Genomic DNA, 52,500 nt, shown 5'->3' with positions numbered 1-52,500 from the left:
CTCCTCCTCCGGCGTCTGACCTTGTTTGTTCTCATCCTCTGTCCTCCTCCGTGTCCCCTGTCCACCTTATTGTCCTCTGTCCTCTTTTGCCCTCCTCAAACCTCTGTTTTTGTCTTCCATCCTATTCTGTCCTCTGACCTTGTCTGTCCTCCTCCGTCAGGTCTCTGTTGGACAGGGACATCTCGGTGTCATCAGAGTCAGTCCGACTGCTGGCTGACCAGTTCCTGATCCAACTTAACTGGTTCAGCAGTCAGAGCAGGAAGCTGTTGCTGGTCCAAGACCTGGTTGACTCTCTGAAGGTCAGTCTTCTATTACAGGAAGTTAGCAGAGTGGCTAATGCTAACGTCTATTCACGTCCTCCTGGCAGGAAGACTAATGTTTCAGCCATGTGGTCTCCACATGTTTCAGCTGTTCTCTACATGTTTCAGCTGTGTGTTCTCCACATGTTTCAGCTGTGTGTTCTCCACATGTTTCAGCTGTTCTCTACATGTTTCAGCTACTCTCTACATGTTTCAGCTGTTCTCTACATGTTTCAGCTACTCTCTACATGTTTCAGCTGTTCTCTACATGTTTCAGCTGTGTGTTCTCTCATGATTACCTCTTGAGCTAGTGCAACCTTAAGAAGCTTTATTCTTTTAGCCCTACATGATATGATAAAGTTGATGTATTTATTTCATCCAGTAGTCCTAATTGCACTATTATGTTATTCAAATCTGTGCCTCGAATACTACGTGGTTGTCTTCTATGTGTCTTGTTTGTATATGATGGTTGTAACTGCTATGTAGTAATGTTGCACTATGTGCCCAAAACAAATTTCCCGCTTGGGACAATAAAGTTTATCTCATCTTAAATTTTATCTTACATGTTAAAGCCATGTGTTCTCTACATGTTTCAGCCATGTGTTCTCTCCATGTTTCAGTTGTGTGTTATCTACGTGTTTCAGCTCTGTGTTCTCTTTATGTTTCAGCTGGCTGCTGTCATGTGGATGATGACGTACGTTGGCGCCATCTTTAACGGTGTCACCATCCTCATCCTCGGTGAGTTTTTGTTCCGTCTTCGTTGTTGATTAAAATTCAAAAAACAAAATGTTTATGACTTTTTCTCCTGTTTCAGCTGACATCATTGTCTTCACCACGCCGCTGATCTACCAGAAGAATAAGGTACATTAAAGAACCTCACCAACGTTTTTATATGCTTCAGATAAGGTTCTTCTTCCTGTTCGCCTGTTCTGTCGGGGCCGTCTCCGACTCAGGTTGCCAAACTTTAGCATTCTAATATTTGACAAACTGCACCTTTAAAAAAATGCTCTGTTGAAACACACACCTTTAACCGTCAGTGTTCACCGGCAAAAAACCCGACAGTACGTCGGACTCATGGTCGTCTTTCATCCTGGAACTATTTTCCATGGTGGATGTATACGTTACATCTGTTTTGGGTTTGATTGAGTAGTACACCAGATGTCCCCCCCTGTGGGCAGCTCTGATTGGACAGAATCTGCTGCACACTAATATTCCAGTATTTAAGTGTATGCTGCAATAATGTGTTCTGTTCGGATGTTCTGAATGACATATTTCCTGATGACATCATGTGACCTACATTTTGTGTGAACTAGTGTGAACTAGGGAACACTGAACTGGTCCTTTAACATTCGTTTACCTTCATTAGGGTGACGAAATATCTTCAACAGGCGTTCCTAATAAACTGGTGTCTCATTCCACTTTCTATTTCCTGTTTGTGTTCAGACATCAAACTGAAGATGTTTTAACGTGTGTGTGTGTGTGTGTGTGTGTGTGTGTGTATGTTCAGACGCAGATCGATCGAACCATCGAGGTGTTACAGTTCAGACTGGACAAGACGCTGCTGAAGTAAGTTCACTTTAGAATGTATGAATGTACTTCCACTGTGTTCTCGTACCCAGTACTTGTACTCAGTATACTCATTACTTGTACTCAGTATACTCAGTGCTTATATTCAGTACTTATACTCAGTACTTATCCTAAGATGGCAAAAAGGTCCATTTCAGCTACGTAGGAGCACCATGCCCCATGGATGGAATGCGTGTGGAGGTACAGCGGCAGACACGAGGAATCTGAGGAAGGAGGGATATATTGTAGAGCACATCACCGGACCCAGGTGCAGCTCATCATCTGATGACGACAACCCTGCCTCGGACCAGAACCTGCCAGAAGACAACAGCGCACAGTATGGCAGCACCACACAGAGGATTGGAGGGGTCGTCACACTCCCCCCCTTAAAAAGAGGTTTCCAGCAGGAAAATCGACAACCGCTCACTTGCATCAACTTCACATGACAAATGAAATCTACAAATCGGACCTATACATATCCAAATATAATATTTTCAAAAACATAAAGGAACACCATTAAACTAATCCCACCACCAGATGGAAAACTGTACTGACTGTTTGCAATGCAATTCCCTGCCAGCCAACCACCAACCAAGCCGCCCACTCAGCAACTCCGCCACCTGAAGAAGCATTTAAGAGTGACAGACAAGAAAAATAGTAGGCCAGAGCGGTTAACACAGTCAGACAAAAGATACCTAAGAGCACGGAGCTCTGGACAAGGCATCGGCCACGACATTATCTGAGCCTTTGATGTGGTGGATGTCCAAGCAATAAGACTATAAATACAGCATCCAACGCATCAACCTGCGATTAGGGTCAGTGTAGGATGGTTAGCGGGTTGTGATCAGTGTACACTACCAGAGGAACACTCGAACCCACATAAACATCAAAATGCTGCAGTGCCCAGATGAGCGCAAGGGTCTCCTTCTCAATCACAGAGTAGTTTAACTGGAAAAAATTGAACTTTTTTGAGTAAAAACTCACAGGATGATCTACACCTCTATCATCTGCCTGAAAAAGCACGTTTCCAGCCCCCACATCACTCGCGTCCACATGCAGTGTAAAAGGTCGATCCATGAGAGGAGCTGCAAGGACAGGAGATGAACACAAAACAGACGATGTTCTCAAAGGCCTGCTGACACAAGGGTGACCAAACAAAATGGGTGTCCCCCTTCAACAAATCAGTCAAGGGGGCTACCACAGTGGAAAAGTTCTTGCAAAAACTGTGGTAATATCCCACCAAACCAAGAAAGCGCTGCAGCTCTTTCTTTGTGGAGGGAACAGGATACTTCTTAACGGCACTCACTTTAGCCTGGACAGCACACACCTTCCCCTGCCCCACAACCTTACCAAGATAGATGACCGAGGCCCTGGCAAACTCACACTTTGCCCGGTTTACCGTCAGCCGATGAGCCCCCCCCCGATGAGCATTAGCCTTGGGACAATCAGCTTTCCAGTGACCTCTACCCTTACAGAAGTGACAAAGTTTTGAAGAGTTGAACTGCGACTGAGTCCGTGTAGGATACTCAGACTTACCATGGTGTGGACGCTGTTTCTCTTCCCACTTACACACAGCATGATAGGCACCACCACTTTCAGGAGCCTTGAACTCACCACGGTGGGTCAGCACATAGTCATCAGCCAGTGCAGCGGCCTCAGCTGCAGTCTTCACTTTGTGCTCGCTGATGTAAACTGCAATGTGACTGGGTACAGAATTTTTAAATTGCTCCAAAACAACCAAATCACATAAGGCATCAAAGGTACTGACTCCTAAAGCAGTGCACCACCGGCTGAAAAAGGAGACCATATCCCTGGCAAACTCAATGTGACTCTGCTTACCAGACTTCTCCCAGGACCTGAACTTCTGGCGGTAGGCCTCAGGAACTAAGGCTTTCAACACAGCCTCTTTGACTCTCAAATAAACCTTGCTTTCAGCCACTGACAGGGCTGAATAGGCCTCCTGAGCTTTACCTGTTAACACACACTGTAACAAACGGGTATGTTCACAATCAGACCAACCCCTGCTCTCAGCCACATGTTCAAACAAAGAGAAAAAAGTATCTGGGCACCATTCATCAAACTGAGGAACTAACCGCAGATTACTAGCAACATCAAATGAAGAAAAGGATCCACCAGCAGAGCCAGAGGCATGAACAGGACCAACAGTATGCAGACTCAACCTCCGCTCTTCCATCTCAAGCCTCTTAAGGTCAGCCTCTCTCCTCAGCTTCTCCACTGCTAACGTCTCCATCTCTGTCTGCAGGAGCAACAATTCCCTCCTCTGTTCAAAAGACAAACTAGCCTCGCCACAGCCAGACACCTCAATGCTGTCCACAGGTCCAGCAACATGTGTATTAGGACTGAAAAAACCCTGGTCATTCAGATTAGCTCTGATAATGTTTTTTACGTATTCTTTCATCCTCTTATCACCAACATCAAAGTTAAAATACTCTGCAATCTGGATCAATTGTTCACATGAGCAGCTCTCCAGCAGCTCCTCTGATGGCGCTCTCAAAAACTCGTCTGCACTTGCCATGCTCACTATAACTCACTTAGCCTACCTACACACAGTCAATCAGTCACAAAAAAAAAAAAAACACTTGGCACACCGAGCTCACCCAGCCTGTCACACAGCCCAAACATCAATGCAGCAAAGTCCCTCTAACTGCCTGCCCAGATCTAGCTAAACTCCCCCTAGTCTTCAGGCGCTAGTTGCGGTGGGTATTTATGCACTAATTACCGCAAACCCGATGAAGCAACCAACAATTGGCAACTCCACCGCAGCCTTGGCTGTGCTCCCAAGCGTATATAGCTCCAACCACGTTCACACCACATTAACACCCCCCACACAAACTCCAAAAGGGAATCCATGCTAAGCCTAACAGGGACAAAACCACCGGCAACTACAACGGCTGTACCGGACTGCTGAAGTCACTGCCACAAATTTACCATCAGCACATCAACTCTGGCTCCCAAACAAACAACAGCTTCACTGAGAAGACCAAAAAACAAACACTTACCCCTGTCACACTACTACTACTCTTTTGCTGCAACAACACGCTCAATCAACAAATGCTGGTGTTACACACAACAGCTGTGCGCTGACGTCACGTCACGCTACAATCACACCTGGCTTCATTCATAAAACCGAAGAGCCCCCATCTGTTACGACCCGACTCTGAGGTCACAACCAGAAATGAGAGCAGAGAGGGGATCAGTGCCAAATAGCGCTTAGTTTATTAATTAAAGTAAAACAAAAGAAGGCAAAAAGGTCCATTTCAGCGACCAGCTGTGTAGGAGCACCATGCCCCATGGATGGAACGCATGTGGAGGTACAGCGGCAGACACGAGGAATCTGAGGAAGGAGGGATATATTGTAGAGGACATCACTGGGCCCAGGTGCAGCTCATCACCTGATGACGACGACCCTGCCTCGGACCAGAACCTGCCAGAAGACAACAGCACACAGTACGGCAGCACCATACAGAGGAGTGGAGGGGTCGTCACACTCAGTATACTCAGTACTTATATTCAGTATACTCAATTCTTATATTCAGTACTTATAGTCAGTATACTCAGTACTTATAGTCAGTATAATCAGTACTTATATTCAGTATACTCAGTTCTTATATTCAGTACTTATAGTCAGTATAATCAGTACTTATAGTCAGTATACTCAGTACTTATAGTCAGTATACTCAATTCTTATATTCAGTACTTATAGTCAGTATAATCAGTACTTATAGTCAGTATACTCAGTACTTATAGTCAGTACTTATAGTCAGTATAATCAGTACTTATAGTCAGTATACTCAGTACTTATACTCAGTATACTCAATTCTTATATTCAGTACTTATAGTCAGTATAATCAGTACTTATAGTCAGTATACTCAGTACTTATAGTCAGTACTTATAGTCAGTATAATCAGTACTTATAGTCAGTATACTCAGTACTTATACTCAGTATACTCAATTCTTATATTCAGTACTTATAGTCAGTATATTCAGTACTTATAGTCAGTATAATCAGTACTTATAGTCAGTATACTCAATTCTTATATTCAGTACTTATAGTCAGTATAATCAGTACTTATAGTCAGTATACTCAGTACTTATAGTCAGTACTTATAGTCAGTATAATCAGTACTTATAGTCAGTATACTCAGTACTTATACTCAGTATACTCAATTCTTATATTCAGTACTTATAGTCAGTATACTCAGTACTTATACTCAGTATACTCAGTACTTATATTCAGTATACTCAGTACTTACATTCAGTATACTCAGTACTTATATTCAGTATACTAAGTTTTTATATTCAGTATACTCAGTTCTTATATTCAGTACTTATACTCAGTATACTCAGTACTTATATTCAGTATACTCAATTCTTATATTTAGTACTTATAGTCAGTATAATCAGTACTTATACTCAGTATACTCAGTACTTATATTCAGTTCTTATATTCAGTACTTATAGTCAGTATAATCAGTAGTTATACTCAGTATACTCAGTACTTATACTCAGTATATTCAGTTCTTATATTCAGTACTTACAATCAGTATACTCAGTTCTTATATTCAGTACTTATATTTAGTATACTCAGTACTTATACTCAGTATACTCAGTTCTTATATTCAGTGCTTATAATCAGTATACTCAGTACTTATACTCAGTATACTCAATTCTTATATTTAGTACTTATAGTCAGTATAATCAGTACTTATACTCAGTATACTCAGTTCTTATACTCAGTATACTCAGTTCTTATATTCAGTACTTATAATCAGTATAATCAGTACTTATATTCAGTATATTCAGTTCTTATATTCAGTATACTCAGTACTTATACTCAGTATACTCAATTCTTATATTCAGTACTTATAGTCAGTATAATCAGTACTTATACTTAGTATATTCAGTTCTTATACTCAGTATACTCAGTTCTTATATTCAGTACTTATACTCAGTATACTCAGTACTTATACTCAGTATACTCAGTTCTTATATTCAGTACTTATAGTCAGTATAATCAGTACTTATAGTCAGTATACTCAATTCTTATAATCAGTACTTATAGTCAGTACTTATAGTCAGTATAATCAGTACTTATACTCAGTATACTCAGTACTTATGCTCAGTATACTCAGTACTTATATTCAGTATACTCAGTTCTTATATTCAGTACTTATAGTCAGTATACTCAGTACTTATACTCAGTATACTCAGTACTTATATTCAGTACTTATACTCAGTATACTCAGTACTTATACTCAGTATACTCAGTTCTTATACTCAGTACCTATAGTCAGTACTCATACCAGTAGGTCCTGGCAGTGTCCATCCTGCGGGTGGGGGACATTGGACAGGAGGGACAAACACCCTAACAGAATGTGTCTCTGTGCATCCAGACTGCAGGACAGGTTACCTGGAGCTGTTAGAAGAACCAAAGCTGAGTGACCACACCGACCTACACACTGATGCTCCTCCCCCTCCTCTGATTGGTCGGGTTGTCATTGCCGATCCTGCTGTAATAAAATCCTGACTGATGAGACACTGTGAAGCTGTTTGTTTTTACTTCTGTTTTACATGAAAGGAAATCTTGTCAGTCAATCAATCAATCAATCAATCAATCAGTTTTATTTATAAAGCCCAATATCACAAATCACAATTTGCCTCTCAGGGCTTTACAGCATACGACATCCCTCTGTCCTTATGACCCTCACAGTCATGGACGTCGGAACTATTTTCTGAGGGGGGGCGGGGTTTTGTTGGGAGGGGCGGGGGAAGCACGCACACTTATCAGTGATTAAGGATTTGGTTTGAAGTTATTTTATAATAACGTGCAGTTAAAAGAGAAGTAGAATGGATGAAAACGGCATCTTAATTATTAAGAAAATGAAACTTTGATAAATAAATCAAGCCATTTAAGGAACATAACATTATTTGTAACCTTGAATGGAAAAAAGAAAAGTCTGCGCTCCTGACTCAGCGCTTTCATGCATTTCCAAGAGTGGACCTTCTCTCAGTTGACCTACTGATGAAGATTTTAAGCAGGGTCGAGACATCGCTTTCATCCATAAGGTCACTGTGAGTGAGCATAATGGCCAAATGTGTTAGTCTCTCCTGCGTCATGGTGTTGCGCAGCCAGGTTTTCAGCCTGCGCAAGGCTGAGAAAAAGAGCTTGGAGGCCGCGACATATATGGGCAGGGCCAGACAGAGCTTAATGAGCTTCTCCACCTCTGACAGCATGGAGCGGGTTTCAGGCTGCAAAGTTTGCAGGATGGACACAACATCCTGGATGCCAAGGCTACTATATGTAGTCAGGCAGGCTGCATATCACATCAAAAGCATAGATCTATGCATTAATGATATGAAAGAGATAAATGCAAGTCAGACAAATTGAGTTTAAATTCAGATTTTTTATTTTTTTTACAGCGTAATGCAGTGGGTAGGGAGGCTGGGGTGCGGGTGTGCAGATGGGAGGGGGTGCGGCTGCACCCCTAGTTCCGACGTCTATGCTCACAGCTGATCAGGAAAAACTCCCCAAAAAAACCTTTAATGGGAAAAAAATGGTAGAAACCTCAGGAAGAGCAACTGAGGAGGGATCCCTCTTCCAGGACGGACAGACGTGCAATAGATGTCGTACAGAACAGATCAGCATAATAAATTAACAGTAATCTGTATGACACAATGAGACAGAGAGAGAGAGAGAGAGAGAGAGAGAGAGAGAGAGAGAGAGAGAGAAAGAGAGAGATGCAGGACAGATGGTAATGACAGTAGCTTACAACAACATTAATGAAAGTAATAATATTATAATTATAGTTCTGGCTACTGCGGTACAATATGTTGAAAGTATATATTAATATCTGGCAGTATACATGTGTGACAATAGGCATATGTGTATAATAACAGTAGAAGTATGACTAATGACTAATGATGGCAGCAGCAGCAGCAGGAGGCATCTGGCAGGACCACGGCAGCAGCACAACCACACACGCTGTCCAGGCACCGCTGTGATATGAGTTAATCTGAGAGACAGTGGAGCACAAAGGCTCCGGAGAAGAAGCCGAGTTAGTGACATCCAGAATGGCCGAGTTAGCAAGATGCAGTAATAGGATACGAGAGAGAGAGAGAGAGAGAGAGAGAGAGAGAGAGAGAGAAGGTGCCCGGTGTATTATTGGGGGGTCCTCCGGCAGACTAGGCCTAAGTCAGCCTAACTAGGGGCTGGTACAGGACAAGCCTGAGCCAGCCCTAACTATAAGCTTTATCAAAGAGGAAAGTCTTAAGTCTAGTCTTAAATGTGGAGACGGTGTCTGCCTCCCGGACCGTAACAGGAAGATGATTCCACAGGAGAGGAGCCTGATAGCTGAAGGCTCTGGCTCCTGATCTACTTTTGGAGACTTTAGGGACCACGAGTAACCCTGCGTTCTCAGAGCGCAGAGTTCTGGTGGGATAATATGGCACTATGAGCTCTCTAAGATATGACGGAGCTTGACCATTTAGAGCTTTATAAGTTAACAGTAGGATTTTAAATTCAGTTCTGGATTTTACAGGGAGCCAGTGCAGAGAAGCTAAAACAGGAGAGATATGATCTCTTAGTTTCTTAGTTCCTGTTAGTACACGTGCTGCTGCATTCTGAATTAGCTGGAGAGTTTTTAAGGACTTACTAGAGCTACCTGATAACAGAGAGTTACAGTAATCCAGCCTTGAGGTAACAAAAGCGTGGACCAATTTTTCTGCATCTTTTCGGGTCAGGATAGGCCTAATTTTCACAATATTATGCAGATGAAAAAATGCAGTCCGTGAGGTTTGTTTTAAATGAGAATTAAAAGACAAATCTTGATCAAATGTTACTCCGAGGTTTCTTACGGTAGTGCTAGAGGCCAGAGCAATGCCATCTAGGAAACTATGTCATCAGATAAAGAGTCTCTGAGTTGTTTGGGGCCAAGAACAATAACTTCAGTTTTGTCTGAATTTAACATCAGGAAATTGGAGCTCATCCAGGTTTTTATGTCTTTAAGGCAATTATGGAGTTTAGTTAATTGATTACTTTCTTCTGGCTTCATCGATAAATACAACTGTGTATCATCCGCATAACAATGGAAATATACAGAGTGATTTCTAATGATGTTACCTAAAGGAAGCATATATAGAGTAAATAGTGTTGGTCCGAGCACAGAACCTTGTGGAACTCAGTAAGGATGATTCATCGTGAACGTGAACAAACTGAAAATGATCAGATAAATAAGATTTAAACCAGTTTAGTGAGAAATGTCGCCTCCTTCAGTTTAGTGGATCAGCTCGGTCTTTAATCCAGAGGATCAGCTCTGTATTTAATCCAGAGGATCAGCTCGGTCTTTAACCCTTTAGGCACTGGAGTTTCATTTAAAGATTTCAAATGGCTGTAGCTTGAAAGTTGTGAGAAGTAAGGGCATACTGTAAATAAGAAAACTATTCATTATGACTCAGAGTTTGCGATGGGAGTAAATTAACTAATCTAATTTGCATATTGTGACGTCACTAGGTGGCGGCCATATTGGATTTCATATCTCTGAGTAAAACTGAATTTTGAATATATTTACACAGTAGTTTTTTTTTTTTGTTTTGTGTTGTTTTTGTCATCTCATCCTCAAAATAAAGGAGCACAAATCTGATGGGTATAAATTCACTAATCTAATTTGCATATTGTGACATCACGAGGTGGCGGCTGCCATGTCTGATTACATAACTCTCAGTAAAACTGAATTTTGAACATATTTACACAGATTTTTTAAAATTTTTTTTTTTTTTTAATTTTTGTTATCTCATCCTCAAAATGCCCAGTGGTCCAGTGATTGTCCATGAAAAGTCCTTTAGGCATTTTGTGTGCTCTTAATGTATTTTGCTCTCTATCTGCTGGCCCTTGCACTGCTCTCTCTGACTCTGTTCACCCGCTGTGTTCACTCCGCTTGCTGCGCTCTGCCCCTCCCTCCGTGTTTCAAACTCGTTTTTCTCAAACTTTTTGAATAGAAACACACCCACAAATGACATCAGGGTTGAAGCTGCACATGTTCACCACCTAGGCGTACAAAGTAGTAACAAGATTTGGCAGTGTATTTGGAGCTATGGTCTTTTATTCAGCAATGTTGCTTGTTGCAATTTTGCGATTTTGACATTTAGAGGGTTAATCCAGAGGACCAGCTCTATATTTAATCCAGAGGATCAGATGGAATTTTAATGCAGAGGATCAGATCTGTATTTAATCCAGAAGATCAGATCAAATTTTAATCCAGAGGGTCATCTTGGTGTTAAATCCAGGGCCCAGTATTTCAAAGTAATCTGATTATCCTGGCTGGATTGGATTAAATCCTGATCTGATCTGAAAACTAGGTATTTCAACACAGATCAATAGAATCCTGATCCTGAGGATCCAAGTTCTGGTAATCCAGTCCTCCCTTTAATCCAGATAAAGGCTGCATTTGGGTGTTTCAAAAGTTAAGGCAGAGATCTGGATCAATTTGATACCAATTTTCAGGATTATTTGGATCCCACCTCAGAGGTGGATTTGACAAAGCCTCAGCTCCACTTCTCCTAGATATTGTTACTCAAGATGTTCATTGCACTTAATCTAAATTAGTGTTTTAGTTGTAAGTTTCAAGCATAGAAAAATATTGTTTGGCCATACTTCCTGAAAGTGCTGTAAATAAGAGTAACAAATACAGACCTATTTCTCAATGTCTAGTTTCACCTAACACTGTAACTTGTTTGTACCAAAACATCCAACATATGTTTGTGGTCAGACAAAGGAAATGTAATGCACATTTATTTGTATAGCACATTATTTTCTTTACAGAGAGTGCAAGAAACAACACAGGGATTAACATAATAAGCACATGGCAGTTCAAACAAAATATTAAAAAAGCAATTAGAAACAAAATCTAAATCTAAATAGTGTCACAGAACCTAAAGACTGCTCACAGGTCTGAGGTGAGCTTCTTTTCCACAAGTTTTATCTTCAATTCTGTCTTTCTGCTGAAGCAGCATCAGCTTGAGCTGCTTGTCAGCCAATTCAATTTCTCTCAGCACCCTCTTGAGTTCATGTATGACGTACTTCGGATTAATTTCCTTTTAAATTAAACCATGGACCACAAAATACATCAACAAAGCCAGCTACCTCGCTAGCCTGCTAGCTACTTAACATGCAAGTCAATGGAGCTGCGTTAGCTACCGTTAGCATGACCTCAGCTCAATTAGAGATCGTAGGTGACAATTCAAATAGCTGGCTCACATGAGATGGTGGGTGGCCTTCGTATGGTCTTAAAAACACTACACATTAGGTAACGGTAAACCTACATTTTGATGTGAAAGCTGTGTTACCAACTGCTCCTTTAGTGAAGCAATCCGTCATGTTTCAGATCCGCAGGCGGAGTCGTGAGATTTGAAAATCCGCATCCGGTCAGACTGGGATCAAAGTGATCCACTCTGCCAATGTTTTGAAATACCCAAATAAAGTCAGCAGGATCACCTTGATCCCTGACTGAGAAAAGGAGGATTTCATTATCCGGATTATTCTGATCCAGATTACAAGTTTTGAAATACTGGGCCCTGAGGATCAGCTCAGTGTTTAATCCAGACGATCAGCTCTGCATTTAATCCAGATGATCAGTTTGAATTTGAACTCTTTTATCCCTTTAGCTATCAGGCTGATGAATGCCAATTTTAATGAGTAGGTTTGTGCTTTGTTGCTTTTTTAATTTATTGATTTATTGATTTATTGTCTTTCCCGTTTATTCATTCTTTTTATTGATTGAATATTTATTTAGGCATATTTGCACATGTACAAGGTGTTGCTGCTGGGAAACCATTAGTTCAACTGAGCCACTGACAATTGAGAGCTGACAAAGTTGTATGTCTGTGAATGATTGTTGTATTTGTTTGTGCTTTTATTTATTGAATTGGGAGCTGTAAACTGGTTTGTAAAGTTTTCTGAACTGAACTGAGCTGAACTAATCCAGAGGGTCAACTCGGTATTAAAGGGTTAGGGTTAGGGATCAGCTCAGTGTTTAATCAAATTTAATGTAATGTACTGAAACATGTAATTAAATGTTATTGGAACATTTTATTAAACGTTGTTAAATGTCCCAGTCATTCTGAGGACACAGGATGTTACACAGTGGTTTGACTGGTTAAAGGAGCTCTTGCTGGGCGATGTCTCGTCCTGTCATTAATCACTGACACTAATCGGAGCTGATTGTATTGATTGGAACTGCTGTTAATTATTAATCAGTGTGTTGCTGTAAAACAAAACAAAAAGACAAAAAAATCAAAGATTTAAACCATTTTTTTAGTTATTTATTTTTAAAGATGTTTTTATATTTTATTTATAATTAATTAAAGGAATAATTTATTTCATGTTTGTATTGAACTATTATGGAATTATGTAAAGTTGTTTTATATTAACGTTTTAAATGTTGGTGATTATAACTGACGTCAGTGCTTCAGAAATCATAGAAATCATAAATATTTAATCATTTAATATCTGATCAGAAATCAGATCCAGAAACAGTCTGATATATTTTCTTGTGTGTAACTAAACTGTGGAGCTGTTGTGTTGTCAGAAACAAAGTCCAGTGAAGTGACTGATATCAGAGGTCAAAGGTCAGACCAAAGAACTGATTCTGCTGAAACTGCAGACAAGAAGTAAACGATCTGACAGAGGGAGAAATATTTCACAACTGAAGGAGCCAGCAAAAAAATATCTTGCGTTACACTAACAGAAGATTTAACAGACGGAGTCACTGAAACTTTAACAGAATATATGAGTCTGACAAAGTGAAGCTGGAACTGGGTGAAACGTGAAACTGAGTCTGACAAAGTGAAGCTGGAACTGGGTGAAATGTGAAACTGAGTCTAAGTAGCAGGAACAAATTTGGACTGACGAGAAAAACCTCTGGAGAACACTGAGAGAACGTTTGGAGGCCAGCCCTGCTGTAGTCCTGAAGAACAAAGGCTGAAGGTAAAATCTTTACTCTGACTGAAATGTTGTTGTTTGTATTAAAACATATTTATTCTTCGTAATCGTCTTTTGTTTATGATGTCGTGAATTTCCCTGTAAACATTAACACTTTAAATTTATTGCTGGATTCTTTGAGTCTGACATCTTTTACTTTGAAAAGTATCTCAAGTTTGAATTCCTTTATTGTTTCATTTTTAAATTGTCTGAAAGTGACGTATTTTATTTAAAAAAATGTCTGTAATCGTGTTTTATTAAGAAAAACTTCTTTCTGAGGTATAATGTGTTTTATTTAGAAAGTGACGTATTAATTTTAAATGATAACTTCTGTTACTGACAGTTTAGATCAGAGTTTAGTCAGACTGACAGACAGGAAGTAGAATTTATCTTTAACCACAGTTCTGTCGACCTTTACGTTTAATAACTAGAAGTATAATAGTGAGTACTGTCGTTGTCTGTTCACTCAAGAAGCTGCTTTAAATCCTCTCTGTTTCCACAGTCCATCGATCTATCAGTCCATTGATCTATCAAAGGAAAATGGCTATCAGGTCACCGAGAGACAAGTGAGTCTAAAACAACTTTAAAAATTGTCACTGTTCAGTTAATCTATTGCGAAATCAACAAACAAATCAATACTTCAGAATGTTGTCAAACATGATCAGAAGTTTCTGTTCACACCATTTAACATCTGTACAGTAATTTTATTTTGAAAACTTCTTCCTGCAGGTATTTTGGCGTTTGGCTGATTTTCTTCATACTCGGTTTGGGAACGCTGCTGCCCTGGAATTTCTTCATGACTGCTACCATGGTGTGACATCACTTCCTATCTGCTTTCTATCCACACTCCTTCTTCTGCTCTCACTCAGCTTTTATTTTGAAGGACAGAGAATGTAAACAGTTTTACATATCAAGTAAAAACAACTAAAACCGTAGCTGCCAACTCTCACACATTCGCCGTGAGAGTCACGCAATTGGTTGATTTCACATGGTCTCACGCCACACCTCCAATTTCTTACTCTAAAAAAAAAGTGCTGGTAGTCGTTCCACTCCTGTACAGTAGGTGGCGCCACCTTACATAACTAGGTTACTACTACCTACAATGACGAATGATGCTCTCCTGTATATGTCTATGCTCCTGCTAGTAAGAAGAGGAAGAAGAAATATTTCAAGTCTTGCATTTCTCACCTCCAGGTATGGTGGCATTTGTGTTGTGAGGTAGTTAGTCCTTAGCTTTAAAACTTTACATGTAGGATCGGTGGTGGCGTAGTGGATGGTGCTGGTGCCCCATATACAGGAGTGATGCCTTGCTGCAGTGGTCACGGGTTTGATTCTGGCTTGCAACCTTTTATGGCATGTCATTCCCCTACTCTCTCTCCCTATTTCACTCTGTCCTATCCATTAAAGCAGCTCTTACCTGTCTTGCATTTCACGCAGCACAGCAAAAATTTGAACATCCAAAACTCCAAAGTCCCATCCCCCTCCTCCTGCAACTCCACCTCCCTCCAAAGAGCATGCATACCAAGAGGCGAAGCTCCATTGAATTTCTGCCAACAGCCACTAACCCTAACCCTAACCACCATTTTGGACTGTTGAGCTTGGACTGTTGCGCCCAGACAACATGCAAGATGTCAAGGTGAGAGGAGAAAAAAGTAAAAGAAAACAGTATAGTGCAATTAACTGCAACAACTATCAGTGGAACACCCTGCACCTGGCCTTCCACCGTTTCCTGAAGGATCCCGACAGGTAAGAGCTCCTGAGGTGTAAGTTTTAAAGTGTTTTAATATCAATTTAATATGCCCGTTTTGGAGGGAAGATAACACTTATAGAAGATTAACTTAATTACTCCTTCAAAATCACCCCATAAGCCAATCTACCAAATAAATGTATATATATATATATATATATATATATATATATATGGCCTCTTGGACCATTTATATCAGAACTGATTACTGCTTTAGCATTAAAATATATCATATTAAAATAGCTTATATATTATTATTATTATTATTACTGTCCCCTTACTGTACAAACTGCAAATAAATCTTTATTCCTGACTATGTGACGTCGCCATTAATGTGTTTCTAGTTAAAATATTGATTTTTAATATTTTGTAATTTTATGGTAGATTGGCTTATGGGGTGATTTTGAAGGAGTAATTAAGTCAATCTTCTCATAAGTGGATGTAATATGTAGAGATGCCATCTCGGCCATTTTTCCTCGTTTTGTTTTTTTTAAAGTCTATATTTTGCTTTACAAAAACGTGAAAAAGCAGCTGTGACCAAGCTATCACGAGGTGAGTAGCATTGTAAGCATAATTAATAGCGATATACTTCAGTTTGTCTGTGTGTTTTTGTATGCAAGCGGGTCTGCTGCGGTCTGTTGACAGACCAAAATGGCGGCGGTAGGACAAAACCATGGGCGAGTCTGTTGCTATGGGGCGTTCTATTGAGCTTCGCCTCTTGGTATCCATGCTCTTTGTTCCAAAGTCCCATCCCCCTCCTCCTGCAACTCCACCTCCCTCCGAAGGCCTACTCCCCTCTCCTCCATTACGTCCTCATTATAGATGTAGGCATTGGCAAGGTAACGTTAGATACACGGAAGAATAGAGCGAGTGTAACTTTACAACCAAGACAGTCAAACGCAACCGAGTTTTAAAACTCAACCGAAGTCAGTGATGACTGATGAGTTTTAGAATAAGGTTACAGTGCTAACGTTAGATAAAAGCGTTAATGTTACTAGTAAGTGGAAATGCACAAGGAAGATAACGTTTATGTTTCAGAGGCTACACTACAGTAGGCTAACATTAGCCATTAGTAACTGGATGCTGTGTTGTCATAATGTTATGAACTGAACTGAACCAGCACAAAAACGAACTGACATTTCGCATACCCCAAGCAAAAAGAAACAAAGCATTTAAAAACAATGTGTGCAACATATAAGAAAGAACATACAGTGCAATAGTAAGATGAAAAGGGTCGACATTTCACAGTCAAAAACTCCACATCCTGAGAGCAGAACTGGGAGCTCCTCTTCACATCACAGCACCGCACCTTGAATTGTTTGTGTATACACCACGGAGCTTACCAGATGATGCAGCCTCTCTGTCTACTCTGTGCAGTGTTAGCCCACTTAGCTCAATGCCGGAGTCTGATATGTTACCATTCATCCATGTCTCAGTGAACACAAGGACACAGCAGACCCTCACTCCTTGGTGAGTGGATCTCCACAGTCAGATGTAATCCATTTTCGTGTCCAGTGAGCGGACGTTCGCCAGAAAGACGCTGGGAACAGCTGGTTTGATGGGGGTAGCGCTTAGCCTAGAGCTAACCCTTCCGCGTTTCCCCCGCTCTTCTTTCTTTTGCCAACTGATTTCCCTGTTTCAGTGGCTGGAGATGGGAGGTCTGCTATTGTTATGTAGAAAAGCTGATATCCACAAGCCTCCCTGTTACTAGTTTATATCCTCAAGCGTCCTTGTTACTAGTTTATATCCTCAAGCCTCCCGTTTATATCCACAAGCCTCCCTGTTACTAGTTTATATCCACAAGCCTCCCTGTTACTAGTTTATATCCTCAAGCGTCCTTGTTACTAGTTTATATCCTCAAGCCTCCCGTTTATATCCACAAGCCTCCCTGTTACTAGTTTATATCCTCAAGCGTCCTTGTTACTAGTTTATATCCTCAAGCCTCCCGTTTATATCCACAAGCCTCCCTGTTACTAGTTTATATCCTCAAGCGTCCTTGTTACTAGTTTATATCCTCAAGCCTCCCGTTTATATCCACAAGCCTCCCTGTTACTAGTTTATATCCACAGGTGTCCATTACTAGTTTACATCCAGATGTGTCTTTGTTACTAGTTTACATCCACAAGCCTCCCTGTTACTAGTTTACATCCAGATGTGTCCCTGTTACTATCCACAAGCCTCCCTGTTACTCGTTTACATTCACAAGCCTCCCTGTTACTAGTTTACATCCAGATGTGTCCCTGTTACTAGTTTATATCCACAAGCCTCCCTGTTACTAGTTTATATCCACATGTGTCCCTGTTAGTACACTGAACAAAAATATCAACGCAACACTTTAGTTTTTGCTCCCATTTTGCTAAAACATTTTCTATACACACAAAAGACCATTTCTCACAAATATTGTTCACAAATCTGTCTAAATCTGTGTTCGTGAGCGCTTCTCCTTTGCCGAGATAATCCATCCCACCTCACAGGTGTGGCATATCAAGATGCTGATTCGACAGCATGAATATTGCACAGGTGTGCCTTAGGCTGGCCACAATAAAAGGCCACTCTGAAATGTTAAAAATTCAGTTTTAAAGCGCTACTTTTAAAAATACTAGTGTATGTGTGGACTAGGCTTCAAACAGATGAGCAGATGTTATGTAAAAGTCACAGCGTCTTTCATGATATATTATTTGCCGGAGGTAAGATTATTATGGCAACACTTTTTATACTACAACATCATTTATTTACCTTTATATGAGATCAATCGATGCATGCAGCATCGATAAATACACTTTCGGCACCGTGGTGAAGGACAGCTCCAATTTACGAGCACCTGCTAAGGGACAGTTTGGGAAACACTCGTAGGAAAAGAAGTCAGTTAGCTAAGGAATATCTTAGAGACCTTCGTAGAGCACTAAGGCACATCGAAAGTGTGAGACGGGGCCCTGATGGTTTGAGTCTGTACATGACAAAAACAGAATAACTCTAAGTCTTTCTGTTCATGTCTCCAGTACTTCACCAGCCGTCTGAAGGACTCCTCATTGGTCCATTATTCAGCCAATCAGACGGAGGCAGCGGGTGAACATCGCAGCGTTCTGGAGGCCAAATTCAACAACGTGATGACGCTGTGCGCCATGCTGCCGCTGCTCCTCTGCACCTGCCTCAACTCCTTCCTGCACTCACTGTGAGTACTGTAACAGAACAATACCAATGAATAAAAGTTCTACAACACACTGATACCAACAAAGAAGAGTTCTGGAATTCATGCAGGGCCAGAGGGTCTCAAACTGTGGTCCTGGGCCCTTCAAGAGACACCATAGAGGTGCTTTCAGGGTCGAGAAAGTTGAGAAGAAAACTTTTCTGATGTCTTGTTCTTCAGGAGGATCCAGAAGTTCTTCAGGACTTCACAGTGATCTGTGATCCACAATCAGCAGTGATCTCTGTTCGTCTTTCAGTCTTTAATTCTCCATGTTGTCTGTTTTTTTGTCTGCTGCTGTCTGACCTTTTTTGGTCCCTGTAACCTCCTGAGCTCTCAGTTGATTCTTGAACTTCTTCTTCTTTTTGTGTTCTCAGTATTCCTCAGCGTCTGCGTGTGATGGGCAGTCTGATCATCATTATGTTTGTCTTCATCGCTACCGCCATCCTCGTCAAACTTCCTCTGGAGCCGCTGCCCTTCTTCTGCGTTACCATGGTGAAGATTGTCATCATTAACTGTGAGTCTGTTTGTTTGTTTTTTGATCAGCAGTGTATTTCAGAAAGTGGCTTTAGTGACAACTCTGAGTTAGTTGAACCTGAAGGTGAAATAATCTCTGAGTCATCTCAGTGAATCAGTGAAATTCAGTATGACGCTACAGACAGGTACAATCAATCAATAATCATCCCCATCATTCGCACTGATGGCTTTCCTGTAATATTTGAGATTAATATTTCTGAGTGAGAAGGACACAGATACAGAATGTGAATGTGAGTTTTTGAAAGTAGACTGTAAAAAGTCTGAACATGTTTAAACAGCATTTCAGTGACTGTGTTTACTACATTTGTTGAAGCAGATGGAGGTTCACCCTGTCACCAACCACATGATCACAGGATCTGAGAACACTCCAGCTTGATTTTTATCTCAAGCTATATTTTTCATCTTCAGTTTTTGTCCCCGTCAGATAAAAGCTGTAAAAATATATTTAAAATGTGATGTAGGGTGTGACCTTAATGATGAACTAATACACAACACTGAATAAAACTTTGTTGTTACTGACACTACTGACACTTTCCCCCACTCCAATTTGAGCTGGATCTTCAGATAAATGTGCAGTAAACATTCATTAATATATTTTACATCCACTGGATTAAAACAGAGTTCAGGGTTGGACTCAGAGTTCAGGGTCGGACCCAGAGTTCAGGGTTGGAGTCAAAGTTTGTTCAAGCTGCTTTCTGGAATAGACCCCTCTTTGTTTGTTTGTTGATCATTCTGTTTATTTGTTGACAGCATTTGGGGCAGTGCTTCAGGGCAGTCTGTTTGGGATGGCTGGGTTGCTGCCAGCATCATATACAACTCCAATCATGAGTGGTCAGGGACTTGCTGGAACCTTTGCTGCCTTCGCCATGATCTGCGCCATCACAAGTCTGTTCAATAACTCTTCAGTAACTCATCAATCATCAGATCTAACCCATTATGAGACATCTCAGCAGTTGAAGTTAAAGATTGATTTGTGACATCATGAAATTTTAAATACACTGCTCAAAAAACTGAAGGTCACAGTGTTAAAGGTCATGGTGTTAAAGGTCACAGAGAGGTTACAGAGTTAAAGGTCACAGTGTCAAAGGTCACAATGTTAAAGGTCACAGTGTAACAGGCAGTCAGTTAAACTTCAGTGAGACTTTCATCTGCTTTGGGTCAAATCAAAGAGACAACAGCAACAATAGAGAGACAAACAGGAAATGGTTTTACATGTGGTGTCCACAGACAGTTGCTGTCTCCTTATCCTTCCTGACTGATTCTTCTCTAGTTTGGTTTTCTGCTCGTATCCTTGTCACTACTGGTAGCATGAGGTGCTACCTGCAGCCCAATCAGGTTGATACCAGATACCAGGAGACCGGCCGTCACACCAGGAGAGCTGGACAGGGCCGTAGAAGGGCATCAACCCAGCAGCAGGACCACTATCTGCTCCTGGGTCCCTCCTGGTGCAGCGGGCCCTGGGTTTCTCCTGGTGCAGCGGGCCCTGGGTTCCTCCTGGTGCAGCGGGCCCTGGGTTCCTCCAGGACAATGCTCGGCCTCTGTCCAGGAGCTCAGTGTTGCCCTAATCCAGGTCTTAGAGGAGATCCCCCAGGACACCATCCTCAGACTCAGACTCAGGCAGCCGGGACCAAACACACAAGTCGCATGATGAACTGGATCAGACTCTGATTCTGAAACCAGTCGTTCCTTCATCAGGATCTGATGATTTAAATGATCCCTTCAGTTTTTGGAGCAGTGTAGTTTTTTTGTTTTTCTTCCTTCTTTAACTCCTCTCCTTCCTTCCTTCCTTCCTTCCTTCCTTCCTTCTGTAGGTGGCTCAGAGCTTCATGACGCAGCATTTGGGTATTTCATCACAGCCTGTGTTGTTATTTTTCTGTCCATCCTTTCCTACATCCTGCTGCCTCGACTGGTAACTCACACACACACACACACACACACACACACACACACACACAAAGCAAATGTGATGTTCAGCTCTTGTCTTCATCGCTTCAACGCTTTTTATTTATTCATTTGTGATGTACAGTTTATAGCTCCTGAAAGTCTGAGGAAAAGAACAGAAGCAGCTTGAAAGATGACTGTGGTGTTGTCAGTAGGTTTCCTTTACACTGATGACTGATACAGTCTGTGGTGCTAAAACTACCCTGATCTTTTACTCAGGGAAAAAATACCAACACCACAGTGTAGAAAGTCCTGCTTTCAATTTTTGCTCAAGTAAAAGTACAAAAGTATCATCATCATGTACTTAGAGTACGTGCAGTAACAGTACTCCTTCAGCAGAATACTCTACATGATGTAACTGATGTATGAATGTGATGATAAGCTGCTGAAGGTGGAGCTCATGTTAAGGACTTTATATCCTGCTGAGTGGATTCATCTCTAAGGACACATCATCATCATCATCATCTTCATCATCAACATCATCGATTATTCACCTGTAATAACATCATCTTCATCATCATCACCATCATCATTGATTATAATAACACCATCACTGATGATTAATTATATTTTGTATCAATAATGTGAAGTTCTCAGACAACTGTAGTGCAATCAAAAGTTTAGTACTTCCCTCTGAGATGTAGCAGAAAAGGAAAGAGTAGCAGAAAAATGGAGATACTCCAGTACAAGTACCACAGAATTGTACTGAAGTGTAGTGCTTGAGTAAATGTACTTTGTTACATTTGAGGGCAGGATACAGTTGGCTGATATTCCGGGGGACTGCAGGAGATCAGGTGACCTCTGTGCTGCTTCTTAATGGGAACAGTCAAGAACACTTTGGGCCCTATTTAGATGGTCTAAAGCGGATGGCAGACGGCGTGTGGTGCATGGGCGTGTCGCAGTCACTTGCTAGTTAGACAGCGCGTTTTCAGACTGTGCGCCATGGCGGAGAGTCTAAAAGGGTTGGACTTACTCTGTGAATTAGTCATGGGTGTGTTTTGGGCGTATCATTCCATAAGCCAATCAGAGTTTCACCTCTCATTCCCCTTAAGAGAGGCGCAATTGGAGCGCACGGTGGAGAGCTAGTTAGATGGCGGACCTACCAACTGGAAAGAGTGAGTGTTTTACAGCTGAGGAGACGATAAATGTATCTCTATATCAACTGTCCCGTCACATCTGATGTCAGATCAAAGGGGATTGGCACGTTTGGCACGCGTAATGGAAACCCAACCTGATTTGATTAACACAGCTGCAAACTAATGAGTTCACATCCCTCTCAGCCAACCACAAACAGCCACAGCATCAGATAGGGAGTATATATTCAGCATCTGTCATCTTAGAAAAGTCAAAAGAAAAGAAACAGAGTTAGACTGCGAGAGAGAAAGAGAGAGAGTGTGCGCACGAGAGAAACGCTGTCAACAAATTGTAAGTTATTCAATTTTATTTTAACCCGGAGGTTAGAGAGCCCATCTCCCTCTCCAGCATCCTGAACCCCCCCGCCTGAAGGTGCAGGAAGGGCTGGTCCCGTGGCTGCGTCTGGGCCATCTGGTCTGGCTGTGCGTGGGCTGCAGAGCTTCCCCCGGATGCCCCCGGCTGTGTGGCGGGCTAAGCGGCCACTGTGCATCCTCCTCCTCTTGACAAGATGATCTTCAGTTTTACGTTCTAAAGGCTTTCTTTTTAAAAATATACATTTGTACATGGCTCTAAGTTTACGTTTTTAGTTCACAGAAGCTGGTTATTGTTGTGTTTATGTCAAAATAAAGTTTATGAAACATTTTCGTCGTTGTCATCGTCGTCATCCTCCGCTTATCTGGGTCCGGGTCGCGGGGGCAGCAGCCTCAGCAGAGAAGCCCAGACAGTCCTCTCCCCAGCCACTTCCGTCAGCTCTTCCGAGGGAACCCCGAGGCGTTCCCAGGCCAGCCGGGTGATGTAGTCCCTCCAGCGTGTCCTGGGGCGGCCCCGAGGTCTCCTCCCGGTTGGACACACCCGAAACACCTCCCAAGGGAGGCGTCCGGAGGGCATCCTTACCAGATGCCTGAACCACCTCAACTGGCTCCTCTCGATGTGGAGGAGCAGCGGCTCTACTCCAAGTCCCTCCCGGATGTCTGAGCTCCTCACCCTATCCCTAAGGCTGAGCCCAGCCACCCTGCGGAGGAAACTCATTTCAGCTGTTTGTACTCGCGATCTTGTTCTTTCGGTCACTACCCAGAGCTCGTGACAGTAGGTGAGGGTTGGAATGTAGACTGACCGGTAAATCGAAAGCTTCGCTTTCTGGCTAAGCTCCCTCTTCACCACAACGGACCGGTTAAGCGTCCGCATCACTGCTGACGCCGCCCCAATCCGCCTGTCAAGCTCCCGATCCATCCTACCCTCACTCGTGAACAAGATCCCGAGATACTTAAACTCCTCCACCTGAGGCAGGACCTCCCCCCCGACCTGGAGTGGGCAATCCACCCTTTTCCGGCTGAGGACCATGGCCTCAGACTTGGAGGTGCTGATTCTCATCCCAACCGCTTCACACTCGGCTGTGAACCGCCCCAGTGAGAGCTGGAGATCACTGTTTGATGGAGCTAGGAGGACCACGTCATCTGCAAAAAGCAGGGACGAGATCCTCCCGTCACCGAACCGACACCCTCCACCACTCAGCTGCACCTAGGAATTCTGTCCATAAAAGTTATGAACAGAACCGGTGACAAAAGGCAGCCCTGGCGGAGTCCAACCCTCACCGGGAACAGGTCCGACTTACTGCCAGCCACGCGAACCAGACTCATGCTCCTTCGGTACAGGGACTGGATGGCCCTTAGCAAGGGGCCACCAACCCCATACTCCCGGAGCACCCCCCACAAGATGCCCCATTTTCACATCTTTGATTTTGTGATTTACGTGCCAAAATGATCACAATTCAACTGGGAAAGACAAGTTCATTTTATAGGCTATGCATCATCAGCCCGTGGAGGTCTGCTCACAGTTCCGTATATTCGGACACTGCAAGCTTGGACCTCCCGGATTATGATGATCATTATTACCGTGATTAGATCATTCTGATTAATGACTGACTGCAACATGGATTATGCACTGTCCGCCGTCCGCTTTAGACCATCTAAATAGGGCCCTTTGTCTCAAACCTTGAATAGAGTCCGATGTTTAAGAAATGTTTGAGAAATGTGTCCATGTGGTGTGTTTGTGTTTTCAGGAGTTTTTCCAGTTTCATCAGGACAGAAACAGGAAACAGAGAGCAGATGAGGACAACTCAGTAAATCTGATGAACACAGGTAAAAAATAAGTGTATTGTTCAGTTGGATTTGTTTCACCAGCTCATGTTGTCAATAATGGTTTCAGTTTAATGGACACAATTTTGAAGCTGCAGTTTTTTTTATCTTTCACTTTCAGTTGTGACATTTTTTAAAAAATTGGAGTCAGTTTAATTTACTGACCTGATCCGAGGTCGAATGAATGAATTTTGTTCATCTTCTCCTGCAGAGAATAATGACGAAGCAGCTGATCAGAATAAACAACGCGTCCCCATGATAGAAATCTTTAAGAAGGTTAGACACTCAAAAATCACAGTTTTCACTGATTTATCAATAAAATAATTTTCACGTCAATCAATCAGTCACCTTCAGCTCAGTGTTGATGATCTGAAACAATCAATAATTAATCATGGATCACTTTGTTTTAATCTGTGACCAACATTCCAGACAAACTTTTTTTGTACATAAAAACTTCTTTAACTTAAATATGTGAAGCAAAATATTTTAGTTCATTTGTGATGAGCGACGTGATGAAACCTTCACACGTTCACCTTTGACCATCATCATCCTCATCATTAAATGACACATTATATTGTCTGTAATTAAACTGATTGATTGTATTTCTTCCTGCCTGCTGACCCTTGACCTTCAGATATGGCTGTTGGCTCTGTCAGTCTGTTTCACCTTTACCGTCACCATTGGCACGTTTCCCGCCATCACTGCCGACACCAAATCCACCCTCGCTGACGGAGGATTGTGGGGTGAGTTGACTGGTCACTTTGATCAGGAGGTTGTGGTGGTCTCATGTCATGTGTTCATCCATGACATGATGGCTAATCCTGCTTCAGCTTTGTGTGATTGGTCAGGTGCGTCTTTGTCTCATCTCACCGTCAAACTCAAACTGTCACCAAAAGGGGTTACCAAGTAGGTTGTTGCGCTTGTTGTTGGTGAATTTCCTGAAAAGGCTGAAAGACAAAATAGTTTGTGTGAATCTCAGACAGATCAACAACAACGATAAAACCTGAGCCGAGAGCTGCAACATTCGGCCTGAAAAATAGACGACGATTACGATAAACAAGTTTATGACGTTTTGTACATCACGCAGACACCACACTGACAACACACTGACGTCATACTGACATCAAAGTGAGGTCATACTGACACCACACTGACAACAAACTGATGTCATACTGACACCACACTGATGTCATATTGACACCACACTTACATCACACTGACATCCCAGTGATGTCATGCTGACATCATACTGACATCACACTGAGGTCACACTGAGGTCATACTGACATCACACTGACATCATACTGACACCACACTGAGGTCACACTGGGGTCACACTGACATCACACTGAGGTCACACTGACATTACACTGACATCACATTGACGTAACACTGACGTCACACTGATATCACACTGATGTCATGCTGAGACCATACTGAGGTCATACTGACATCACACTGACATTACACTGAGGTCATACTGACATCACACTGATGTCATGCTGAGACCACACTGAGGTCATATTGATATCACACTGAGGTCACACTGACATTACACTGAGGTCATACTGACACCACACTCATTAAAGTGTTTGGGTCTTTTGGGCGGTGTCTCTGCCTCCAGCTGAGGAAGAACAGCTCCTGCTGTTAATTAACACCAGTTTCAGCAGTTTGTTTGTTTTCATTAGAGCGGTACTTCATCCCCGTCAGCTGCTTCCTGCTCTTTAACCTGTGTGACTGGGGTGGGCGGAGTTTAACAGCCATCTGTATGTGGGTGAGTTCAATATCATTAGTTGGAACTTCCTGTGTCCATTATATGTCGTCTTTTCTTCCTCCCGGTCCACATGATGTTGAGACTCTACGTCAGACGTCGCTGATGTTTCAAATGTTTTCTTTAAGTTTCAATCATGCATCAATTTTTTGTTCTGTTTCCAGCCCAGGAAGGACAGTCTGCTGCTTCCTGTGTCCATCATTTGTCGTCTCGTTTTCATCCCTCTCTTCATGTTGTGTAATGTTCAACCTCGACTCAACCTGCCTGTCGTCTTCCATCATGATGGCTGGTTCATCTTCTTTATGATCCTCTTCGCCTTCAGTAACGGATACCTGGCGAGTCTGTGCATGTGCTTTGGTCCGGAGTAAGACACACACACACACACACACACACACACACACACACACACACACGTGACAGGGTGAATGTCTCAGAGCTTTCAGCTTCACTTCACTGAACTTCATCATTCAAACTTTTTACAGTTTGTCTGGATTCTGACAACATTTAACATTTTTTTCAAAAACTTGATCTGGTAAACATGAAAATAAAAACTGTTAAGTGACAACATGAATTATTGTTTCACATGTCACACTTTTTTATAAAAACTGTTAAGTGACAACATGAATTATAGTTTCACGTGTCACACTTGATAAAAACTGTTAAGTGACAAAATAAATTATTGTTTCATGTGTCACACTTTATAAAAACTGTCAAATGACAACATGACTTATTGTTTCACTTGTCACACTTGATAAAAACTGTTAAGTGACAAAATAAATTATTGTTTCACGTGTCACACTTTATAAAAACTGTTCAGTGACAACATGAATTATTGTTTCATGTGTCACACTTTATAAAAACTGTCAAATGACAACATGAATTATTGTTTCACGTGTCACACTTGATAAAAACTGTTAAGTGACAAAATAAATTATTGTTTCATGTGTCACACTTTATAACAACTGTTTTTTTTTCTTTGTTAACTGTGTTCTTTTTTTAGGAACGTTCTTCCTCATGAATCCGAATCAGCCGGAGCCATCATGGCCTTCTTTCTGTCTCTGGGTTTGGCTTCAGGGGCTGCTCTGTCCTTCCTCCTCAGAGCACTGGTTTAACTGGGACACTACGTCTTCATCACTGGATTAACTGGGACACTATGTCTTCATCACTGGACTAACTGGGACACTATGTCTTCATCACTGGATTAACTGGGACACTATGTCGTCATCACTGGTTTAACTGGGACACTACGTCTTCATCACTGGATTAACTGGGACACTATGTCTTCATCACTGGACTAACTGGGACACTATGTCTTCATCACTGGATTAACTGGGACACTATGTCTTCATCACTGGATTAACTGGGACACTACGTCTTCATCACTGGATTAACTGGGACACTATGTCTTCATCACTGGACTAACTGGGACACTATGTCGTCATCACTGGATTAACTGGGACACTACGTCTTCATCACTGGATTAACTGGGACACTATGTCTTCATCACTGGACTAACTGGGACATTATGTCTTCATCACTGGACTAACTGGGACACTATGTCTTCATCACTGGACTAACTGGGACATTATGTCTTCATCACTGGACTAACTGGGACACTACGTCTTCATCGCTGGATTAACTGGGACACTACGTCTTCATCACTGGACTAACTGGGACACTATGTCGTCATCACTGGACTAACTGGGACACTACATCTTCATTACTGGTTTAACTGGGACACTACGTCTTCATCACTGGACTAACTGGGACACTACGTCTTCATCACTGGATTAACTGGGACACTACATCTTCATTACTGGTTTAACTGGGACACTATGTCTTCATCACCGGACTAACTGGGACGCTATGTCTTCACCACTGGTTTAACAGGGACACTACATCTTCATTACTGGTTTAATTGGGACACTATGTCTTCATCACCGGACTAACTGGGACACTAAGTCTTCATGACTGGCTAAACTGGGACAATACATCTTCATTACTGGTTCAATTGGGACACTATGTGTTCATCACAGGTTTAACTGGGACACTACGTCTTCATCACTGGTTTAACTGGGATACTACATCTTAATTACTGGTTTAACTGGGACATTATGTCTTCATCACTGGTTTAACTGGGACAGTACATCTTAATTACTGGTTTAACTGGGACACTATGTCTTCATCACTGGTTTAACTGGGACACTACATCTTCATTACTGGTTTAACTGGGACACTATGTCTTCATCACTGGTTTAACAGGGACACTACATCTTCATTACTGGTTTAATTGGGACACTATGTCTTCATCACCGGACTAACTGGGACACTATGTCTTCATGACTGGCTAAACTGGAACAATACATCTTCATTACTGGTTCAATTGGGACACTATGTGTTCATCACAGGTTTAACTGGGAAACTATGTCTTCATCACTGGTTTAACTGGGATACTACATCTTAATTATTGGTTTAACTGGGACATTATGTCTTCATCACTGGTTTAATTGGGACACTACATCTTAATTACTGGTTTAACTGGGACACTATGTCTTCATCACTGCTTTAACTGGGACACTACATCGTCATTACTGGTTTAACTGGGACACTATGTCTTCATCACTGGTTTAACTGGGACACTACATCTTCATCACTAGTTTAACTGGGATGGTTCATTCTATCTCCTGAACAAACGGCAGCATCACTGAGTTTTTTTCAGAATGAACCAGAAACTGACGAAACACATTGAGGAGCTGAACAAACCGAAATTAACATCCATCCTGATGGTAATGTTACAGTCTGATGGTGATGTCATGGTCTGATGTTGATGTCACATTTTGATGGTGATGTCACAGTCTAATGGTGATGTCACGGTCTGATGGTGATGTCATGATCTGTAAGACACTTGAAGTCCGTCAGTCCTGAATTCTGTCTCATGCCATGTCTGTAGTGGACAGGGCGTGTGTTCCCAATAAAGTGGACAGTAAGTGTGTATGTATTTTCTGTTGAGGGTTCTGAGGAACAGTTGACTTGGACATACAAATGAAGTCTTTTTTTCATGTTTTCAGTTTAATTGTGATGCTTTTATTTTGAAAGGTGTAAGAGGAAAGTGTTTGTGACGGTGGTGTCAAATCTCAGAGATAAAAATAGACCAGTGCAGAGTTTAAGGTGGACTGACGTGTTTCTGTCTCTGCTTTGATTTTGTGTCTTTAACACTGTCATGTCTGAAAACAAACTGACTTCAGTGGATTTTGAGATTTTTGGGAACGTGCAGGGTAGGTCACATGTCACATGTCATATGTATGTTAGTGTGTATGTGTTAAGTCATACAATAAACTAACAGACGTGCGTGAAGGTTTGTGTCTGTCGATTGTCTCAAATATTTCTGTCGTGTTGTATGAAATATTTTTGATATATACATTTTCAATACATTTTATTATTTAAATAAACTGTACGTTATTATTATAATTATTATTATTGTATGTTTATTATAACTAATGAGCTGTTTGTTTTCAGGTGTTTGCTTCAGAATGGTGAGTTTCATGTTTAACTTGACATTCAAATATTTATATTTACATTACTGTCATAATGAAGTGATAATTATGTTTGATTAATGATTATAATTAATTAATGATTATAATTAATAACAACAATTATTTGTTAGATTATTCTAATTGTAATCACATATTGATATAATGGTGATAAACATGTGATTATATTATAATTAATGACACTTTAACATCAAGAGTTTGTTTCATTTCATTATAGATGGATGGATGGATGATGGATGGATGGATGGATGATGGAGGAATGAATGATGGATGGGTGGATGGAAGTGTGTGTTTGTGTGTGTGTGTGTGTGTGTGTGTGTGTGTGTGCACTTGCACAGGGTGTGTGTGACACAGTGCAGTCGTACTGTTGCAGTTTGTGTGTTGTTTCTGTTTGCTACTTCCTGCTTTCAGCTCCTGACATTGGCTAACCTCCGCAGGGTGAAAAGAAGAGTGAAGTATGTAAGTTTCTTTCTGTCAGTACATTGCATCTCCACTGCCAAGCCCCCATCAACCCTTCCTTGTGGACCTTGCAGTCACACCCTAGTGCCAGTCAACCACTGTCTCAGCTGTGGGCAAATACCATGGACAGATACCCTACCGATGAGAAGGTCACTGTGTTGCTCCTGTGTATGGGATACCGCCTGAAGGTTCTGAAGTAAAGGGCGGATTGTGGCTTAAATGCCTAAAATGGCCAGAGCAGGGTTTGCAAAATGTTGCAACCTCACTCAGAATCGCAAATCCTAGTCTTCCATTGGTAGGAGTCTGCAGGAAAATGGTGGTGTTGGTCCACGTTGTGGTGGACAGCTTGATGACTGGACCCCAAACCCTGAAAGAGAGGATCTAGTCTGACAACAGCACACCTTCCAATGCACATTTGCATTGTCAGAGACTATTTATTATGGGAACCTTCTGCACAGTGAAAGAAGAAGCAAGGTTGGTGGACAAAAACACTGTCGACTCTCATCCATCAGGGTGCGACTGAGCCTGAGAGTCCTTATGCCCAGCCCAAGGACCCTATATGTCTGATAGGTATTCTCAGCACGTCCTGACCTCCAAGCCAGATACACACTGGAGGTGAGATGTTGCGTTTAGGTGCTGGATGTGGAGGAGGAGCCTAAAACCATGTACAGGTGGTTTGTCAAGGTAAGTAGGATATGTGTGCTGGTGATGGAGAGCCTAACCCTAACCCTCAGAACCCCAGCGGGTCCAGGCATCTGAGGGTCATGGCGGTGTGAGGAAAAGTGGAGGAAGTGCGCCAAAAATTAAATCATGAGTGGGCTGCAGAAAACCAGGACATATTAAATGAGGACAAACAGTGGGCTAGATGGAACTGTACGAACTGTGATTTTGATGACATCATCCTGGAGATTTGCAGCCTTGCTCTGCTGAAAAAGAATAAGCCTGATATGTGGTCCCTGTCCAGTATCATCCCAGTGCCTAAATTTGGAGATCTCTCTACACCTGACAACCATTGTGGCATCAGTCTAACATGTATCATTGAAACAACGTACAACTGCATGATACTAAACCCGATACGACGAGCCATCGACCCTTACTTAAGAAAGAAAAAAAAAATGGCTTCAGAGAGGTGAGAGCCACTGTGATCCAGATCTTGGCCTTGAGAGGAATAATTGTGGAGGTAAAAAAGAACAACGTGACAGCAGTCGTGTGTTTTTTCAACTCAATACACAGAATGGTGTGGATACTCATGGCCTACGGTGTCTCTCCCATCCTACTCCAGGACATAAGGACCATGTACACTGGTACGAGAACAAAGGCAGTGCCCCCAGATGGCAACAGCAAGCTGGCAGAGCTGTTGCAAAGGGACACTCTCGCCTCCATCCTCTTAACCATAGTCCTGGACTATGCTCTCAAGCAGGCCATCATTGGAAGAGAGCAGGAACTCACTATAACACCAAGGAGGTCAAGATGACTCCCTGCTGTAGTTCTAACAGACCTTGACTACGCAGATGACATCAGCCTGCTATATGATCTTGTGGAGCAAGCACAGGAGCTTTTGACTGGAGAGGAGACAGAGTGTGCCAAGGTTGGTCTCTGAAAGAAGACACTGACTTTAAATACATTGGCTCATGAATGAACTTGACAGAGCAGGACTTTGTTTGTTTGTTTGTTTGTTTTATTTAGGATCCCCATTAGCTGTTAAAGGAGCAATAAGCGAAATTCATCATTTCTAGATTGAAGGAATTAAAAAATTGCTATGTGAAGAACTAGAGGTGTAATTTCATCTGGAGTATAGCATGACCTCACACACCCTCTGTGTGTTGATCTCCAGCCCCTTGTTTACAAGCCGGTCTGGCTGCGCGTTCATGTACGTTCATGTGAATCCCCCCCCCGGAGCCCTTGGCCCTCCCTCCCTATAAAAGGCTACAGCCAGTGAGTAATGGCAGTGCGTATTTTCGAAATGAAATGGTAGAGAGCGGAACGTTCACCTGAAGACGACCAGGATCTGACATTACCTCTAAAGAAACAATGGTTGTTGGCGAAGAAGTTGTTGGATAAAGAAAGGGACAGAACTTGGATTAACATTGGCCTTGCATTTCCAAGGTGGAGAGCACTGTAAGAGCTAAAGGGGCTACAATCTGACTCAGAGCTAGCTCTTCTTCTCCTGGACAGGTACAACATAAAGTCAAATGTCTGTTTTAATTAGTGTTACAGTAACGTTAGGCACATGTCGCTATGTCGATTCAATTAAATTTAATGTTACAATTGTAGCATGGGTTAATGTCCGGAGCTTGAGTGTCCCAGCAATGGGTCAGGCATTACGGTTGTGTTAGGCGAGTAGCCCGGCAGCCCAGCTAACATTTGCAATTAGCATTGTAAAATGTAGCCCGGTGGGCAGTCTGGCGGCTGTGTTTAGCTATTCCCCTGCCTACTTCAATGATGATGGTCCCTGTAATAAATGTAATATATTTGCTGAGATGGAGGTGAGGCTCAGTGACTAGAAGAGCTGGTAGAAGCGCTCCATAGCAGCTACTCTAATAGCCGTAGTAGCTCTCGTGCTAACTCTGGGAGCTAACGCTAACATTCCTCTCTTCTCCGTGAGCCTGGGCTCACGGGCTCAGTTGGAATGTTAGCATGGCAGCCGACTAGTGCTAACGCTAACGTCCCCACGCTTCTTGGCTCCAACTCACTGAGCCTGGCGGAGAAGCATGGGGACGTTAGCACTAATGGGCTGCCATGCTAACATTCCAACTCTTGTCCGTGAGACTGTGAGCCCGGCTCAGTTGGAGTTGGAGCGTTAGCGTGCTAGCCGAGTAGTGCTAATGCTAACTTGGTGTTGGAGAGCAGAGGTAGAGGGAGGTGTGGCTCATGACACACTTTGATTTGCTCTACAGGCAGTGCACAACAGCGAACCTAGCGGTGAAACGATTTCACATATTGCTCCTTTAAAGGGCCACTGTGTAAAATGGGTTGAAAACCGTTGAAAACAGTGACATCAGTGGTCAAATTCTAGATTGCAGGGCTCACTTGCTCACTCCTCCTGTTGGGTAAATGGTGGCCTCGTAGGGACAAAAAGCCTTGTGCAGAAACAAGTTTTTCAAGAGTAGGTCTATCTAGCGATGAGATGAATGTTTATTTAAAAATCTAAACCATGTTATGATATTGTAATGAATCCCTCACAAGCAGGAGAGCAGAGTAGCGTTTGGGAAAAAGGCCCGTTTATTTGAGCACTCCAAAAACTCCGGTAACACCCCAGGGGGTAAAAGACTCCGTCCCAAACTCTGACCCTTATGGCGTAACACACACACTCCATACACACATACTCATTTACAATACCTAGCAGGCACCCCCTCCCCTCTCTGCTCCACCAATCTCCAGCGCTCACATTGACTGACAGCGTAGCCTGTAAACAGAGCTCAGCTGTTTATTTAGCCTAGCAATATCTCCGAACTATAGCAGCTGCAATGGACGACTTTGAACGCGATTTTGAAGAGTTTCTTGTAGCGGACACAGACCCAGAGCCATACTTGTTTGAGCTGGAGCATACAGATGAGGAACTCCATGTGTTTGATGCTGAGCGGGCGAGAAAAGAGCCTGAATCCTCCGCTCCCATTTTGCTGCGCAGAATGGGATTTGGTGCTACCTTTGTTGGGGAGATATATCATCAGGAGGAAAAGCGCTGCAGAGAGTGCATCACAAGGACTGAAGCTGCGTCTTCTTTTCCTCGCAGATGACGGTTCGGGTTCATTCTCTCCTGTTGCGTGGTAAGTGTGGTCCATTCGCACACTTTATAACTAAAAAAACTTTTCACTACTCTCTATCGATTAACTACTAACACTCTCTGCTGTTTCCTCCTCCTTCTTCCTTCCTTCCGCTGTCTTCGTTGGTTCATTTATACACACGAAACGCGTTGTCTGGCTGGCTGGATTGTCCGCTCGGTCTGCCGTACATACATGGTGGCGCAAGATGGCGACCTCTCTAAAGCAAGGCCCTTGCTATATATATATATATATATATATATATATATATACACATATATATATATATATATATATAAGCATAATTATAAGGCTACGAAAACCAAATGAATTTTATTTTATAGTGATCATACACTTATATAAACATATTAATGGGTAGAATATTCAGATTCAGAATCAGATTTGACAATAAACCATGCCAAATATTACACACTGGCCCTTTAAAGTGAGGACGGGTCTGAACGGCATGGCCAGTGCGTGGAAGTCCAACTTCTCCACACTGAACTCAGCTTCTCCTCTGCGATTGTACAGTCTGTTGTCCTACACAGACATGAATGCTGGAACCTGAAGCCCACCCTGCAGAAGTCCCAGGATGGAGGCCACACCAGAATGCTGCGTGCAGTACTGAACATCAACTAGGGCGTGCATGTCACCATCAAGAATCTTCATGGGGAGCAGCCAAAGGTGATCAAATAGAATCCAGGAGACAGAGACTGGCAGGTCACTGCCAGAGACACTGTGGACATCAATCACAAGGACATCCCATGTCAACATTTGTGGGATGTCCTAACGAGAGATGTAGGAACAAAAAGCAGTGGCAAGCTGGCCAGAGGCATGGAGGATACAGATGACTGGAGACCCCACAGAAGGGCTTGTTTGAGGACGACTGAATGATGAATGAGTGATGGATGTATAAATAATAGATGAATGAATGATGGATATATGATTAATGGATGAGTAATAGAAAAATAATGGATGGATGAATGAGTGATGGATGTGTGATTGATAGATGAATACTGAATGAATGAATTAATGATGCTAGATGAGTGAGTTAGTTAGTTTTAGTTTTTAGTTATTATGCTATGTAGTGTGTGAAATAGAGTATGGTGAATGTGCTAGGAAAGGAAGTATCAGCATGGTCACTACCTGGAGCTCGCATGTACAGAGCCTGGGTTTGTTGAACATGGCAGTGCTGTTTGGGCTGAGAAAGCCATGTGTAAGTAAGGTAAAGGAGGTTGTTGGGTTGGTGCGGGGAGCAGTGAGATCTGGCATTAGGGGAGTGTTTCTGGGACGGCAGAGATCAGTGTCTAGCCTCCTGGAGGTGTCGTGGGACCAACTAGACGAAACACTGGTGAAAGGAGGTTCCCACCCGATGACCCCAAAGACAATGACAGATCTGTAAATGGTTTGAGCAGAAATATGTCTGCCATAATCAGGGATGGGAAATGTCATTGAATGCCATATAAATCAATTTGCTTTCAAAAACAAAATGCCCCAAGTGGTGAAAGGCTTTTTTTTTTTTTTTTTTTTTTTTTTTTTTAAATATTTAGCATCATATTTTTTTCTAAACAAAGAAAAGCTCACTTTAGCCCTGAAGTACCAACAAAGTTAACTTCAAATTTATATTATTTATATTATTCTATTGCAACAGATTTATGTTCTCGTCATAAACAGACAACATATCACATGATTTACATGCTTCCTATGTATTTTCTTAGTACACAGAAAGATATACAGTAGATAAAAGATTTTTTTTTTTTAACGAACAACAGAAATATTTTATAAATGATACTGAGATATGGTGATGGTTTATTTCTACCAATCACTCTTTTTATAGCTCCATCTTAATTCATGAAACAATGTAACAGAAAATACTTTGACTTTTTTTTTAACGTATCTCAATCAGTGACGATGATGTTACTGATCACTTTCAAATTGACTGATTAATTTATTTAACAAGTCACTGAGAATAACTTCTGTGGCAGCTCAGCATGAGTTTTGAATATATCTCCTGACCCTTTATATAGCACATATGACCTACCTGACACTCTGAAGCACTGGCTCTCCCTGCCTCACCCTCTCTAACGTCAATTGCCAGCTGAACTTCATCTGATCTCTAATATGAAAGCAGTTGACATGAATAAGGTATAGTTAGAAAAATACTGATGGGAAAGCCAAGAACAAGCAAAATCACACAGACAGACTAACTCCTTTCTAGATACTGGAGGTGTGTACTAGTTTTCAAGTTACATGAGTTATTAGAATAATCATGTTGTTTTACAAACACCTTAAATATTTGGTGTTAAATCGCAAATCACTAGCTAGTAATGTTAGTAGTAACAACGTAAAAGTTTACCCAGCAAGAGTGTACAAGTTAGCCTAGATGTTGAATCACAACGCCAGTGCCATGATGCTGTGTTGCACTTTCAAAATAAAAGCAAGTGAGTTAGAGATTTCAAAATAAAATATTTTTTTCCTCTGTTGTATAATTTTTGTGTGGGACAAATGTGCCTTTCTTCAATGTTGGAGGATCCCCCCAGTTCCTACGCCCTTGACTCCAACAATAGATTTTCCAACAATAGATAACATTTTTTTTTTAAAGCTTTTTGCCCTGTAAATTTACAAATATCATATCATATTTACACTCATGCACAGAAAAAAACTTTGTACAGAGTCTGGTAGGGACTTTGATTTAGCTTTAAACATTATTTGCATTATTTTATAATACACCCAATCATTAAATTTTAAAGTATTGGAATTAATAAACAGTGGGATTACTGTTAATTTGTTATGTTGATCTGTTCTGTACGATATCTATTGGATGTTTGTTCGTCCTGGAAGAGGGATCCCTCCTCAGTTGCTCTTCCTGAGGTTTCTATTGTTTGTTTCCCCGTTAAAGGGTTCTTTGGGGAGTTTTTCCTGATCAGCTGTGAGGGTCCTGAGGACAGAAGGATGCCGTATGCTGTAAAGCCCTGTGAGGCAAATTGTGATTTGTGATATTGGGCTTCATAAATAAAATTGAATTGAAAAAAAAAAAATGAATTGGGTTAGTGTTATCATAGTAACCAGCCTTGTTAATAATGCATATGGCTCGTACATATAAGGAAGTATAAGTGAACAATAAATAATATACAAGGCCTTGTCATTTAGTATATCCCTAGATTTATATTGGATTGCTATAGACTTTTTTCCTCTAACATAATCAATGTGTTGTTTCCATGTCAATTTATGATCAATCATAACCCCTAGAAATTTTGTCTCAAAAAGTCTTTCAATTTGTTCATAACCAATCTTTAATTCAATCTGTCCATCTATTTCCTGTCAATTTCCAAATATCATGAATTTAGTTTTCTTAATAATGAGACAATTTACTAACATCAAACTAAATTTTCAGTATTCCCAGTTCCTTTTCTACAGCCAACACAAGTTCCTGTAAATTCTTCCCAGAGTAAAATAAATTTGTATCATCCACAAGAATGATACATTTTAACAATTCTGTAACATTACATATATTGTTAATATACAGTATGAAAAGTTTTGGACCAATCACAGATCCCTGGGGTACTCCACAGGTGACCTTTCTGAATCCTGACCTACTATTAATTTCCACACATTGATGCCTATTTCCCAAGTAAGTTATCCAAGAGTAAGCTACACCTCGTATCCAGCGCTTTTCCAGTTTTCTCAATAACTAGCTGTGATGTATTGTGTCAAAAGCCTTCTGTAAGTCAATATAGATACCAATAGAGTACTTATTATTTTCTATCACTTTTGTTATTTCTTTAACCATCTCCATTACTGCATAAGTAGTAGTTCTGTTTTCCCATTTCAATTTCAATCAATCAATCAATTTTATTTATAAAGCCTAATATCACAAATCACAATTTGCCTTAGTTAACAGTAGGATTTTAAATTCAATTCTGGATTTTACAGGGAGCCAGTGCAGAGAAGCTAAAACAGGAGAAATATGATCTCTTAGTTTCTTAGTTCCTGTTAGTACACATGCTGCTGCATTCTGAATTAGCTGGAGAGTTTTTAAGGACTTACTAGAGCTACCTGATAATAGAGTTACAGTAATCCAGCCTAGAGGTAACAAAAGCGTGGACCAATTTTTCTGCATCTTTTGGGGTCAGGATAGGCCTAATTTTCACAATATTATGCAGATGAAAAAATGCAGTCCGTGAGGTTTGTTTTAAATGAGAATTAAAAGACAGATCTTGATCAAATATTACTCCAAGGTTTCTTACGGTAGTGCCAGAGGCCAGAGCAATGCCATTGTCTATTTTCAAAAATAAATTATTTATGTTCTATCAAATTTCGAAAAGTTAGATTAAGCTCCTCACAATTTGTGTTAATGAAGTTATTCTCACTTAAGGAATTTTTGCTGTTAGAGAGATCAAATATCTCAGTCTCTTCATGAGTAAAATTAAAATCTTCATCAGTTATTTAATGAAAGGAAAAACAATGATTTTAGAAAGCAACCAAACAAAAAAAAAAAAAAAAAAAAAAACACAACCCAGAAATATCTTCTGCAGCTACATTCTGTTTCTATGGGCATTATGATGTAGAATCTTCTTTTGTTGGATGACATGAGCTGACATGAGCTGCTTCTTTGATCCATGCCAAGGCACAATCCCAACATGTCATGTCCCAATACCTTCTAAAGCCACTGTCAATTATATTGGTCCAGATCTCTTAGATTTTGCACCACAACCATCTTTGATTCCTCTGGTGGTCCATTTAACTTTATGAACACTTTTCCATTCCGCTCCAAAATCCTGGGCTGAGATTCAGACCCATCTTAGACTTGACCGTTGTATTAGTCTAGAAAATTTTAAAGTTAAAATTAAGGAGCATCTGCCCACCATTTGTACGTGTTTTATGGATTAATCACGAGGATTTGATACTGGATGTAATCCCTTTTATTTATTTATTTATTTATTTATTTATTTTTTTATCTGAGGTTCATTAGTATGTCACTCTTTGTGTAACTTCTTGTGCTGCCTTCTTGGCCAGGATCCTCTTGAAAAAGAGATTATTATCTCAATGAGAATTCCCTGGTTAAATAAAGGAAATATATATATATATATATATATATATATATATATTCCTTGTCCATTGTGCTTGAATTTTGGTTTGCTTTCTGAGGGTGCAGACCTTCCAGGCTATTTTATCTTTTTTCTTTGTCAAGTACTCATTTATATACACACCAGTACCCTTAAGGTTTTTCCACTTTTTCAACACTTCAACCTTGTGCTTTCAATTCACAAATTTGACTACAATTGCAGGCTTGGCTTTTTTTTTATCTTTTCGTGGTAGAGTAAATTAACCATATGTCTGCCATCAGCATGATTTAATTTTGCATGGATGGCACTTTATTTTGGTGATTCTTGGTGGATTGTAAGAAGACTCTCAGCCAGGGAAGGGCAGTGGCAGCCATCTTGTATATTATGATAAATAATGGATCAATGAATAAAAAGATAAATTAGTGAATTCTTGGATGATGAATAAGTGCGCTGCTCTGTCTCCTGACTGATGTGATCAGCTGTTTTCGTTCACACATTTGTTCTGGATGTTTCTGGACACAGCGTGCGTGTGAGGTCAGGACTTTATAAAAAGGTAGCAACCAGGTGTCACATCATAAGCAGTACATATCCAAGAGGAAGCTTTGCAAATCTCAGACACAGTACAGACCTTTAAAGACACAACTTCAGTTTACAAAGCTAATATTTTATTTTCTTGTATTAAGTAAGCTTTTTTAAATAAAGAAATCTACACTAACCAAAGATTAAAACATGATGTGTTATGATGTGAATCTGTCTGTCAGTACACAGAGGATCATGGCCTGAGTTTGGGACTGAGCGGCTGGGTGAAAAACACCAGACAGGGCACTGTGATTGGTCAAATCCAAGGACCTTGGGACAAAGTCAGTGACATGTAAGTCCAAACTGCAACCCAATATCAAGAAATAAAATTGGCTAAATTACTAAAGAAGGCAGAGGAATGACTAAACATCTGGCACACTGAGCAGGGGAGAGAAGGAGAAGGAGACGCCATCACTGAGTGCTAAGCTCATGTAGCTAACAAGGCTAATAGCGTGTAAACAACAGTTAAGATTAGCAAGAAGGTTTTTGAGAGAAGAAGAGAGCTGTGAGTGCTTAAAGAGAACCAATGTGGGGTTAAATGTTCAGTAGATATTTAGCAGCTGAGATGAGGAAAATCACAAAGATGACGGTTTGAGGTCAACCCGCTCACCGCAGTATGTATGATTTGATTGGCTGCAGCACGTCAGCCAATCAGCAACACGTCAGCCAATCAGATCACAGATTTGATTTGTTGGTGAAGGTTACTGGGGCTATATGCAGTTTGTGAGGCTCCTGCAGACACTGCTCAGGGCGAAGAACCGTCCACCTCCTCTGCATATTGTAATGAGGTCACAGAGACGTTTGAGCTGATTGTCAGTCAAAGATCATACAGTAAAACACAGAGCTGTTTGCATTTAAAGAAAAGACCCTAAAGGTACTGGCAGGGGCTAGCAACCCATGGTAGCATTTGTGAGGCCTAGCAGCCTTGCTACAACCAAAATTAGCTACAGCCAACATAGGGAAAATACCCCACGAGTCAGTGAGAGCAGGGGTGGAAATGACTCACAGGTGGATTACACGGTAACAGACATTGGAACGGACACGACTATGCACTGGATCTGTGACTCAATGAAGGATGGGGGCATGGACCTATCCACCAGGGCAAGAATTACCAGCACTCGGGGCAAGGCGAGCTCATCTGTAGAGGACAAAAGTAGCGCAATCAAGAACAAGATGCTTTAGGTTTGTCCTTGTGGCTGGCAGAAAGTAACATCAATAAAAGGCCTCAGAACTCATCAGGGAAAGAAGTGTGTGGCAAAGAAAGGGGTAGTAAGGGGGGATGCAGGTGATAATGAGGCCAGTATGCCAGTCAGAGAGAGAACCATGGAAGAAAAGGTTAGAGTTAGATGGCCTAGGGAAAATGACAGTAAAGAATGGGAGATAGTTAATAGAGATGAGTTGGTAATGTTAAGCAGGCTTAGGGGAAATGCAATTGAAAGGTTAGAAAAGATGGGAGGTGTAATTTACTCATATGGTGCAGAGAGGTTTGGGGTGCATGAGAGAAAGAGGAGTGAGAGGGCACAGTCAGGTAAGTCTAGGTGGCAAAGAGAAATAGAGAAGTTAGTTAGGGAAAGGACAAAGTTAAGAAAGCAGTGGAAAATGGCTACAGAAGAAGAAAGGGAGGGAGGCATTAATGTGTTGCAAGAGGAGTTGAGAAGCATGCTAGCAGTTTTTAGAAGGGCAGAGCATCTCAGGAAAAAGAGGAGGAAGAAGGAACATGTAAGGACAGGTTTTTTCAGGGACCCTTTTAAGTTTGTTAAAGGATTATTCAGCCAGGAAAAGGGAGGGCAGCTCAAAGCAGAAAGGCTAGAGGTTGAAGAATATTTGAGAAATACATATTCAGATTTGGAGAAGAATAGGATAGTAGGTTTCCCACCTGATATCCCTCCATTAGAAGGGATAGAGCATGAGATGGATGTCAGGCCACCTAGGTGGAAGGAAGTTCAGGAGGTGGTCAGGCGTGTAAAGGCTTCTTCGGCCCCAGGGCCTAATGGAGTCCCCTACCGGGTTTATAAAAGTGCGCCTGGCATCCTTAAATTTTTGTGGAAACAGCTGAGAATAGTTTGGGAAAAACAAATTATAGCAAGAGCATGGCATAGGGCAGGGGGTGTCCTCATTCCTAAGGAGGAGTCTGTGGACCTTAGCCAGTTCTGGATGATTTCTCTCTTGAATGTAGAGGGGAAGATTTTCTTTAGTGTAGTTGCGCAGAGATTAGCTAGCTACTTAGAAATGAATAGCTTAATAGATACTATGGTGCAGAAGGCAGGAATAATAGGTTTTACAGGGTGTTTAGAGCATACTAGCATGATCTGGCACCAGATTTGGGCAGCGAAGATTAAAAAAGGGACTTGCATGTAGTATTTTTAGATCTTGCAAATGCGTTTGGTTCAGTACTGCATAGCTTTATTTGGAGTGTGTTTGACTACTTCAAAGTGCCACAGGTAATTGTTAACTTAGCGCAAGCCTACTTTCAGGATATTAGGTTGTGTCTCAGTACGACAGGTTTCACAACAGGATGGCAGAGGCTAGAAATAGGCATCATGGCAGGGTGTACACTTTCTCCATTAGCATTTACAATGGCGATGGAAGTAATCATCAGGGCTTCTAAGTGGGTGGTAGGTGGGGAGAGATGGCAGAACGGGTTGCATCTTCCACCAGTTAGGGCTGACATGGATGATATGACACTGGTGACCACAACAATGCCATGTACAAAGAGGCTAATAGAGAAGGTAAATAAGAACCTCAAGTGTAGAAGCATCTTAATACGTAGAGGGAAGTTAAGTGATAGGAAGTTTGTCACAGATGATGAGGACATCCCAACAATTAGGGTAAAGTCAGTAAAAAGCTTAAGTAGGTGGTACAGTGTGTGGCAGTGGCTCAGTCTAGAGGGACTTGGGTTGGGAACTGGAAGGTCGCCAGTTCAAGTCCCCGTCCGGACCAAATGTGGAGCGTGCACTGGTAGATGGAGAGGTGCCAGTTCACGTCCTGGGTGCCCTTGTGCTTCTCTGGTTCAGGGCAAGGAGCAAGGACCTGAGCATCTGGGCTGTTCCAGGCCCAGCAGGAAAGAGGTGTGGGCTGGTCTGTAGTTCCCAAGTAAGAGGGAGATTTTTACCAAAGAGGAAAAACAAACTTCAGGCAAAAGGTAGCTTGATTACTTCATTTAAAAGCCTTTTGTAACCCTGATGAAGACCCAAGAGGTTGAAACCAGTTGGTTTTTTTTAAGTGTCTTTGTACAAGCCATAATAAAATAAAGGCTTTTTAATGAAGTAATCAAGCTACCTTTTTTCTTTCCCTGCTCCATGCAAGAGTGCCTGAAGTTTGTTTTTCGTCTTTGGTAAGATTTTGAGCCATCTTCTTCAAGAGCAACTGCATTTTTTCCTTGAGTTTTTGGTCAAAAACAATCGGTCCTTGAGCACACCACTACCTATCATCTTAAGAGGGAGATTTATCTGAAGGGAGCAGACCTTCTACAGATGCCTGTGATATCACAGAGTGACATGTCATTGTAAAAGTCCTGTCCAATCAAGTTGTGAGACTTTTGTCTCACTGAGGCGTGAGGTGAGACCTCCTGGAGATGGTTGTCACATAGCTGTCTTTGTTTGGAGAACAAAGAGCAGAGAAGGAAGCCCTTAAATGTTCAGTTTAGACTCCATTATTCTTTGTTACTTGTGCATGCTGAGGAAGGGTTTCAACTGAAATGTTCGTGTGGCAATAAACATTATAGGAGTGCTGTCCTGGTTAGGTCTTGCCATAATAGCTTATCATAGGTCTTAGGAGGTTATTCACTGAGTGCAGATCCTTACTGTAGAGCCAAAATTTCTTGTGTTTATTTGAAGTCACAGTTGACATGAAAGATGTTATATTGAACATGTGACCAAATCTATTAGATCACCATTAAAGAAATCATAGGTTAATTAAATTGTGTGTCTGTTTGGTGTGTTAATTTCATTACGGAAATGCAGAAAATGACATTTAAATATGTTTGTTATTGAAGAATCTCTGACTCTGTGTACCCGCTTCAGAAACCAAACCAACAGCCTCACAAAAATTTATCAGGAATGTGTTTCAGAAAGAGTTCATTGGAGTTGATGATCATGCTAAAGATAAATGTCATTAAAATAACTTGAAACCGAACACATTATCTGTGTGAGGACAGTGGACAGACGTCTAACTGATGAGTTTGTCTGAGACTGACTGTTGACTCTTTTATTTTGTGTTTTTAGGAAAGCCTGGCTGAGAAGCGTTGGAAGTCCAAGCTCTCGAATTGACCGAGCCGTTTTCTCAAATGAGAGACAGATTTCTAAACTGGAGATCCATGGTTTCTCTACCCGCTACTGAGCATGCTAGGACACTTGTGAGATCACATCATTCTTAACCATCGAATGTGAAAAGAAACTGTACTGTAACTGAAGGCAGAGCTTTAAGTAAATTAATTAATGAATTAGTTGTTTAATGGAACATATTAATAATTGAACATTTAAGGAATTTGTCAATAAAACCTCCACCTGATGTGTGCTGTCACAGATGTTGTGTTTTAGTTGTCCTCCTTTCATAAAAGTAATATTACTTTGTAATATTCCAAAAAAAATATCTAATTTGTAAGTAAATTAAGTAAGTAAATTTGTAACCTAAGAGCTACATCAGGGTTAGGATAGGGAAGGTGAGCCCTCCCCTTATAAGGGAAGGGAGGTGCACAATCAGGGAAGGGGAACTGAACCAGCCGCTTCTAAGGGACAGGAGGTGCATGGGTTCAACTGCATGGGCCCTGAGTCTGTACGACTTTCCGTTGTAGAGATACGGGCGTTTTTATTTTTAAATTGGCTATATCTTGGGAACGGAAGGTTGTAGAAAGATGCGGACAGGTGTGTTCAGCGCCCCCGAATTAGTTCTGATGCCACCCACTCCCGAGTCTCTAGGATGAAGTGTTCTGGAGGTATTCTGAAAAAAGCATTCCCAGTGTAAATGAATGGGGGTCCATAGTGGACCAAAATTACTAAGTGTAGAGGGCAAAATCCTCTCTCCAGAAAGTAACTGGGAGCACATTGTAGGCCATTTGGAGCCGAATGGTACCTATTTTGGAGACACGTTTTGGCCAAAGCCCACCCTCTCCTTTCCCTAACCCTAAGCACTTTGAGCCTAGTTGAAGCCTCCCCTAAGTGGCTAGAGCCCTAGCTTAAGGATAGGGGGTAATAACCAAAAGTGGGACCCCTCCCACTTGGTTTTTCTTGGGGTTGGGCTGGGTTGGGGTTGGGCTGGTTTGGGTTAGGCAAGAAGGGATATACTCAGAGTCTCTCCCTATGTTGACCAACGACAACATCGTTGTGTGGGGAGACAGAGACAAGGCACTGGCTGGTGCAGGTTAGTCCCAGCCACCTCCCACTTGCTGTCCTGAGCCATATAGAAGAGAAAAGAAGAAAGAAGAGGAGAGAGGGGGAGGGGGGGAGGGAGGAGGATGGGAACGCGAGGTCTCCATGGTGCTACTTGTCATGATAGACCACAGCCAAAAAGGTAAACATACTACACAGGAACTGTCAGTTATGTTCCAATGGAAATTTTATAGTCTTTTGCTAAAGAATTTTAATTTGTAAGTTATATTTACAGTTTAAATTTGATATTGTTCATTTTTTATTGTAAATTTGAATTATTTAATATTTTGTACTATTTGCCACAGTTGTACCTGAGTGAGCTTGAGCAGAGCAGGGTGTGTCAGCCATTCTGAGGTGCTGCTATAGCAGTTGCCTCCATGTGGTCTGCACCAGTGAAGGCCAAGTACTGCAGCAGTGGTCTGAACTTAAGGCCACAAAGGCTGTGTCTGCGTGCGAAACCCCAATTGTGAAAAATGGGTTACGTCATCTGAATGAGTGTCAGTTTGGAAGAAGATGGGTTAGGATAAGCTGTTTTAGCTGTCCTGCACCGGTGCACGTCACCGTATGTGGAGCAGCTCGTAGACTCAGAGCTGGATCGTCACTTGTGCTTCCCCAGCAGATGTGCTGCCGCAGGCCTGCATTGTCACCGCTTGATCTTTGACGTCTAAGCGGCTGTAAGTCGGGGACGCAGGGTTCCACCAGCCCGGTGCCGACTGCTCAAGAAAGCTACTGAAAAGCCCTGTTATATATGTCAGAATCACAACTGTAAGCCATTGTATGCAATTGCAGGGCCCACAAGTGGTACCTGCCGAGGCCCTGGGTATTTTTACATTGTGACCTCTTGATCTTTCATCCAAATGCTGTGTGTGTGTGTGTGTGTGTGTGTGTGTGTGTGTGACTGTGTGTGGCTGTGTGCATGTGTATGCCTGTGTGTGTGTGTGTGTGTGTGTGTGTGTCTGTGTGTCAATTCTATGACTTATCTGGATGAATTGTAAGGTCTCAGGTGCTTATGTGAGCTCCAGGCTGGTTGAGTTCTGGCACGGTTAACTGAGGTTTATGTTGAGGTCATTTCCAGACTGGTAAAGATTCAGTCAAAGTTAAAGGCGGGCAGTGACTTTCAGCAGGCCAGAGCTGTCCCACATGTGCAACCAGTCGTTGCAGCTTTTCACAGCCAAATCCTAAGTGTGGCAGGTGTAGTTCCCGTTGGCGGCCACAGGATGGGTTAGGGGTTAGGAAATTAAGTTAGTATGGTTTATTTGACCCACTGGGACTTTTGTGCACTGGCCTGGGGGTGTATCATCCACTGATTCCCTTCTCGCTCTCCCAGGACAAGAAATAATTAAAGTTATTCATTTTTATGTTCTCTTTGTGGTTATATATTTGTAGGAAGGATTTTTTTCTTTTTTTTCCTATATTTTTTTAAGTTGTAATTTATTTTATATTTTATTTTATTAGTAATATTTAATTATAATACATTGTATATACACAAATTAGTTTATTTAAATTTTTTTTAATAATATATTAAAGGTGCATTATCTTCAACTTTTTAAATAAGTGGTAATTAAAAGAACTTATACCACCCATAAAAATTATTGTAAAGAAAGGATCATGACATAACACGCATAAGCAAGCCTTTCAACAACACCTCAAAAAACAACACCAATTGAGAAATTCATACCTTATTGGTTTAAAACATTACAGGTTGGAATCTATTGGCAGTGAGCAGTGGAATTCGGGTGCAGCTCAGGATATACTTCTAAGTTGTACAGGTATGTAGTGAAACCAGTGTATGATGAACCTTATAATAACAAAAGAAACATGAGAATTAGATGTTTGTGTACTGAGTCTTTATTATTGTATTCCTGTCTGGAAGTTTGCTGTGAAAGGGAGAGGGGAAACAAGGAGGAGAATATGATTAGTTATGGGTAAAAATTCATTCATTAAGACCCAGAGGTTGTCTGTCATTTATTTTTATGATCCAGGCCCCCCCTGCTCCCCTCCTTTGACCAGTGGACCAGTTTAGATTGCTCTCCACACCTATGGTGCCAGGTATCAGAGTGGTGAGTTATGGTTGCCGAATTCTGTGGGTGCTGGGGAGAACAAAAGGTTATTTGAAGTTTAATTGTTTGCACCAGTGGGAGAGGACCCCGTCAGCAGTCTCCGGGGTCCAGTGAATGTTGTCCTGTGCGGTCTTGAAGAGATGCTGAGGGAGTGATTGGAGGTGTGGTAAGTGTGTGCGAATGTAGTCATTAATGGTGGTGAGGTTCTGTTATTATTCTGGGGGAAGATGTGTGGAGAAATTGATTATGGGGAACTTGATGTCAACATTAGGAAAGGCAAATTTGGACTTTCTATGTACTGCTCTGAGTTGTTTAATCGATGTATTGTGTGGATCCTGGTCCCTGTTGTTTATGTCCACGGAAAGGAGAGGGATAGGGGGTTTTAACCATGATTAGTTTTTGACTGATCGTCAAGGCTAAGTGCTAGAGAGACAGGAGTGGTGCCTACCCCCCCATTGGTGGGTGCTGCGAGCCCAACGGTAGAACTCTGGAGTCTCTAGGACTCAGGGTTCGGGAGATTTGGACGTTTTAAAATCTGAGTGGGGGCGGGGCCGAAACGCTGACGGGAGCGCGTTTTGGACCGATTTTTGCGTTTTTCGGACCGATCGATTGGTGGGTACCGGGCCGATCTTCGCGTTTTCGGGCCGATCGGTGCGTATCGGACCGACTGATTGATTGATCGATTGATTGATTGATTGATTGATTGATTGATCGATCGATCGGTGCGTTTTGGCGCCAAAATTTGTGGCAGCCGTAACTCGGTGGGGAAGGCAGCTAGAGCCATGGGACCTGGACCTATTGAAAAAGAAAATTTTCAGTTTAGTCTATTTACTCAATAAAGTTTATTTACAGTTAGTAGTGAAGTCTCTGAGTCACCCTAACCACCCTGGAGGGTCTAGGAGGTATGGTTTTGGAGTTATGGCTGTTTTAAAACTGATGTGGAAGTGGCCCCAAAAGTGGTCAGCTATTGTAAACTTTTCATCCCTGGGCTGGCTTAAATCTGAGGAGTCCAACTCTAAGCTGTGGTAACCCTGAAGATTAAACAAAGTTTATTTACAGTTAGTAGTGAAGTTGCTGAGTCACGCTTAGGTATAAGGGTAATAATCAATTTTAATTCAATTTTATTTATACAGCCCAATATCACATATCACAATTTGCCTCACAGGGCTTTACAGCATACGACATCCCTCTGTACTTATGATACTCGCAGTGGATAAGGAAAAACTCCCCCCCCAAAAAATAAAAAAAATAACTAGGATTGTTGTGGAGCTATCTTTAATGGTGAGTCCTAGAAAGATGGGAGTGGTGTCTACATTTTTATTTGTGGGCGCTGTGAGTCCAAGGGTCAGGGTTGGGTTGTTGGGTTGGGTTTGGTGGGGAGCACTTTGAGTGCTTTGAACATGCTGTCCTGGGTATGTATTTCCCAGCTAGTGTCTTCCAAAGCCTTTCCCTAACCCTAAGTCGTTGAGAGGTGTCTCTTGGGTAACCCTAACCCCCTAACCCCTAACCCTGCAAACCCTAAACTGTCCTAACCCTAACCAATCCACTAGGATTATTTTCCACACACACCACTGTGCTTTCCTGGCACTTCTAAGTGAATAGGCTCCATTATATCAACCAGTATTTGTTAGTCACTGTTTTTCAGCAATTGCTAAATGAGTAAGATACTCACTTGCACCCCTGTGCTTTAGTGGAACTGGTAAATGAATAGGCTTGCCTATATCAGCCAGTATTTGGAAGTAACTGAGTCTGACGACTTGTTAAATGAGCAAGATACTGACTCATACATCATTTGAAATTTGGACACAAAGAAGGAAGGATGGCTGATGAGGTAAATTTCTTGAATGTTGGGTTAGGTTGTAAATATAAATTTGTGTTTAAATCTTCACCAGATTACTGGTGTTTTTAATAAACCTGCCAGTGAGCGTGGGCACACTAGGCAAATTTTAATTAATTAATTAATTTATTTTTTTTATAGTGACTCATCTAGAGCTCAGAAAAAGGCCAAAAAGAAGAAGTAAGGAAAGAAAAAAAATAAAAACATAAACAAAAAAGACAATCCAAGAGAGAACAAAAAAGGAGGTCAGGGAGAGAGGGAGAATAAATATATATATATCTATTTTTTAATCTCCTCCTATGTATGTATTTTTTATTGATTTTGTTATTGGAGTTAGAGTCAAGCAGGTCCAAGTATGAGCAAATCAACAATCGTTCTTTTCAGCTCAATATATTTGTCATAATTTTCTTTCGGTTTTCAGGGGGCCTCATTTAAGCATTGTGGTGTCAAAGTTTGTAGAGTACTATCCAGCGTTTTTGTGCTGCAATTCTTTGAGCCAAAGTCCAACCTGTGCGCGACTCCAACCCCGCGATTAACAAATTGTCCAAACCATGTGTTTGAAAACAAGAAGAGGTTAGGGGTTAAGAAGTTAGTTAGGTTAGGTTGTGTTAGTAGTTAGGTTAGGTTAAAGAAGAAGAAGAGTTAGGAGTTAAAGAAGAAGTTAGGTTAGGTTAAAGAAGAAGTTAAGAAGAAGAAGAAGTTAGGTTAGAAGAAGAAAGAAGAAAGAAGAAGTTAAAGAAGAAGAAAGTAAGAAGAAGAAGAGTTGTGTTGTGGTTAAGAAGAAGAAGAAAAGAGGCTAGGTTAGGTTAGAAAGAAGAAGAAGAAGAAGTTAGGTTAGGTTGTGAGGTTGTGCTAGGCAGTTGTGTTGTGTTGTGTTAGGTTAGGTTAGGTTAGGTTAGGTTGTGGTTGTGTTAGGTTAGTTAGGTAAGAAGAAGAAGAAGAAGAAGTTAGGTTAGGTTAGTTGTGTTAAAGAAGAAGAAGAAGAAGAAGAAGAAGAAGAAGGTTAAGAAGAAGAAGAAGAAGAAGAAGAAGAAGTTAGTTAGGTTAGGTTAAAGAAGAAGAAGAAGAAGAGTAAGAAGAGTTAGGTTAGGTTGTGCTGTGTTGTGTTGTGCTAGGTTGTGCTAGTAAAGAAGAAGAAGAAGAAGAAGAAGAAGTTAAAGGTTAGGTGTTGTAAAGAAGAAGAAGAAGAAGAAGAAGTAAAGAAGAAGAAGTTAGGTTGTGTTGTGCTAGGTTAAAGAAAGAAGAGGTTAAGAAGTTGTGTTAGGTTAAAGAAGAAGAAGAAGAAGAAGAAGAAGAAGAAGAAGTTAAGAAGAAAGAAGTTAGGTTAGAAGAAGAAGAAGAAGAAGAAGAAGAAGAAGAAGAAGAAAGAAGAAGAAGGTTAAAGAAGAAGTTAAAGTAGTTGTGTTGTGGTTGTGGTTAAAGTTAGGTTAAGAAGAAAGCAGTTAAAGAAGGTGTTAAAGAAGTAGGTTAGTTGTGTTAGGTTAAAGAAGAAGAAGAAGAAGAAGAAGAAGAAAGAAGAAGAAGAGTTAGTTGTGTTAGGTTAGAGTTAGGTTAGGTTAGGTTAAAGAAGAAGGTTAAAGAAGAAGAAGAAGTTAAAGAAGAAGAAGAAAGAAGAAGAAGAAGAAGAAGAAGAAGAAGAAAGAAGAGTTAAGAAGAAGGTGTGGGTTAGGTTAGGTTAGTTGAAGTTAGGAGTTGAAGAAGAAGAAGAAGAAGAAAGAAGAAGAAGAAGTTAGGTTAGGCAGTTAAGAAGAAGAAGAAGAAGAAGAAGTTAGAGGTTAAGTTAGTTAGGTTAGGTTAGTTAGGTTAGGTTAGTTAGGGTTAGGTTAGAAGAAGTTAAAGAAGAAGAAGAAAGGTTAGGTTAGTTAGGTTAAGAAGTTAAAGAAGAAGAAGAAGAAGAAGAAGAAGTTGTGTTGTGCTGTGTTGTGCTAGGTTGTGCTAGTTAAGAAGCAGTTAGTGTTAAAGAAGAAGAAGAGTTAAAGAAGAAGAAGAAGAAGAAGAAGAATAAGAAGAAGAAGAAGAAGAAGAAGAAGAAGAAGAAGAAGAAGAAGAAGAAGAAGAAGAAGAAGAAGAAGAAGAAGAAGAAGAAGAAGAAGAAGAAGAAGAAGAAGAAGAAGAAGAAGAAGAAGTTAAAGGTTGTGAGTTGTGCTGTGCTTAGGTTGTGTTGTGTTGTGCTAGGTTAGGAGGTTGTGTTAAAGAAGTTGTGTTAAGAAAGAAGTTGTTAGAAGAAGTTAGTTAAAGAAGAAGTTGTGTTAGGTTAGAAAGAAGAAGAAGAAGAAGAAAGAAGAAGTTAGGTTAAGAAGAAGAAGAAGAAGAAGAAGAAGAAGAAGAAGAAGAAGAAGAAGAAGAAGGTTGGTTAGGTTAGGTTAGGTTAAAGAAGAGTTAGAAGAAGCTAGGTTAAAGAAGAGTTGTGCTGTGCTTAGTTGTGCTGTGTTAAGTTAAGTTGTGTTAAAGAAGAAGAAGAAGTGTTGTGGTTAAAGAAGAAGAAGTTAGGTTAGGTTGTTAAAGAAGAAGAAGAAGAAGAAGAAGTTAAAGAAGAAGAAGAAAAGAAGAAGAAGAAGGTTGTTAAAGAAGAAGAAGAAAGAAGAAGAAGAAGAAGAAGAAGAAGAAGTTAAAGAAGAAGAAGAAGAAGAAGAAGAAAGAAGAAGAAGAAGTTAAAGAAGAAAAGAAGAAGTTAGGTTAGTTAGGTTGTGTTGTGCTGTTGTGCTGTTGTTAGGTTAGGAGTTGTGCTGTGGGTTAAAGTTAGAAAGAAGAAGTTGTGTTGGTTAGGTTGTGCTAGGTTAAGAAGAAGAAGTTAGGTTAAAGAAGAAGAAGAAGAAGAAGAAGAAGTTAAGAAGAAGAAGAAGAAGAAAGAAGAAGTAGGTTGTGCTAGGTTAGGTTAAGAAGAAAGGTTAGGTTGTGCTAGGTTAGGAAGTTAGGTTAGGTTAGGTTGTTAGGTTAGGTTAAGAAGAAGAAGAAGAAGAAGAGGTGTGAGGTTGTAAAGAAATAAAGAAGAAGTTGTGTTGTGCTAGGCTAGTTGTGCTGTGGTTGTGTTAGGTTAGAAAGAAGTTAAAGAAGAAGAAGAAGTTAAGAAGTTAAAGAGGTTAGAAGTTAAAGAAGAAGAAGAAGAAGAAGAAGAAGAAGAAAGAAGAAGAAGAAGAAGAAGAAGTTAAAGAAGAAGAAAGAAGAAGAAATAGGTTAAGAAGAAGAAGAAGAAGAAGAAAAGAAGAAGAAGTGTGTTGTGCTGGTTAGGTTAGGCTAGGTTGGTTGTGTTGGTTAGGTTAAGAAGTTAGGTTAGTTAAAGAAGAAGAAAGAAGAAAGAAGTTAGGTTAAGTTAGGTTAAAGAAGTTAGGTTAGGAAAGAAGAAGAAGAAGTTAAAGAAGAAGTTAGGTTAGGTTAGGTTAGGTTAGGTTAGGTTAGGTTAGGTTAGGTTAGGTTAAAGAAGGGTTAGGTTAGGTAAGAAGAAGAAGAAGAAGTTGAAGAAGAAGTAGGTTAGGTTAAAGAAAGAAGTTAGGTTAGGTTAGAGCAATACGTA

At 41.2% G+C, this 52,500-nt stretch overlaps 3 protein-coding genes across 3 annotated transcripts in view; all 3 read left to right on the top strand.

Annotated features, from left to right (window-relative positions):
- Positions 1-7,363, top strand: part of LOC125885888 (reticulon-3-like) — a 12,163-nt gene extending 4,800 nt beyond the window's left edge. Inside the window, exons 4-8 of the mRNA XM_049571703.1 lie at positions 161-299; positions 968-1,037; positions 1,114-1,160; positions 1,807-1,865; positions 7,281-7,363. Of these exons, the coding sequence (XP_049427660.1) occupies positions 161-299; positions 968-1,037; positions 1,114-1,160; positions 1,807-1,865; positions 7,281-7,329 (364 nt within the window). The 3' untranslated portion in view covers positions 7,330-7,363. The remainder of the gene's footprint in view (positions 1-160; positions 300-967; positions 1,038-1,113; positions 1,161-1,806; positions 1,866-7,280) is intronic.
- Positions 7,364-13,515: 6,152 nt separating this feature from the next.
- LOC125886196 (equilibrative nucleoside transporter 1-like) lies at positions 13,516-27,448 on the top strand. The gene is made up of 13 exons (XM_049572204.1): positions 13,516-13,867; positions 14,364-14,427; positions 14,591-14,672; positions 18,608-18,780; positions 19,170-19,309; positions 20,080-20,214; positions 21,141-21,238; positions 24,464-24,542; positions 24,751-24,815; positions 25,174-25,282; positions 26,228-26,313; positions 26,475-26,674; positions 27,311-27,448. The coding sequence occupies exons 2-13, from the start codon at positions 14,402-14,404 to the stop codon at positions 27,420-27,422; spliced, it is 1,305 nt and encodes a 434-aa protein (XP_049428161.1). The 5' UTR covers positions 13,516-13,867; positions 14,364-14,401; the 3' UTR covers positions 27,423-27,448.
- Positions 27,449-29,467: 2,019 nt separating this feature from the next.
- Positions 29,468-44,249, top strand: LOC125886197 (acylphosphatase-2-like). The gene is made up of 4 exons (XM_049572205.1): positions 29,468-29,585; positions 29,827-29,843; positions 39,909-40,018; positions 43,950-44,249. The coding sequence occupies exons 1-4, from the start codon at positions 29,531-29,533 to the stop codon at positions 44,062-44,064; spliced, it is 297 nt and encodes a 98-aa protein (XP_049428162.1). The 5' UTR covers positions 29,468-29,530; the 3' UTR covers positions 44,065-44,249.
- Positions 44,250-52,500: the final 8,251 nt, after the last annotated feature.

Source organism: Epinephelus fuscoguttatus, linkage group LG3, assembly GCF_011397635.1.
Source record: "Epinephelus fuscoguttatus linkage group LG3, E.fuscoguttatus.final_Chr_v1".
NCBI classification, from domain to species: Eukaryota; Metazoa; Chordata; class Actinopteri; order Perciformes; family Serranidae; genus Epinephelus; species Epinephelus fuscoguttatus.
The sequence above is the reverse complement of the archived record's forward strand: the minus strand, read 5'-3'. Positions and strand labels throughout refer to the sequence as shown.

Coding starts and splice junctions, on each gene's coding strand:
- LOC125886196 (XM_049572204.1), top strand. CDS start 14,402: ATGGCTATCAGGTCACCGAGAGACAA. Junction 18,781..19,169: donor AACTCCTTCCTGCACTCACT/GTGAGTACTGTA, acceptor TTGTGTTCTCAG/TATTCCTCAGCGTCTGCGTG. Junction 20,215..21,140: donor CATGATCTGCGCCATCACAA/GTCTGTTCAATA, acceptor TTCCTTCTGTAG/GTGGCTCAGAGCTTCATGAC.
- LOC125886197 (XM_049572205.1), top strand. CDS start 29,531: ATGTCTGAAAACAAACTGACTTCAGTGGATTTTGAGATTTTTGGGAAC. Junction 40,019..43,949: donor TGGGACAAAGTCAGTGACAT/GTAAGTCCAAAC, acceptor TTGTGTTTTTAG/GAAAGCCTGGCTGAGAAGCG.